Source organism: Magnolia sinica, chromosome 1 (assembly GCF_029962835.1).
Source record: "Magnolia sinica isolate HGM2019 chromosome 1, MsV1, whole genome shotgun sequence".
NCBI classification, from domain to species: domain Eukaryota; kingdom Viridiplantae; phylum Streptophyta; class Magnoliopsida; order Magnoliales; family Magnoliaceae; genus Magnolia; species Magnolia sinica.
The window spans coordinates 8,114,359-8,168,894 of NC_080573.1; the positions used below are offsets into that span (position 1 = coordinate 8,114,359).

Sequence of the window (54,536 nt, forward strand, 5' to 3'; positions counted from 1 at the left end):
GTCCAATTTGTACAAGTGAGGGTCATCGTCCGTGATTCAGACCGTTTATATGATGGTACCAACCATGTGAGTATTTTGCAAAATTTTCCACAATGGATTATTACCCATCTTATCTGTGACTTTTATTTCACACCGTTGCTTTGTCTTTTTCCTAAGGGATCTGTAATTGTTTATATAAATGGCTGATCCAACGGTTGGAATCTTTCAATATTTGAGGTATTTTAGGGATTGGACATTCAATGTAGGGTTCCATCTAAATTAACGGCCATGATCAGCTGAAAGACCTACATGGGACATGTAGAGGGTGATGTACACGATAGAAGCAATGCATGTGGCCAAAGGCCATTTGACTAGTCCATTCATATCCACGGCATGGATCACTTTATGTACAAGAAATTCGACGACTTAGCAAACAAGATAATACAATGCCTTGTTGTGGAAGATAATACCCGAAAGTCATATTGACCAAACGATCTTGACCATTTATTTTAATGAGGTGCGATCCATGGCACCGATGCTACCCTCAGCTACCGTACCAGGCAGATGTAGGTCCAAGGTGAATCGATCTTACCCGTCACCTCACATTACCACAGGGAGCAAAAATCTCAAATATAGACGTACAAAATATTTAATTTTGGAGGAAATTCCAATGCTGTCGCTTCTCATTGGGTCACGTCATTCCATATGATTTCAGCTGACAAGATACGGTTTTTCTGTTCCAGCTGGACTGCTAACTACACCACACAACTTTTAACGTAAGACACCTTTATAAGTTGCATTATAATTTTTGTGTTATATATACAATGTTTATAAAAATTTTAAAATTATTATAAAGTTTAAATTTAAAATTGACTTACATTTAAAACTTAAGTGGATCACATCAATCAACTACTAATTACACAAATATTTATTTATGAATTGAAGAAGACCAAGGGCTACAATAGACCATCGGTCCGGCCCCATCCCAGCTAGTCGGCCTTTTGTTCTCAGTCCTTATCTAGCCATCAGTGGCAGCCTCTCCTGCTTTCATCCGTGCTGTCCCGCCTTCTCAGTTGGCTGCTTCAGCAGGCCTTGGCAGAGCATATATTTCTCTTTTAGGTTGATTCTGCCTTTCTTGGAGCTTGGCCTTTCTTTTTTCAGTGGTTAGTAAAGCATTTTGTGCTCCCCTGTTTTACCCAGGGGCGTTATGGTCTCCCGGCCTTTTCTTTAGCTTTCTATTGATTTGATACGGTAGCAGAGAGCTGAATTTTGTGTGGAGCTCACCTGAAAGCCCATTCTTCATGCTTGGTACTGAAGGTTGGACAATATTCAGTGAAGTAAAATATGTAAGGCGATTTGTCGTGTAAAAATCATTGGGTATTGATGTGAAAAATAAAAGTTGAAAAACGCATGATTTAAATAATAAAAAATAGAAACATCAATTTGCCTTTAATAGTAGCTAAGATATGGACATACAAAATATTTAATATAGACATACAAAATATTTTAATGGTCCATGTTGAACAAAAAAGAGAGAGAGATAGAGAGAATGTTCAAAAGGGGGTCCCCATCGACAAGTAGTACATCAGATCAACGGTTTGGATAACCACGTGATCGAAGAACCCGACATATTCCTCCCCACGTACTGCATCTTTCCCAGTTGTTGAGTCCTATCTATTTCAGCACCTTGAGTCAGCATTGAAAATATGCCTGACTCAGCTCAACTCGAACGAGTCACTCCCATTTGACTGAGTCCCAACTCAACCCAGGACAAGATGAGTCGATCCAAATCGCCGAGTCTTGAATCCATGCTATCGAGGGTCGAACTCGGTACTGGAAATCTCATTAACAGTCCATGGTATAAATAGCCTGCTCTCTGATTTGTTGCTTGCGGGCGAATCGCAATCTCCCGAAGCAGTGTTTGTGTTGGCCCTACTCACCATAGAGAACACAGGAGGTGAAGGAGATGGGAGATTGATAGGCTCATTGCTTAGCATCTGGACCACTGATGACATGGTGGGCCTATCAGTTACATGTTCTTGGACACATAATAGCCCAATGTGGATGCATTTCAACGCTTCATTTCTTGGACAGCATTCTTTTAATGTGGGGTCTATGAGCTCCCATACCATTCCTTCTGTCCAATGTCTCCATGCCTAAAACATTTCATTAATAAGAGAAATAAGAGTTTGAGAAAAAATTTATTTAAAATTTAAAAAAAATAAAATAAAATAAAAGTGGATATTTGGTTTCATCCGCAGTGAGTTGAATTCGGCCGAACCCATGATAATTCTCAAACATGAGACCTCACACTCTAATACCACTTGGATGGAGGACAATTCACCAATTGCTTTAAAAGCTTAAACTAATAGAGCATAGTGAATTTATCCCTTTATTTCATAGTACAGGCCCCACATCTCATGGATTAGGACCTCGGCCGAACCCCCTCTTGGGCCTCACTTCACATGGTTTCCGCTTCACACGAGTCACCTGCCTCACACAGAGCGCCCACCCTGAGTGTGCTCATGCATCCCACAGGCAACCCCACTCGAGCCTGGTGTGAAAATGTGCTTGCATTATTGGTCCCGGATCATGGTGGAGAGAGAGAGAGAGAGAGAGAGAGAGAGAGAGAGAGAGATTAGTTATAGTACTCACATAGCTTGGAAGGTCTTGTGCAAGATCTGATTGATAGAAAGCATAGCTCTTCAGCCCACTAACAATCTCTAGAAGTAGAACACCAAAGCTGAAAACATCAGATTTTATGGAGAATTTTCCATGCATTGCATACTCCGGGGACATATATCCACTGCATAAGACCATGAAAAAGGATCATGATAAACTCGATTCTCTATATTATATTATTTTTAATTGGTATAAAACACATTTTCAATTCGCAATCCAAGACCATCAGATATGTTTTCTACCCGACGTCCTCTAAATGGTGATTGTCTGATCACACTGATCAGACAATCCTAACATTTCAGTCAGAGCCAACATTGATAATCGATAAGAAATGCGCAATGGATCTATGTTTGATAAAGGAAATTCCTTGGAATGAAGAGTTAAAGAAGGCCACTGCGCGTTTGTGATAGACAATGTGGATCAAATGGTTAAGACAGAAATATAATAACCAATTCAAAGTAAATGGTATCAATGATTTAGTATGGTGCTAACCCAATGACATTAAAAGGCCTGTTTGGATATGCTAATTGAATTGAATGGGAATAAATACTCCATTGGAATGCAAATAATCAAATTCCAATTTCCTTTGCATCATAGAAGATAGCATTATAGAAGATCTTGGCTCCAAATTGCAACCGAGGCATTGTAAAATGCTTGTGCTAAAAGTTTGTACTGCATTTTCAGGTGATCACGACCATTGATACAATGGACCTCACTTTTAGATGCTTCATGAACCTTGAGAAAACACATTGAAGTTTTCCTAACCTTAATAAGCAGACAACAAATAAAGGGCCTGTTGGAACGCGACTCCCAAAAGGGGTTTTTTTATATAATAATCCAATTGGTTTTTCGCGGGTGGGCTTTTCAGTGCCTATTTCAACGAGTGGGCTATTAGTCGGGGTTTGCGAAGTGCATCCAAATGCACAATATGGACTAATTAAGGTTTGGCTCAAAACAGTCTTTATGGGTTTTTTTTTTTTTTTTTTTTTTTTTTTTTTGTTTTTTTACGCACACGCTCAAAACAGTCTTTATGGTTTTAACATGCCTTTGATGGTGTATCCAAATGAGCCTTTAGAAAATATGTTCATATTCAACCAAACAAAAGCTAAAACCTTTATGGCTAGGATCTTTTTTTTTATCTTTGGTGCACTTGCCATAAACCAATAGGCCGTCTTACCTGCATGTTGGATTACTGAAACATGGGCTCGTTGTTGAAAATCAAAGCCCATATGATACGGTACAAACCATGGCCAGAGCGTTGCAGAATGCTTGGCTGAAATAAAATTTTAAGTTGGACTTGAAAGAAACATAACTGGAATTTGATGGCTTGTTGCTCAATATGAATACCAAAACATAATTGAAGTTTGTCACTTCCTCTTGATTAAAGTAATTTTTTGCAATTGAATAAACTAGTGCATCCAAAAACAGATTTAATGAGTCAATGGATTCTGGTAAGAAGTTTGAAATGAAGGGTAATTCAAGATTCCAGTAACGTACTAGGTCCCAGCAATTCTACTGGTATTGCCTTGTGTTTGGCCCACTTCAAAAGCTTTGCTGTGCCAAAATCTGAAATTTTTGCATTCATCTCCCCATCTAGCAAGATATTACTCGCCTTGAGATCTCGATGAATAATCTTAAGCCGAGAATCTTCGTGAAGATAAAGCAGCCCACATGCAATCCCTCCAATGATTTTGTAGCGCCTTTCCCAATCCAAACATGCACGCTTAGTTGGATCTGAGACAGCCCAATTACGATACATAAAATTAGCACGAAAATGGTTTTATGAAGCAGTTCATCAAACTAATCCTAAATTGTAGAATGACATCTTTTATTAAGGGAGCTATGTTAATTCCTATTTCAAATATTGAAGCCAAGTAGTTGGACTCATCAATTATAGGTCATGAATACATAAAACAATGAACTCGAAGTGAATGCCTGGATAAGCTATTGTATAATTGGCCAACGCAAAAATCCTAATGGTGCTTAGCTTCCGTTTGGATCCTTGTATTGGTCAAGCAAATGGTGCATTTGAAATTGGATTGGCGTGGGAAAAAAAAAAGTTTGAAATGCATTGATTGTCCAATTCCGGATTGAGTAATAGGAGGGATCCAAATGCGCCCTTAGAGAAAAAAACTCCCCTCTGCGAAGCCATCCAATGAAAATGGACAAACTACAACTATCAGACAATCAATATCATCTGAGAAAGTCAAGATATCTTGACTGTTATCTCACATCCTACCATGAAACCCACCTTACAAACAATTCGGGAAACCAGGAAGGTGGGCCCCACATGTACAATTTTATGGTTACTGTAGCACCAAAACTTGCAGGGGTACCGAGCTATTGTGGGTCCCACATCAATTGGGATCAGATTCATTCTTTCAATCTGATTCGCCCTTCTATGTTTGGGATCAAAAGTCAGCCCCAACAAAAACCGAGGTGGATCACACCAAATGTAAAAGTCGAGAGGGGATATCCAACTTATAAATCTTTCCCACTGTTTTTTTGGGCTCGCCATGAAGGTACATGACAAAGATCAGGCCACTCAAAAAACCAAGTGGTTCTCCCAAGTGATTACATGTTCCTAATTAAGAATGATTTCAGATGGCTCCCTATATTTTTGGCCCACCTAACTTTTAAGTCAGTCTGGTTTTATTTTATTTTTTAATTTTTTAATTTTTTTTGGTTTTTGTGGTGAGCATTGGGGATGTACACGGCTCCGGTCGGTCTGGTTCTAGGGTGAAACCAGAACCGAACCGTTCTCAACAGTTCTATGATATTCGGAATTGGAATCAGACCGTTACCACCCTAGAACCGATTCATTAAAACCGGCTCAATTCCGGATCGGTTCCACAATTTTGGACTTTTTATAATCCAGCCCAATTTCATGTTTTATTTTATAATCTTGCCCATGTTCATTCGTGTTGTGATCCATTTGATGAATGGTTTAGATATTGTATAGGGTGTGCTAAAATACATTTACGGAAACAATCAAATGGTGCATTGTAAACCATAAATCATGAATCAAATATGGAAACAATCAAAAGGTTCTTGGTTCGGTTCGAAGTTTGGTTCGATGGTTCGGTTCTGCAGTTCAAATCCACAGTTCGATTCTACGGATTGGTTGGTTCTACATACCTCCAAACTGATAACCGAATAGATGTAATCGATTTTTTGATTTTTGGAACCGGAACTGGAACCAGTGCACTCTAGAACTGGACCGTTTGGTCGGTTCCGATCCGGTTCCATGGTTCTACCCGTTGGATGTGCACCCCCAATGAGCATGAGGCTTAGAAAACGATGGGTGGATGCACAGTTGATGTGGGACCCACAGAAGCCCGGTACGGTGGTGGTTCCGGTACCATATGGGCGCACCTCATTTTCTGATAGGAAAATGATACGGGAGAGGCCGGAAGAAGCTGAATAAGCGTAAATACATCTTTTGGCCGTATATATATACATGTATAAATCTGGTCCATCCACCTAATGGGAACTCTCATGGATGGCCTATATTTTGAAAATTGTACCTTTTAAAAAATCCTATTCATCACTGTTGTTCAAATTCATCTACTAAATAATTACCGTTAAAAGTTTTTGTTTTTACCATTGTTTGGAGAACCATCAATTAAATGGCTAGGATTACCTGATACATGTACATTTTTAAAGCATTCCCTATCCAGGGGTGACTAGATGGACGATCCCAAAATGTTAAATCACCCTCCACGTAACTATAGCGAGATTACAGTGTTTCCTGCTCTACCGTATGATCATGTATCAAAACGTGATGAATGTCCTGATGCGTCCAATTTGTACAAGTGAGGGTCATCCTCCGTGATTCAGACCGTTTATATGATGGTACCAACCATGTGAGTATTTTGCAAAATTTTCCACAATGGATTATTACCCATCTTATCCGTGACTTTTATTTCACACCGTTGCTTTGTCTTTTTCCTAAGGGATCTGTAATTGTTTATATAAATGGCTGATCCAACGGTTGGAATCTTTCAATATTTGAGGTATTTTAGGGATTGGACATTCAATGTAGGGTTCCATCTAAATTAACGGCCATGATCAGCTGAAAGACCTACATGGGACATGTAGAGGGTGATGTACACGATAGAAGCAATGCATGTGGCCAAAGGCCATTTGACTAGTCGATTCATCACTTTATGTACAAGAAATTCGCAGACTTAGCAAACAATACAATACAATGCCTTGTTGTGGAAGGAGATAGCCGAAAGTCATATTGACCAAACGATCTTGACCATTTATTTTAATGGGGTGCGCTCCGTGGCACCGATGCTACCATCAGCTACAGTACCAGGCAGATGTGGGTCCAAGGTGAATCGATCTGACCCGTCACCTCACATTACCATAGGGATCAAAAATCTCAAATATGGACATACAAAATATTTAATATGTGGAGGAAATTCCAGTGCTGTCGCTTCTCATTGGTTCACGTCATTCCATAAGATTTCAGCTAATAAGATATGATTTCTCTATCCCAGGTGGATTGCTAACTACACAACACAACTTCTAACGTATCAAAACTTTTCTAAGTCCCATTATAATTTTTGTGTTATATATACAATGTTTATAAAAATTTTAAAATTATTGTAAAGCATAATTTTAAAATTGACTTAAATTTAAAACTTAAGTGGATCACATCAATCAACTACTATTCACACATAAATATTTATGAATTGAAGAAGACCAAGGGCTACAATAGACCATCGGTCCGGCCCCATCCCAGCCAGTCGGCCTTTCGTTTTCAGTCCTTATCTAGCCATCAGTGGCAGCCTCTCCTGCTTCCATCCGGGCTATTCCGCCTTCTTAGTTGGCTGCTTCAGCAGGCCTTGGCAGAGCATTTTTTTCTCTTTTAGGTTGATTCTGCCTTTCTTGGAGCTTGGCCTTTCTTTTTTCAGTGGTTAGTAAAGCATTTTGTGCTCCCCTGTTTTACCCCGGGACGTTATGGTCTTCCGGCCTTTTCTTTAGCTTTCTATTGATTTGATACGGTAGCAGAGAGCTGAATTTTGTGTGGAGCTCACCTGAAAGCCCATTCTTCATGCTTGGTACTGAAGGTTGGACAATATTCAGTGAATGAAAATATGTAAGGTGATTTGTCGTGTAAAAATCATTGGGTATTGATGTGAAAAATAGAAGTTGAAAAACGCAGGATTTAAATAATAAAAATTAGAAACATCACTTTGCCTTTAATAGTAGCTAAGATATGGACACACAAAATATTTAATATAGACATACAAAATATTTTAATGGACCATGTTGAACAAAAAAGAGAGAGAGATAGAGAGAATGCTCAAATGGGGGTCCCCATCGACAATGTAGTACATCAGATCAACGGTTTGGATAACCACGTGATCGAAGAACCCGACATATTCCTCCCCACGTACTGCATCTTTCCCAGTTGTTGAGTCCTATCTATTTCAGCACCTTGAGTCAGCATTGAAAATATGCCTGACTCAGCTCAACTCGAACGAGTCACCCCCATTTGGCTGAGTCCCAACTCAACCCAGGACAAGATGAGTCGATCCAAATCACCAAGTCTTGAATCCATGCTATCGAGGGTCGAACTCGGTACTGGAAATCTCATTAACAGTCCATGGTATAAATAGCCTGCTCTCTGATTTGTTGCTTGTGGGCGAATCGCAATCTCCCGAAGCAGTGTTTGTGTTGGCCCTACTCACCATAGAGAACACAGGAGGTAAAGGAGATGGGAGATTGATAGGCTCATTGCTTAGCATCTGGACCACTGATGACATGGTGGGCCTATCAGTTACATGTTCTTGGACACATAATAGCCCAATGTGGATGCATTTCAACGCTTCATTTCTTGGACAGCATTCTCTTAATGTCGGGTCTATGAGCTCCGATACCGTTCCTTCTGTCCAGTGTCTCCAGGCCTAAAACATTTCATTAATAAGAGAAATAAGAGTTTGAGAAAAAAATTTATTAAAAATTTTTTAAAAAAAAATTAAAAAATTTATTTAAAAAAAAAAAAAAAAGTGGATATTTGGTTTCATCCAAGGTGAGTTGAATTTGGCCGAATCCATGGCAAATCTCAAACATGAGGCCTCATGCTCTAATACCACTTTGATTGAGGACAATTAACCAATTGCTTTAAAAGCTTAAACTAATAAAGCATGGTGAATTAATCCCTTTATCTCATAGTCCAGGCCCCACATCTCATGGATTAGGACCTAGCCGAACCCCCTCTTAGGCCCCACTTCACATGGTTTCCGCTTCACACGAGCCACCCGCCTCATACAAAGCGCCCACCCTGAGTGTGTCTCTGCATCCCACAGGCAACCCCACTCGAGACTGGTGTGAAAATGTGCCTGCATTAGTGGTCCCGAATCATGGTAGAGAGAGAGAGAGAGAGAGAGAGATTAGTTATAGTACTCACATAGCTTGGAAGGTCTTGTGCAAGATCTGATTGATAGAAAGCATAGCTCTTCAGCCCACTAACAATCTCTAGAAGTAGAACACCAAAGCTGAAAACATCGGATTTTATGGAGAATTTTCCATGCATTGCATACTCCGGGGACATATATCCACTGCATAAGATCATGAAAAAGGATCATGATAAACTCGATTCTCAATATTATATTATTTTTAATTGGTATAAAACACATTTTCAATTCGCAATCCGAGACCATCAGATATGTTTTCTACCCGAGGTCCTCTAAATGGTGATTGTCTGATCACACTGATCAGACAATCCTAACATTTCAGTCAGAGCCAACATTGATGATCGGTAAGAAATGCGCAATGGATCTATGTTTGATAAAGGAAATTCCTTGGAATGAAGAGTTAAAGAAGGCCATTGCGCGTTTGTGATAGACAATGTGGATCAAATGGTTAAGACAGAAATATAATAACCAATTCAAAGTAAATGATATCTTTGATTTAGTATGGTGCTAACCCAATGACATTAAAAGGCCTGTTTGGATATGCTAATTGAATTGAATGGGAATAAATACTCCATTGGAATGCAAATAATCAAATTCCAATTTCCTTTGCATCATAGAAGATAGCATTATAGAAGATCTTGGCTCCAAATTGCAACCGAGGCATTGTAAAATGCTTGTGCTAAAAGTTTGTACTGCATTTTCAGGTTATCACGACCATTGATACAATGGGCCTCACTTTTAGATGCTTCATGAACCCTAAGAAAACACATTGAAGTTTTCCTAACCTTAATAGGCGGACGACAAATAAAGGGCCTGTTTGAACGCGACTCCCAAAAGGGGTTTTTTATATAATAATCGGATTGGTTTTTGGCGAGTGGGCTATTAGTCGGGGTCTGCGAAGTGCATCCAAATGCACAATATGGACTAATTGAGGTTTGGCTCAAAACAGTCTTTATGGGTTTTTTTTAATTTTATTTTAATTGTTACGCACACGCTTAAAACAGTCTTTATGGTTCAAACATGCCTTTGATGGTGTATCCAAATGAGCCTTTAGAAAATATGTTCATATTCAACCAAACAAAAGCTAAAACTTTTATGGCTAGGATCTATTTTTTTTCTTTGGTGCACTTGCCATAAACCAATAGGCCGTCTTACCTGCATGTTGGATTACTGAAACATGGGCTCGTCGTTGAAAATCAAAGCCCATATGATACAGTACAAACCATGGCCAGAGCATTGCAGAATGCTTGGCTGAAATAAAATTTTAAGTTGGACTTGAAAGAAACATAACTGGAATTTGATGGCTAGTTGCTCAATATGAATACCAAAACATTATTGAAGTTTGTCACTTCCTCTTGATTGAAGTAATTTTTTGCAATTGAATAAACTAGTGCATCCAAACACAGATTTAATGAGTCAATGGATTCTGGTAAGAAGTTTGAAATGTAGGGTAATTCAAGATTCCAGAACTTACTAGGTCCCAGTAATTCTACTGGTATTGCCTTGTGTTTGGCCCACTTCAAAAAGCTTTGCTGTGCCAAAATCTGAAATTTTTGCATTCATCTCCCCGTCTAGCAAGATATTACTCGCCTTGAGATCTCGATGAATAATCTTAAGCCGAGAATCTTCGTGAAGATAAAGCAGCCCACGTGCAATCCCTCCGATGATTTTGTAGCGCCTTTCCCAATCCAAACATGCACGCTTAGTTGGATCTGAGACAGCCCAATTACGAAAGATAAAATTAGCACAAAAATGGTTTTATGAAGCAGTTCATCAAACTAATCCTAAATTGTAGAATGACATCTTTTATAAAGGAAGCTATGTTAATTCCTATTTCAAATATTGGAGCGAAGTAGTTGGACTCATCAATTATAGTTCATGAATACATAAAACAATGAACTCGAAGTGAATGCCTGGATAAGCTATTGTATAATTGGCCAACACAAAAATCCTAATGGCGCTTAGCTTCCGTTTGGATCCTTGTATTGGTCAAGCAAATGGTGCATTTGAAATTGGATTGGCACGAAAAAAAAAAAATGTTTGAAATGCATTGATTGTCCAATTCCGGATTGAGTGATAGGAGGGATCCAAACGCGCCCTTAGAGAAAAATCTCCCCTCTACGAAGCCATCCAATGAAAATGGACAAACTACAACTATCAGACGATCAATATCATCTGAGAAAGCAATCTTGACTGTTATCTCGCATCCTACCATGAAACCCACCTTACAAACAATTCGGGAAACCGGGAAGGTGGGCCCCACATGTACAATTTGTTGGGCCAAACAAAAGTTCCAACAAGAACTATAGATATAGAATCATAGATGAAATCAATGAAAACACAATAGAACTTACCATGCAGAAACTTCTCAAGGCTTTTGTTGGGAACGTATTCGAAAATGAGAATCTGTTCATCTCCATCCAAGCAACAGCCCAAGAGCCTAACAAGATTCCTGTGTTGAAGCTTAGCTACTAATACTACTTCATTCTTGAACTCTTCTAATCCATCTTTAGTATTCCTAAACAGCCTTTTCACTGCTATTTCTTGGTCGTCCAGCCTACCCTGAAATTTAAAGAAGAGATTATAGGACCTTTAATCTTGTCTAAAATGACTGAAAACCTGACCCCTCTGAAATTTGGATGTTCATTTTGCGCGCACATCTCCTGCTGTTTAACAATGGTGGGAGGGAGTCATAATGGGCATTTCGGATTGGAGTTTTGAAAATTCGTGTTTTGAAATGCTTGCTGGATTCCCACCATCTCTGAACAGTGTGAGATTTGTGTGCATCGAACTCTCAGCATACACCATGCACATTGAATGTGCTCAGTCCATACACACACAATTGTTAGCGTGTGGACAATTTCTTACCAGAAATTGTATGATGATCAGACGCACATATCATGATAGGTGAATGGCCATTTAGACTTCTTGTGCAGGGTGATCTGGATCATTTGTCCGGTGTTTACCGTGACCCAAAATAAGAACAATCAGGCCATCCAATCGATGGCTTGAAAATGGACTGGTAAAAGGAAAACTGAGCAACATCCAGCATTCTACATCGACAAGTTAGATGGTTAGAATCATCCCACCCCGGTTTAATTTTTTGAGCCATATCTAATCCAAACTAGGCACTGTCATTTGAATGGTTCACCAATCCATGTGGAAGGTTTTGATGGTCTGTACATGCTAGATGATATGTGTAGCCAAACATCATCTAATTACAGATTAGTATTACCTTGTAAACGGCACCAAATCCACCTTGTCCAAGTTTATTTGCATCTGAGAAATTATTAGTGGCAGCTCTGATTGTAACCAAATCAAATTGCAATGAATCCATTTCTCCAATATCAGGCCCATCTGTGTAAAGTAGCAAACCAACAGAAATTCTGAATGAGGATCCATAATAGCATTTCTAACAAGAGCAATGCACTTAATAATAAAAATCAAAATAAAAGTAAAAATAAAAATAATCAATTGTTGATTTCTCCTCCTACTGAACTTTTAGAACAAAAAACCACCTTCAAAGCTTTTTTGAACTTCAATAAGTAAAAAGAAATAAATAAAATAAAAAATAAAAAATAATTTTGCATGATGTGGAACTACCTGAAACTGTAGTCCAGGGCTATCAATGGGTTGGGGTCAGGTCCTATAGTACCCATATCCAGCCTAACTGGGTTAGGGTCTTTTCAAGTCCAATTCTAGATCTTGGAGATGTAGAAGAGCGTCACACAAGAAAAGCTATGAAGTGTAAAACAGAGCTTCTCTTTAACTCTGTGTACTAACTAGCCACTCCTTATTTCCTAATGTTACTAACATTACAACTCTATAATTGACGACTTTTCTAATTTGATCCAACCAAAGCTTGCATAATAACAAGGTATCTTAATCAATTTAAGACGACTTGGCAATGATTCTTAACCATAGACCCGTACCTGGACTCGATTTGTCTCTCGTTGAGTCTTCGAATGTAGCTTTCTAATTGGGGTTTGGGACACTTGAGAGCATTTACATGGTTGGGCCCATCCAATGAATAGATTAGGGCGTGTTTGGGCGGTGGGATTAGAAGGGATTAGGTGGGATGGGATTCAAAAAACGTGGTAGGAATTGTCTCCTGTTGCCCTGGGATAAGATTAATGTCATGCTTTGTTGATAATATGGTGGTACATTGAATGGATATACCTACCATCATTTGAAATTATTGAGAATAACACACATGTGTTATATCTAAACTTTTCATTTGTTTTGTAACCTCATTTTATGGCATGGGCCTAAAAATGAGGTAGATCCAAAACTTATGTGGCCCCAAAGAAGTTTTCAACGGTACATATTCAATCCCCGTTGCTTTCTATGGTGGGGTCCACTTGAGCTTTAGATTTACTTGATTTTTTGGCCCATGCTTTAAAATAATCTCAAAAAATGAGTGGACGGTGTGGATATAGCCCACACATCATGGTGGGACCTACACAGCTTGCTAACATTGAGTGAAATTGGCACGGTACCCAATGCAATTCCATCTCATCTAATTCCAAGCTTTTCCATTCTTCCCAAACATGGAGTGGAATTGGCACGGGACCAGATGAATCCCATCCCACCTAATCCCTTCTAATCCCACTGCCCAAACACGCCCTTAGATTGCATACATATGTGCTTCCTGGACACATACATGGTATGTAAACACACTCACTAACATGTATTAGGGTTAGGAAAACTCATTTCTTCCAGTAGAATAACTAATGCATATTTAATATATACTATTACTATTAAAACTACCTGAACCACATGCAAAAACCCGGCTAGACATGCTGGACCTGACTTTAACCAGGTCCATCATATGGATCTGACCTGAACCCAATTAGACCCGATTTTTAACCAGGGTGGGAATCAAACCTGACCCGATTTCTTAATAGGCCCGATAAGTGGGACTTGGACCAGTTAAAATCCAGTTGGGTTCATTGGGTAAGTGTGGGTGCAGGTACCCAACTCTATTGGTGCATCTCTCATCCATGCATGTGGGTTGTAGATGGGCAGCCTAGTCTGAGGCATCTACAAGCCCGACCCATGAGCTAAGGACTCAAAGTCCAAGCTTGTGAAGCCACATGAGCCAAGAATCCGGCTTGCCCCATGCTGAGCCTGTTATCAAGTGGCCGGCCCAACCATTCTATGGGCTTTGAACAAACTCAAGATCTAAGCCCATGCTCCCAATATGTAAGCTTCTTGACTTAGCCCAAACCAGTCCTGCTTGGGCCACGCCCAGAGAAGCTAGCCCAGTCAAATAGCCGCCTTACAAGATACATTAGGGCTGATATCTGCTATTGATGTAGAGCTGGCCGTGGATGCATTCTTATGAAAGCTAGATAGACCAGAAGAAGCCCATGCGAAAATGAAAGTATTCTGTTAGAATTGGATTCAGTCCTAGTGGGGCATGAATAGGTTATGATGTAGTTGGGCCCATGTTCAGTTCAAAAAAATTCATTCCAAAAAGGAAAAATCATTGTTTAAAGTGTTGACCGTAAAACAGCCATACTTTTTATTCAAGCATTATCATGAAACACATGATTTATTGGTCTTTATATAATGATGCTTTTAGGGTCAACCAACCTACTATGCTGGCCGAATTCATCTATTTCACTAGAAAACGCACGCCTCCTGTTCAAATTTAAGATTTTAGAAAAAAAAATAAAAAAATTATTACTTTTGGTAATTTTCGTTTTTGTGGTATCTCCTTATTCTTACAATTTTAGAATTTTCATCTTTTCTAGAAGTTGCTTGTAATAATGCCAAAAATGCTCCAATAAGATTTAGGTTTTTATTTTTAGTAAATGTAGTCTTTTATGAAACTTTTTTTATTATTTTGGGTAATTTCAAATTAGGATTTTGAATCTTTCGTATAAATGATATAATCAAACAAATCTTAAATCATATTAAATGAAATATTCGAGTTTTCTTTCTTAATATTTTTTTGGGATTAATATGTATATATATATATATATATATATATATCTTATAAATTTAATATTCTGACTATCAGAGAAACATGGTGATCTTTCTCATTATTGTTTCATGCTCTTCCATGCAACAGATGTCAGAAAAAGGTCAGCCATTGGTCTAATAGATGGTTTTATGACTTAGGTGGGGCCAACGTAGACAAAAAGCAGAAAATTAAAAAATTAAGAACTACTTCACATTCTACAAGCAAACCTAAGATTGTTGGGATCGTCCAAATCAGTGCAATCTTTTGAAATAGCCACAAGATGGGGCCCACTTAAAATGTGGCTCAGGGGGACGGAGGGTAGTCCCATGTAATATGGATGGCCACTATGATAAAAATTTCCGAGTCTTGTGGACTACAAAACAAACTGGTCCCCGGATTAAAATGTCAAAATGGAAGTTTTTAACGTACCTATCATTTTTGTCTTTGCCTTCCTCCTCTGCAAAAATATATAGACAGTAGAGAATACGAGCGCCATTCCAACAACTACTGGCACAACGATCAGAATGATAGTTCGATATGAAATTCCACTGCTCCCTGCATAAATTAGAAATATTTCCAAACTGGATTACCAAGATGGGCCAGATCCATCGATGAATCGAATAAGGAAATGTAATTGTCTATAAGTATGTTAGCTAAGTATAATCATGTTCATTTATCGCATTTGATGCATCAGGTCTTGATGCAAATCAATATATTATGGAAGGCCAAAGCCCCTCACAACTCTTGAAATGTGAAGTCCCAGATAATCATGATTAATGCATTCAATGGTTAATTTAGGTCTAGGGCCCACTTGGGTATTCACATTTTCAACTTCGGATGGACATGGTCCACCCAAACTGATATTGATTAGTGGTGGAAAAACTCTCAAAACAAAATACAACTTAGTTCAGAAATAGAAATTAAATAGATTCACCCAAACATCATGGTTGAATTAATTTGGAGGTACATCCAAACGGGTTATACAATTGAGAGTTACTTGATACTCTGGCAGATTGTGATGATTGATACGATGGCTTTAAGAAAATGTGCCTGTGGAACATGTTAACTCCAATTAAACCCTCCATATTGTTAGACCTACCATGGACAGGTCCTCGTCACAAAATCAGAAGGTTCCTAAATTCTAACTACTGACATATGTTTGCTGATGTGGGAATGTTAACTACTTTCCATTACAGCCGTCCATTTAGTGTCCAACAATCATTTAGTTAGAGCACTATATAAGTTTCATTCTATGATCCATCAAAATGTGATCCCATGTTTTGTGGGGGTTTATTTCGAATTTTAAACCATCTTAGTTCCTATTTCGTCATTTTCTTTTCTAAAGACGGTAATGTAAAAGAAAGAAAACTGTAATGAATGATTTCCTAAGATTTTTCATAAGCATATATTTTCTTCACAAGTTTTTTTTTTTTTTTTTAATGAGTCTTATTTAGATAATAAAAGAACATTGAAATAAAAATTAATATGACATAACTTCAAATTTTATAGGTAAGAATTTTACCATGGATAATTATTACTTTTTAAAATTTTACATTTCATTTACTATTCAAATATAACAAAACGTACAATCATGGAAAGCGGCATTTATTTTATTCAAATATAACAAAACGTCTCATCATAGAAAGCCACATTTATAATTTTATTATTTTTCTACCATCCAAAGCAGGCCTATGTTGACCTTTTCCATACGCGACGGTGAAATGGTTGGGACAATGCCGCCATGATAATGTTTATATATATATATATATCTGGACAAGGCCGTCATGATCATGTTTATATATATATATATTATAAAACTTGGTGGTGCATTAATTGGGATGACGACCGGTTTTTCTTTTTTTAAATATATATAATTCTACAGTGCATTTGGGAATTTCTAGATTCTCATTAGGTGTAGCGGTCACTAGCTTAAATTTCCATGAAGACATTTCTAACACTTCAAAAAAGAGCAGTTTTACGCATTGTCAAATGCTGCTTTAGCTCTTCCACATCACCAATGGGCGGGCCCACCCTACTGTATCTGTTTATCCATGCAGCCCATTCCTGTTCTTGTTTCATTTTATAGTATGAGCACTTGCATTTAATGCAACTAGCATTCAATGCAACTCAAGTTCACTAGCTCTGGTTCTCTCACTATTTATTATCATATTATAGATTTTTTAATTCACAATAAACCTTGTTCAAAAAATATTATGTCGTCATGGGTGTACCTCCTTTAGCGTATACAATAGTCGCATCACTATTAGAGATTCATCATGATCTTGTGGTATCAAATCTTCTTCGTTTACTTCTGGGTTCTTCTTCATCAATCTTCGAGTCTTCTTCTGTACTTTTAATGTTTTCATCATTAATAGTGAGGTTAGCCACTTACCACTAAGGACATATGTTTGATAGGTAACCCGGCTAGCCACATTAGTAACAATGGTCTGGCCTTGACTGACCATAAGGGTATAGAATCTTGCTTGGACCAGCAGTAGTGGTTGTTGCTCTTTGGAATCTCACTTGTCCACTCTTCGACTCTCAATTCGCAGGTGTAGGGGGTTAAGGACACTCCTATAAGTTCTTTTTCATTGGCCTGTGGTGTTCCCTGCAAAGGACTAGCATGGCTACCTTATTAACAAGCCGTGTGTCAGATCGCTCAAGTTGCACTTTTACTTAGGTGACCAGCTTGATCACTTCGTTCATCGTCTAAATGAGCTACATCTAAACCCGATCATTGATCACAACACGCAAACCACCGTTGAACCCGGGCGACTTTCTACTATTCAATCTCAACTAAAACATTTTGTGCTGCTAAACAGTAAAATTTCTCTATGTGATTTCTCACCAATCGGCTACCCTGCCAATAATTTTAGTATTGTTGGAACAATACATGATCGTAATTGTAGTGGAGGATTCCCACTCGCATGAATTATTTCATCCGTTGCCATGTGCGGATTGGTGCATGAATATGTCTCATCCACGCGAGTTGAAGTTGTTCTCAGCAAGCCAAAGCTCCACCCTTAAACTTATAAGCTACTAGTTTAACTTTCTTTTCTTTACATATGTCCACGTAGTCGAAGAACCGCTCGACTTCAAGCAGTCAATCAAGAAAGCCAGCAATGTGGAGTTGGACATTGAAGTTAAGAAAATTAACTTTCATCATGAATTCTCGATTCATTCGATCGCCACCCCGTATGGGGTATTGAAGGATCATGTCATCAATATCCTCGCCACTGAATCTCACATCCGTAGGTGTGATTATACGAATCACTGTCGGCATCACCCCCACGATTGCAAATTCCAACACCTACCGAAGGTGGTTCATCACCACAAAGATGGATTTTCCCTAAGGCCTCTGTCAAGCGTTTGAGAGCAATATACAACCCTTGCATAAATTGTTGATACTCTCACCACGCCACCTCGAAAGCCATTGTTGTTATAAGATAATTTCCTGGAATACCGTCCATAGGATTGTTGAACTATCCGTGGTTAGAAGTCATCGATCCGAGGGAAAACCTCGCTTTGATGCCAACTGATGGAAGGAAGGGCGTAATGAGGACAATCACCGTCTTCCTCGAACGATAAATACCTTTAATTCAGAAGGCTCTCTTGAATTTACGAGAGAAGTTTCCCAAATTCATGGGAAAAATAAGGGATATTTGAGAATTTTTATTAAAAGCTATCAAAATAAACGAGTTTATATGGATAAATAATATTAAACAAATTCTAAGATGCAATTTTTAAAAATCTAAATAAATGAAAAAAAACAAAAATTGAAAAATGTGCAAAATTTCATATTTCATCAATTAGATCATCAATTGATCGAAATGGCACAAAAGCGTCCAAAGACTAGAATCCATAAAATTGTATTTGTTCTAATCGGGGCAATCGATGAAATTGAGCAAAAAATTGTCTTACAGACTTTCACTTAAATCTGAATTTTCATCAATCGATTAACCCAATAGGTCGTGCGATTGACTTGATCAGTATCAAACTATGCTGAAAATTATTTATTGATTTCCATTTGTACTTTTTCTATCCACATCCTCCGTTAAAACCATTCAATTATTGACGGATGGATGGTGGGATAGAAAATGATGAACTCTTGAAACTTTATGGGGGAAATCAAATGGTTAATATCATTAAGTGATTCTAAATATATGCTTCACCGACAATTGGGGCCCCTGGGTAACGTGGACAACCACAATTATTCTGATTTGTCTAGTCGTTAATATCAAAAACAATTCACGCGTGTTTGGACAACATCGACCGTTTCATTTTATAGGCCCCTAACTAGGATGGTGGATGGTTCAAATTTTGCATTGATCAGACGATTTATGTTAAAGTGAACCATTTTTGCCCATCTGAATGTGGACCGTGGCTCATTTTCCTTTGCATGCTCTCTCATGCGCAATCCACAATCAGACGAATAGGATCATCCAACCAATCCAATTTTCAAGCTATGGACTGCATACACCGGAGCCCACCAGATGTATGGTCCAGATAGCGTGGGCCCGGGCCATATGTACATTTTGCTGGTATTTCTAGAACCATATGAAAGGGGGATGCTACCTGAGAAAAAAAAAAAAAACTGTAGAAATAGACAGTTAAGAAACCATAACCAATAGTCCTCATTCAAACTACAGGTATGGCCCACCTGATGAGTGAATAATTGTGATTTCACAGCTAGAGCCTATTAACCGTTGGGCCCACCTGATGGTTTTCAAAGCAGCATCCCTCCCATGGAAAACATAGAAACCTTTAACAGAGAATCAACAAACAAAACCATTTTAGCAACTACACTAACCTGCTGCTGTCGCCGACGCAGGAGCGGCCGCAGTTGCTGTAGTAGACGGAAGAGGAGGAGCCGGTCCGGCATTATCCAATTCATCAAAGAAAGGATAAATCTCGAACCGCAAATTACAACTCAACCTGAGAACCTTCCCTCCTTGCTTTCCATCACAACATGTTGGAATATCAGCGATCGCACTACGTAGACACAGATTACAATCACTCCTCGACAAGTCCTCCGTGCACTGTACAAGCCCATACACCCTTTGAACGCTTGTCAAATTACCATCTCCGGTCGCAAACATGCGCGTCGAATTCCCTGAAGCTGCCGCCTCCGATATATTACTCATCACCCCTATCAAAACCTGATTAAAATGATCTGGGTCCGATACATTTTGCGCATTCCCTTCATATCTCACTGTAGAATTATCAAGTGCGGAGAAGAACCTTACGTTTGAGTAGCGTAACATACAATAAATGTACCATATGGTTCCATTTTTTGAGCTTGGGCACGCTTGTATGACGCCTTGGCTCGCAATTGTAGCGCAGCTCTGGCATCGATCGGGTGTAGCATCGCCTCGGCAAAGGACTAGGCCATAGACACGATCTGGGTCGTCACCGGACGTGTCGTTGAAGAAGCCGGACCGAGAAGCGTTGGAAGATAGAGAAGAAAGGAGGAGATTGAGATTAGTCTCGAATGCGCTATTAGTGGTGTAATTAGATGTGGTTGAACAGGAAAATTCTGGCAGTTGTGCACTGACAGGTGTATACAGAAGAGCAGAAAGAGAAGAAAGGGAGAAAAATATAAGGGTGTGAGGGAAAAGGAAGAACATGATCTCATGAGAGAAAGATGATGGACGAGGAAGATACTTCTCTAAGCTATCTGCATAAGCTGCAACCTTTTGAAATGTGTGGATGGTGTGTATTTCTCGCCTGCCCACCTGAGTGGCTATTTAGATCATAGTCAGCTAGGGCAAGTACCCATCGTATACTTGGCTCGATATAGGTCGTCCAACTCATGGAAAAAAACAAGATGAACTAACGATCGTAATCGTTCAATTCTTGAGGACCAAATAGTGGGGGAAATCTGATGGTTATGGTTATCTAATCAGCGTAAGGTGTGTGCTACAACCACTGCTCGGTCTACTGTTTGGACGGTCCAGTTTCCATTATTGGGTGACACGTGTCTGATGGGATGTTGCACCTATGTCTAGTACAGTAGTACTGGCCTGCGGAGCAGTTTTTCTTCTTACGTTTCACATGGGAAAGTCGGCAACTACAATTGACCATTGGAATCTATCTTGTAGACCAGTTGACCTATAACAGTTGTAGAGGAGAATTTCGTGGAACTATCTAGCTACGTGTGGGGCCCACCGTAGCTTATGTATGGGGATCCCAACCATCCATCGGAGTCGACCACCGTGAAAATGTGGCGCCACAGACATCATGCCCATTCAATCTTGAGCTGGACCATAAAGTGAATTTGGAGTATTTTTTGAGTGGCTGTCCACTGTTTTCTTATGAAGAGGCCCACCTGATTATTGGGTCGGTCTGAATTTTGTCGAAGCCCATATTAACGGTAAGGAGACTGTGTTGGACGGGTTGGACGAAATTCTCATCTACAACAGCGGTATATGAAGCGGGAGCAGATTAGCTAGGTGCGTTCGTTACCGTGGGGCCCTCCTTAATTTATTTATTCTATATCCAATCCGTCCCTCCGTTTTGCCGTATCATTTTAGCCTATGAGCACAAAAATGAAGAAGATCCAAATCTCAGGTTGACCATAGGGAAACAGTGGTGATTGAACGTCTTATCATTAAAAACTTCTTCAGGCCCACCGTAAAATTTCCTTAATGTTTATTTGCCATCCAACCTGGGGATAAGGTGCGGGTGAAGTAAAAAAACAAATATAAGATTAATATAAAAATTTTGTGGACCATTAATGATCAATCACCGTTGTTTCCTAAGTATGGTCCACATGAGAACTGGATCTACTTCATTGGCTCATGCCCTAAAATGACATGTAAAAGTGGATGAACGGCGTGGATATAAAATACATGCGTAATGGTAGCACACGGTAAGTGCCGCACCGTCTTCGTGAGGACGAGTGGATTTCTCACTGGGCCCCACCTAGTTTCCCACTTGCTACGAAAACGCAGAAATCCGCATCCCTATTTTGTCTTCTTCTGTCTGAACTCTCTCCACGTATTTGACGGAAACAGATTGGCTACTCCCCCTGCCACCAGCTCCGTGGCTGGCGGTCGGTGCTCTGTGGGCCCCACCATGATGTATATGTTTCATCCATTCCGTTCATCCATTTTTACGTATCATTTTATCATATAATGTAATAGTAAAAGGGACATAATTCTCAGGTGGACCACACCACATGAAAACAATAGTGATTGGATATCCACCATTAAAATCCTCCTAAGGACTACTATACTGTTTATTTGAAATCCAATCTGTTGATTAGGTCATACAGGCCCAGATGAAGAGAAAAGCCAAATATCGGATTGATCGAAAACTTTTATGGCCCCTAAAATGTTTTTAATGTTCGACCCTCATTCAACACTGTTTCCTGTAATGTGGTCCACTTGAGATTTTTATATAACTCATTTTTGGATCGATATTGTAAAGTCATTTTTAAAAATAGATGGACGGCATGGATGAAACACATAAATCATGGTGGGGCCCACATAGCACCGACCACCAGCCATTGGCGGGTGTCAGGGGGAGTAGCCGATCCGTTTCCGTATTTGACGCGCTTATCCTCATGACAAGTCATTTTCCACCTAATAAAATCGTAAGAAGTAACGAAGAAGACAGTCGCGGTACACATGGCAGCCTGGCAGATCATAAATCAGTTTGGACCGTCCATCCAGTAGTCCTTACAATGAATGGCAAGTGATTCAAATGATGCCCTTTCAAAGCAACGGTGGAAAACACGAATGGTTAACAGTCATCAGCCATCAGTCATCAACATTGTAGGCCCACCATTGATAGTTGGCGGAGTGAAAACTGCTCCCTGAACTTTTCCATTAGGTGTGGAGTGAAAGTTCGTTGTTATTACCGATCATTTGACAAATAGGATTTTCTAGTTGGTGGTCCTCTACTAAGGCCCACACGTGAAGAGATGGTGGGCCCCCTCATTTTTCTGATTGCGTGTTTAGAAAGGGTGGAGGTCATGAGTAGACCCCACATGGTGGAATACGCGTGCTACAAAGTCCTCAGTTCATATTAAGGTCAATATCCACCAAACAGGCACAGTGGGAAACTCCACCCCAGCAGTTGCATAATATAATATACTGGGGTTCTCAAATCTGACAGATTGGGCCCTGGTTTTCCAGATCAACGGTGCTTTTGTGTCCATGGAGAATGGACCATTTGCCAATTGGAAGATCCTAGCAGCTAATATTGGGAGACTTTTTTTAAGTTGTATGTGGACCCTTGCTGCATTTCTCTTCTAAGCTGTCCATATGTAGACCACAAATCCGATGTTTGGGATCGTTGTATTAAAGGAAATTTTGTGAGTTGTTTTCAGCCATTTGAAACGTAATAGACAAACGACTGATTATGAGGACTGTGCCCAGTGTTCGAAGCAACGGTGTCGCTGCAAGTTTCGCTCACGAGCTATACTGAAATAATATCCATATTCGCGATAATATCACTGATAAGTAGATTTGCAGACATACATGGGAAAATAGAGGATATATTAAAATATACGTATTTAAATATTTAGGAATAAAAAATTTACAAAAAGAATGTATAAATAATAAGTTTTGATTTATGGGAGCTTAAAAGTACGTGGTCCTAGTAAGAAACAGTTTGATCATCCCATCCATCACATCTAACCATCTAATCATCCATCTAAACATCAATCAATATTGTGGAATATCAACAACCTATGATATTTTGCCAAGAAATCAACAACAACTAGAAAGGAAATGGAAGAATGTGATTTTGATATTGCGCTTATTGTGATAACGATAATATTAAGATATTATCAATAGTAATAACGACATATTAAAAACTACAAACAATAACATGCTCATAAAAAAATTTGAAATAGAATTTTTTAATAAACAAACTTTATGTGATATTCCTATGTTGGTAATATTATTAAAATATTGCTAATACACCTATGATACAAGTATCACCTAGAATTTAAAGAGTCTAAAATATTGGCAATATCGATACATTGGTAATACAAGCTATGCTTGAAATTTGTTGGGGATTGTTCTGCGGAATCACACAGAGATGGATTTAGGATAACAATCGAAGAGCACTAAGCAAACACAATGATTTAATATGGAAAAACCCTTTCAGGAAAAAACGACGACATAGAGTGACGGATCTTTACTATGAAAGCAGAAATTACAAAGAGAATGGACTTACCCAATTCGAACAACCTCAAATCTAACCATTGCTACACCCTTTGCAAATCCTAGAACCCTTTTAGAAACCATTTGAATACTTTAAGGAAGCCTTAGAATTACTTTAGAATGACCCTAAGAACTTCTATTTATAGTTGGGAAATCCCAACTTTCGCACCGACTGATAATTGTCCAAAACCCGCCTCAAATTTACGCAGTTCACGTGTAGTCGGCATAACCTCCGACTAGTCGAACCAGAGCTCAGGCTAGTCAAATGGTGCCCTTCGACTAATCGAACTGTCCTTCAACTGGTTGAATTTCTCGGAAGTTTCAAAATACATTGTTGATGAACTTTTAGCCGAACTTTCTCGGGCTAGTAGAATTACATCAGATTTAAGACATCTGTTAACAACAATCTCTATCATGTCTTCAATGTTCAAACATGTAGCTTCTTGCCCTCTTCTCTTATCTTTACATCGCATCATAGCTTCAATCAATGCTTTATGTTCACACTCCGTTCTTCTTTATGTCATTGCCAAGCCTAGAAAAATTGCACAAAACTTAAACTTCTCAATAAGAACGGCTTTGGTAAGCATGTCTGCCATATTTACTCTAGTGTGAATCTTCTCCAGTGTTACGCCTCCTTCCTCAAACACCTGTCGGATAAAATTGTGACAAACATTAATGTGTTTAGTACGTGAGTGATAAATAGAATTTGTAACCAAATTGATAGCGTTCTCGCTATCAAAATTAACCGGCACGGCATCCTGCTAAAGTCTCAACTGATTTATCATGCCTCATAACCAAACGCATTCCTTAAACGCTTTCGTCACTACCATATATTCTGCTTTGATCGTAGAAAGAGTCACTATACACTAAAGTTTCGACATCCAACTAATTGCTTCACCTGCTAGTACAAACGAGCATCCTGAAGTTGACTTTTTGAAATCCACATTGCCTACATAGTCTGAGTCCACATACCCTACCAATTTTACTCATATCTTCTCAAAAGTTAAAACCTAGTATTTTGTACCTCGAATGTATCGAAGTAGCCATTTCACCGCTTTCCAATGTTGTTTGCCGGGGTTTGACATGTATCTGTTCACAACACCAATTTCCTGTGAAATATCTAATCTCGTACAGACCATGACATACATTAAACTGTCAACCGCATTCGAATAAAGCACATGAGACATAACCTACTTTTCCTCAATTGATTTAAGACATTATTCTGAGGAAAGCTTAAAGTGAGCCACGTGAAGAACGCTCACTGGCTTTGCCTAATCCGTCTCATACTTAATCAGCACATTTTCAAGGTATTCTGCCTATTATAATCAAAAACTGCTCCTCGTTCTATCTCTATGAATATCTATGCAGAGAATCCTCTTTGCAGCTCCCGGATTTTTCATTTCAAATGTCTCCATTAATTGAGTCTTCAGTACATTGATTTCAAACATATCATGATAGGCGATCAACATATCATCATCATACAATACTAGAATGATAAATCTGTCATCACTTAGTGTCTTATAATAGACACAGTGATCGTATTCACTCAAAGTAAATTTCTAACTCAACATAAAAGAATCAAATTTTTTATACCACTACCTAGGTGACTGTTTTAGGCCATACAACGACCTCATTAACCTGTGAACTTTTTTCTCAGCCCCTATAATTTCGTAGCTCTCTGGTTGCTTCATGTAGATTTGTTCTTCCAACTCCCCATATAGGAATGTAGTTTTGACATCCATCTGTTCCAGCTTAAGATCGTATTGGGCAACTAGCGCCAACACAAATCTGATGGATACTTGTTTAACCACCTACGCGAATATTTTTGCGAAATCGATTCCTTCTCTCAGAGCATACCCCTTCGCTACCAGCCTCGCTTTGTATCTATCCTATTTCCTTTTGAATAACCACTTGCATCTGATCACTTTTAGGCCCACTGGAAGCTCTATCAGCTCCTATGTGTAGTTTTTGTGTAACGAATCCATCTCATTGTCCATAACCGCCTTCTACTTTTCTGTATCAGGCTTATTAAGAGCCTCCTGAATAGTAGACGGGTCTCCCTTATCTGTAATAAAGGCATATGCGATATTAGAGTCGTCCTTGTATCTTACAGTAACCAACGATCATGCGGTGAGTTTCTTTTCACAGGTGGCTGCTCCACCTGCTCATGTACCTCTGTCTATGCATCTGTTTCTGCTTAAGTATCATCTGTGTCAATTTGGACGTCTACGATCAACCTTTTCAGTTCCTCTTGCTCCCCATGATCATTCTTATGGAATTAAGAGCTTTCATTGAACCTGACAGTACGGCTAGTAATGACCTTGTTGTGACCTTGTTGAATAATTTATAACCTTTCACATCAATACTATAGCTAACAAAGATGTACTTTTTGGCTATATGGTATATTTTATCTTTCTCAATTAACGGTACATGAGAGTAAGCCTCACAACCAAATATGTGCAAATCTGAGTAATCCAGCTTATGACCACTACATACTTCTTATAGGATTTTACATTCAATTGCCGTACACGGGAATCGGTTCACCAAGTAGCAAGTCATGTTAACAACCTCAGTCCATAAGTCCTTGACCAACGCAGCATTACTTAACATACATCGAACCCTCTCCAAGATAGTCCAATTCATCCGCTCAGTCACACCGTTTTGTTCGAGCGTGTGGCGCATTGTGTTGTGCCTAATGATCCCTTCATCCTTGCAATATCATTAAACACAGTGGAAGTAAATTCTCCACCGTTGTCTGTATCATACTGGATTTTTGCTATTTTGGATTGTCAAAAGTCCTAAAACTTTTTTTTATAACTAGCCCACGTCGTCACTTACTGACCCTTGACACTTGAGATGAGCCTATACATAGGAGATACCAGTAAAGAACTGCACAAATTCAATTAACCAATCGTATGAAGCTAACTAATCCATCTGATCACTTAAACCTCAAATCTAGCCTCGTGAATTGTTCATCTAGGGCCCAAATCTAACCGACCTATCACTAACTAATCAAGGCAACTGTAACTAAATTAAAGATCCACCCAAAGTCAAGCCAGCTATGGCCCAAATCTTAACTAATGGACCAAGTCAACCTATTTATACCTTTAGCTTAAGAACCAGCGATTTGGAGTGATCATGACCGAATCACTATTTTTGCTGATTTCAAATAGGCCACACTTTAAACTTAGTTAATCCAGAACCTAACAATTGTGCCCAAGAAATTTTCCTACCCAATTCATTCGTAAAAAGTCCCGATTATCCGAACAAGCTCTAGACCGCTCTTCAATGGCCTACTAGTTCCGAAATTATAGAATAATGTCTGTCTCACTGGACTTGACGTCCATCGCAAGTGGTGAACCAAGATAGTTCCCATAACTGCTCAACTTGGACTAGAAGCCAAGTGCTTGGAACGCGCGAATCCCCTACGCTAAAATCTAAAAACTCAAGTGAAATAGGCCTTCCTCTCTTTCGCAAAGTTGTGACTTTCTGATCGTTAGATCGCAACCAAACTCGAGACATGAGTTAAGGATATTTCCCTGCTTATATCCATATAACAGTGGCCCCGATCGATCACTAACAATCGTCGATCACAAATAAAGCCCCCACGGTAAATTAAGTCCTCTGTTTGCCACCAAATTCGAAAAATCGCTCATCCAACAATGGGGCACTTGCCCCATGGCACAAATGGGTCAAGGGGCACTAGGATGGCCTTAGGGATCAAAATTCAGCCCACTAGGGGCATGCATGTTAGAAAAAGGGCCCCCATGGCCATTTAGACACAAAAACTAGACTATATAAAGCATAAATTTTCACTCTCCCACTCCCATCTGAATTTCTAATTACAAGAGAGTGAGAGAGAGGGGAGAAGATAAGGAGAGAGCTCCTTAGGAAGTTGATTTGGGAAAAATACTCCCTTACCCCAATGACTTTCAGACATTTAATAGCTCGGTTAGCTTGCTCAATTCAGCCTGATTTGGCTTGGGTTGGTTCGGACCAAACAACCTGTTCAGGTCGGGCCGAACTAGAAATACCAGCTCGTTTCAAAATCATCAGGCCGAGCCTGAGCTGTATGCTAGCCCAGTTTGATTTGGCTCGAATCTTTGCTTGGTTTGGCCTAATTCGAAAGAGTATGAATGTAGTATAAAAAATAATAAATAAATAAAACTTAACTTCTAAGTTTGAATATTTGAATGTTTGTATAGAATATTGCTTTAACTTTTGTTTAATTTATCATACATAGATTCTGATTCATAAGCTTTGAATTTTATTATTCATTTATTTTCTACTTAACTTCTTTCGTCTATAATTGCAAAACCAAACAAATTAAACTCCATCCAACTCAAAAAAAAATAGAACTCCATCCAACTCCAAAAAATAGAACTCGAATCAACTCAAACTTTGCTTGAAACTGGCTAGAACTTAAATCAGCTCAAACTTAGCTCAAGTTCGGCTCAATTCGATTACCGAACCGGGTCAGCTCGATGATCAAGTTGAGCCAAATTCGAGCCAGACCCCTTGGTTGAACAAGCCAAGTGTTTTTAGTTTTTACCTCCATAGAGGTGCGCTCATCCGGTACTACTGGGCTGCCGTGGCCCCCAAGTTGACTGTGCATCAGATCCACACCTTTATCCTGTTCTCTTTCCGCATTCTCACTGCAGAAACTTCTCTCTTTTTTTTTCTTTTTATTTTTTAAAGTAATTTTGGAGGGCCACAACGCAGCCAGCAATATAAAATCATGCCTAAGAGCTCTAAATTCGCATTGTGTGGGCCACCTAGGTAATGGAATAGTGTGATTTATAGTGTATCTCTTCATCCTAGTGTGGCTCATCTGATCAATTGATTAAATCAAAAAAAAAATAAAAAAAGTGGGCTCCCCGGGCATTGGGGAAGGTTGTATGGGTTGGTGTTCCCTCGTAACTGTTCCCTGTGTTGTGGCGCATCTGAATTTCCATTCAAGATGATTTTTGGCCCCATGACATAACACACAAGGACACATCTAATGGATGGGATAGATCTGATGCAAAGTTGAGTAGGCCCCACAGAAGCACGGTATCCCTTGATAGCTTTTAGTCCCATTACCCTTTTAAGAACGAAATTGAAATAACCATGTCTTGTTTGGGCAGTCAAATCCTAGCTGTTGACTCTTTTGAGGGTTCGTTTGGATCAACGCTCTAAAACATGGGCTGGACCGCACAGTCAGACCAGTGCGGACCAGAATCATCCACTATCATGGTCCGGGTCCCCATAAAACACCTTTTAAGCCTGAACAGCCTGGGTCGTCCGGGTTTTCCACTCAGCAGCTAAACTCGTGCCATTTTGAGCAGCTAGCGCAGGCAACGATGTCTTCTTCCCCTGCCATTTTGAGCAGCTGGCCCACCTATCGGATGTTGCACACATGTGCCATAGCAGCTCATATGCCCATGTCTAGAGGGGCAATGCACCACATGAGCATGGGCTTCATACAAAAAAAAAAGATGGACATACCTCACACAAGGTGCTACATCATTTTTCTTTCTTGTTATTATGTGTTCTGCTCTTTCTCCTCTCATCATCTTTCTTTATTGTTATAATGTGTGCTTCTCTTTCTCCTCTCTCAGAATCTGTGACAGCCATCCAAGGCCACTGTACTCTCTCTCTCTCTCTCTCTCTCTCTCTCTCTCTCTCTCTCTCTACTTGAAATATATTGCTTGAGCACTGCAACATTACATTGCAGCTACACTCCGATGGCCTGCGACCCTATGGCTCAGTGGTAGACCTCTCTCTCTCTCTCTCTCTCTCTCTCTCTCTCTCTCTACTTGAAATATATTGCTTGAGCACTGCAACATTACATTGCAGCTATACTCCGATGGCCTGCCCCTATGCCTCAGTGGTAGACTCACAAGAGTTCTCTCTCTCTCTCTCTCTCTCTCTCTCTCTCTCTCTCCTTGAAATATATTGCTTGAGCACTGCAACATTACATTGCAGCTATACTCCGATGGCCTGCAACCCTATGGCTCAGTGGTAGACTCACAAGAGTTCTCTCTCTCTCTCTCTCTCTCTCTCTCTCTCTCTCTCTCTCTCTACTTGAAATATATTGCTTGAGCACTGCAACATTACATTGCAGCTATACTCCGATGGCCTGCGACCCTATGGCTCAGTGGTAGACTCACAAGAGTTTCAACATGAGGTCATAGGTTTGAGCACCCATTGTGGCGTGAGTGTGCGGGTGTGTGTGGGGTGTGTGACTGCATGTGAAAAAAAAAAAAAAAACTCCGATGGCCTAAACGTTGATGAAGCCAAATCCAACTTGATTTTAGTTGAGAGGAACGGGTTTTAATTATCCCCGACTGATTCTCATTATGGCCGTCAAATGAGATTCCCACCAACTAATTACGGCTAATATAAAGAGTTAATATTAGTAAAAAATTGAGAAGGTCTTGAGTCCAACGCAGTTGGATTGTAAGTTACAGTCCACCCACTGGATAACTTCCGAAGTTTCATGTGTTTGCGACATCCAATGTGTCCAGTAAGTTGGCCTCTTCATGAGAATCACCCTGTGCAAAAATCTTCCATATCCACTCATCGAGTGAACCACACATGTAGTTTTCTATTTGTCAATGGCTACACATTGTTTTCATGGTGTGATACACCTGATGAATAGATAGGGCTGATTTTTGCACCAGGTGATCCTCATGTTGGTGCCGACCTATTGGAAGGGTTGCATTTGGAAGTTATCCACTGGGTGGACCGTACATTGTGGTCCAACTGGTAGGACTTGAGACAACCTCCAAAAAATGGGTCTTGATTACAGTAGTTCCCACAAAAATAAATGAACAGTGGATTGCAGGACAGCCTACTGAAATCCAGCAATCCTGCCCATACTTATTTTATCACTCTAATTCTATATTCAAATGGGTGAATTAAAAAGTTTTTTTCACATCAAATTCTTGCTCTAGAAGCCTTCAAAATACAGACTCCTCTTTCCTATGTGACTCCTTCAGTAAAACAGGAAACTAACAGACTAGGGTTTACCCATCCATCAAACTCTCCGAGTAAATACTCTACATAAACTATCTACTGCAACTGATAGTAGCTGTGTGTATAGAGATGCACAAAGATTGAACCTGAGTTTCTATGGTCCATTGATGACGACAGAAAGCTGTTAATGCCTGACCGAGCCACACCGTGTTCATCTCTTTGTTGGCTTGCATCCACCTATGTCATCTATTTTCTTCACCCAGATTAATGCTTTTGACCCTTGTGAGTGAAAGATGAGAGCCACGAGAAGCTGGAATCACTTCCTTTCGGACAACAGACACCAGTTGCTCTTCCAAAGCCTCATACACAAGAATCTGCCAAAAGGAATAGCCAGTTTCACCATGAAGGGAAATAGAATTTGGGAGCTGAAAGGAGGGGTATTTGAGCAACCCATCTGATTAACTGGAGACATGGTCTAAGATGAAAAGTTGGCCTGAAAAGAACACGTGAATTTACCAAATGAATCTCTCTTTTTAAACATTCAATGATCATATGTTGTATTTGATAGAGAGGGGAACAAATCCCAAAACAATCTAAGTCAAGTGATAGTCAAATGGGGAAAATGAACAACTAATAACAGGAGGTATTATATGATGGATGCTTTTGGTTGTGAGATGACCCAAAGACCCATCTCCAACAATTTCAACATTAGCAACCTTCTAACAATGCACAGTTGAATTTTCCAAATGCATGAAAATAGAAGCTAAATGTACTTTAGCGATGAAAAACACCATACCAATAACGCATTGGGGTTGCATCGAATGAATCCAAACAGCATGGGGTTTCTCGGATTCCTTTTCTGGAGTGAAGCTTCACTTTCTGAGCAGTATTTCCCAATTAGTTGCTACAGATTCATAGAAATTAACTCTTCATCTTTGCATTTTCTAATACCAATCTTCATTACTGTATCCAATGAAGAAGGTAAAACATCGCAGCAGTGCCGTCTTGGGGCCTGCAACTGGAAGAAAAAAGAAATAATATGAGAATACTCTTTTGCATTCCTCAGAAATAGTTCATGGAAACTCAAGAAATAATGCAAAACCAATACTTGATAAAATTTAGGAACATGAAATGAGATCAATACAAACACCATATACTAAAAGTGGTACCTGTCTAGCGTCAAGATCAAGCTTCTGAGAAAAAACTTCAATGTGATCTGCTGAAACCTTGCTCAGCTGGCAATTTCCCTCAACATGTCTCTTGTAGTTGCTTCGAATCCCATCTTTATCGGAAAACATGCTTTCTAGAAAGTATCTCGCAGGTCTCCTACATGGGTCTCTGGGAAATTCCCTTGTATTAAACATATACTGACTTGAAGAAATATTTCGACTTCTCTTCCACGGCATGAATGTCTGCTGCAAAGAAAGAAGGTCCGGAAGAAGACGATTGCCTTCATACACCTGAACAGCATAACCCCACGAAATGGAAATTGTCCGTGAATTCAAACGGTCATAACAAACAGTTTGCTGCAAAATCCTGCCTGGATCGACTTTTACTGCTTCAAATAGATGTTCCAGAGCCTGTACACGGGTCATGTTGGGAAAGAACGGTTCCACATAGTCTAAATGATGTAGAGATACCAAAGGTGTCAATGGATGAGCGGACAACATTCCAAACAAGTCTCCACGGATATCAACCTGATAAATGAAGCACAAAAAAAAAGCTCAGCGTCCAAGTAAAATAGCTGAAGTTGTAAGAGCACGGTGCTTTCAAAATTCGAATTTTGCAGTATGATTAAGAAAAATTGGTATGGGTGAATGGAGAAACACAACAAGGTATAGAAACCCAATGAGTCGGCTCAAAACACAGGGCCCATTCAGCTCAACTCGGGTCAAGACTCCAATAATATTCTCTTTGAAACTAGATTTTCAATTCACTCTGCTCAACTAGATTTTCAATTCACTCTGCTCAACACTTAGCAAGGCCTGGTCAGCAACCCAGACATGGCCTCATTCAAAAGATACGAAAGACTGGATCAAGTCCACTCCACTGGAAACTAATTCTAGCATGAGTTGACTCTCAAGCTCTCCAGGGCATTACTTCATCAATCTGGATAAGCTGCTGATAGAGCCCCACCTCACATTGCCAATGGCCCCAAAAATAGCTCTGATCAGAATCCTAATTCCTAACCATCTGATCAAGACAATGCAAATTAAAGGCCAAGAAAGTTATCAAGATCCACATTCAATAGCCAAAGTCCATTCATCAGTCAACCAAAACCAACCCATTGATGGAATAGCTACTAGGGTCTTCCAATTGGAGCAAATTTTGGTCATTGGTAGATGATAGTCCAATGTGGGGCCCACTAGGAAAACAATCCAGATCAATCATCAAAGCATCTACTGTCCAAAACATAAAATTTAAAACAGATATCGTGATGCTTAGAAGCTGTTTTGAATCAATCCATTAAAAATAAAGAATTTGCTACTCGTCAAAAATTACTAATTATCAAAACTGCAGAAATTACTCAAAATAAAGTAAAAAGAAGTTGAATGATTCTGTGCAACAAATCTCCTTGAGAAAATGGTAGAGCCCTTTTGTGATTGAGGCATTTCTGCAGGCACAATACCGGTGGTTCCTCAGGTGGGACCCACCAAGGATCAGCCAAAGCCCAAAACCGCTTGATCTTAATCATATGAGAAGAATACTTTTTCCCTAGAATGTAAATGGTTCCCATTAACAATAATAATAATAAAAATAAACCCCAATTAATCAGTTGCCATGATCGAGCGATCGTTAACCATCCAAAAGCAAAAACTACGATCCCAAATTAGATTGCCGTATGTTCATAACCGTCCATTTAACACCACCAATAAGACAATTGGGAACATTCAATTAGAGCACTGTCTGCGCTACGATCAATTCAATGGGGATTGCATCCACCTCGTGCCTGCAGGTGAACCCAATGATCACAAGCTTCTGCACAAAAGCTCAACTGAACAACTGCTGATACTACAATTCCAAAACAGATAAAGAAAAGAAAATTAAATTAAAGTACCTGATGAAACCCTAACTCCCTAGTCAATCCCACTCCAAGCTCTGCCAAACACGCAAAGATCCTGGCATCGCTTCCATAAACATGCGAATACCGAACCAGACACGAATCAAGAACCCTCGCTAAAACCCTTGCCAGTGGATAACTCACCGCAAACCCTCCGCCACCAAATGCCATCCCGAATGAATTCTTCAAATTCTGCTCAAGACCCTCCGAATTCCCCCCGACGTAATACCAACCATCCCAATCATACTTCCCCAGCGTCACCGCAAGATTCTCCGGAAAGAACACCGTATCGTCGTCACCGAGCACGATCCACCGCACATCCGGCAGATCGAGGGCCACGATCTCCGACACGATCCGGGCAACCCTAATTGCGGACCGGAGGCCGCGGGGGAAGGTGTACGGAAAACGGGAAGTATCTTCTGAGATACGAATGGGAGGGAGACTGCTGTCATTATAACTATTGTCAGGGGTAGTTTTGGAACTGGCGTTGTAGGGATACGTATTTGGCGGGATACGGTCGAGGAATACGTATGCGCGGATGGATTGGGGGTTGTACCAGACACGTACGTAGTCGGACCGGGTGGGCCAGGATTTAGCGGAGGAGGCGATGCCAAAGATGATGTGATGGAGGGTAGTAGGGGTAGATGTATTTTGGAGGGTATTCGGTGGGATACGGTGTGTATGTAGGAGCGTAGAGAAACTGTATGGAGAGAGGAAGAGATAAAGGAGGCAGATGGAACAGGAGAGGAAGAGGAAAGAGGGAGTTACGAGGGTTTTGCAGGGGTTGATTGGAGAAATTGGCATTTTTCGGGGTGGGAGATTGGAAGGAGAAGAGGGTAAAATGGGAAAAGCATTTGATAAGGGTAAAGAAAGAAACGGGTTATGTCACATACAGCGGCTGTATATGAACTTTCAAGTACATCCATTCTTTTGTATCATTTTGTCGAGTTTATAGAATAAAAGTCCCGTGGAAATGATGGTCCACATCACCATTATTATCCCATGGGAAAAAACTTGGTGCGCTTCTAGAAAAACTCCGTGGGTCCCACCATGATGTATGTGTTTTATCCAAGCCGTTCATCCATTTATTTCCGTTCATTTTAGAACATGAGCGGTAAAACTAAATAGATCCAAATCACATGTGGACCACACCATAAGAAATAGTGGTGTTTGAATGCCCACGGGTAAAAACTACCTACGACCCACGATAATATTTATTTGCCATCCAACTTATTCATTAGCTTACATCGACATGGATGAAGGGAAAACACCAATATCAGATTGATTCAACACTTTAGAAGTCCACAAGAAAATTTCAACGGTGGGCATGGAATCACCACTGTTTCCTATTGTGTGGTCCACTCGAAATTTGGATCTATTCTTTTTATTTTTTGTTCATACGTAAAATAATCTTACAAACTGAATGGACGGAGTGGATACAATACATACATCATAATCAGACCCACAGATTTATTTCCGCTCATTTTAGAACATGAGCGATAAAACTACATAGATCCAAATCACATATGGACCACACCATGAGAGATAGTGGTGTTTGAATGCCCGCTGTTAAAAACTTCCTAAGACCCACTATAATATTTATTTGCCATCCAACCCATTCATTAGCTTACATCGACATCGATGAAGGGAAAACACCAATATCAGATTGATTCAACACTTTAGAAGTCCACAAGAAAATTTCAACGGTGGGCATGGAATCACCACTGTTTCCTGTTGTGTGGTCCACTCGAAATTTGGATCTATTCTTTTTATTTTTTGTTCATACGTAAAATAATCTTACAAACTGAATGGACGGAGTGGATACAATACATACATCATAATCAGACCCACAGATTTTCCAACAGCACATAGTACGGAAGAATGAGTCCATTAGCGGCGGGTCACACTGTCAAAATCAGTTGACAGCCGATGGTGTTACAGTGTACTGGTAAGCAAGCAGCTCAACAGGATTTTCAGTCTAGATGATCAAAATGGTGTGTTCCCACCTTTTGATAGGATGATCTTAACCGTTAATTACTGCCTTCAGATGGACGGCTAGGAAGGAAAACTAAAAAGTTAAAAAGGTCCACGTTCGAACATGTCTTCGATATGGGAATCTTTGGGGCATGTGCTACCGACCGAATCTTAGGAGAAATCGAGGGGATGTGACTTCGACGAAATTTCTGTGCAAGATTCTGTGTGAGGCTCACTATGATGTTTGTGAGAAAGCAACTCCATCCATCTTCGAGTTCATTTCAGGACATGCGACCAAAAATAGGGATGATCAAAAGCTCAAGTGAGCCACACGAGAGGAAATAGTGGGGATTTAGTGACCACCGTTGAAACATTTATATGGCTACAAAAGTTTTGTATTGGTTTAATTTCTTTACTTTTTTACTTCATCTCAATGAAAATGACCTTATAAACGGTTTGGATGGAATATAAACATCAAGGTGGATCTTGGGAAGGTTTCAACGGTAGGAATTCCACTCCCCACTGTTTCATCTGGTATGGCCCACTTGAGTTTTGGATCCTAATCATTTTAGGTCTCGTGTCCTAAAATGATCTCAAAAAACGGATGGGCGGGTTGGATTTCTCACAAACATCACAATGGGCCCTATCCAGAATCCTTGCGCAGGAACTACCTGCGAAAGGCTTTTGCAGGAAATCCGCGTCCCATTGGCTGGTGGTCGGTGCTCCGTGGGACCCACAATGATGTATGTGTGTCATCCATTCTGTACATCTATTTTTATATATCATTTTATGATATGTTAGAAAAAACGAAGTATACCTCATTCTCAAGTGGACCACATTATAGGAAACAGTGTTGAATGAATTTTGACCATTAAAAACGTTTTGGGGGCCATAAAAGTTTTGGATCAAGCCAATATTTATTTTTTCCCTTCATCTGGGTATTTATGACCAAATCAACATATTGGATGTCAAATAAACAGTACAGTGGCCCTTAGGAGGATTTTAATTGTGAATATCCATTCATTATTTTTTGTACTGTGGTGTGGCCCACTTAAGATTTATATCCCTATCATTTTTTTAGCAAGTATTAAAATGATCTGTAAAAATGGATTAACAGAATAGATGAAACATGTACATCATGATGGGGCACATAGGGCACCGACCACCAGCCACGGGGCTAGTGTCAAGGGGAGTAGCCAATCCTTTCCCCCAACGGAGTGGAGTCGGTGAGGCCGTAGTGACGCGGCCTTACATCACCTTCGTTCATCTGCTTTATTACATCATTTTAGGTGATGATTCCATAAACGAATTAGATCCAAATATCAGGTGAACCACACGACTGGAAAAACTTCTCGTAGGCTACAAAAGTTTTCTATCAAGCTTATATTCACGTGGACTATTCATCCATGTCGTTATAACTATATCAACAGGTTGGATGGCAAATAAACACTCGGGTGGCTGCCTAGAAATTTTTAACGGTGACCATTCAATCACCACGGTTTAGTTTGGTGGGTCCACCTAAAATTTGGATCTACTTAATTTATTTTTTTAATTATGCACTAAAATGATCTACCAAAATGGATGGATGGTGTAGATTTAAGGCATATACGTCATGGTAGGCCTCACGGTAGGGATCCACCAAAGCCAGGGCCTCCGAAGACACCCGCGGACGTGATGTTCTAGGGAGCTCCTTCAAAAAAACAAAAAAAACAAAAACAAACTCTGTGGGTTCCACCGTGATGTGCGTAACATCCACTCCACTCTGTCTATTGCCTGCTGCAGCTCACGTTAGAATGTGGTTACCAGGAGCAGGAGGAAAGCCCACCATTGAAACCTTCTTGAGGCCCACCTTGATATTCATATGACATCCAGTCCGTTCATAAGATGGTTCCACAACGATCAGTCGGCCTCACTCGTAACTGCGTGGATTCCAATCAGGCAACTCACTAGGTGGGCCCTGAATTTTGATGAGTGTGCATATGCACCGTTACATGGTTTTTCTTAGCCGACTATCTACTCTTCATCAGTGAGACCCGATGCCCGTGCGGTGTGGTGTGGTGTGGGTTGGTGGGTGCGTGTAAAAAAATAATGATAATAATAATAAAAAGTAGGCTACAGATGATTTGACCAGTCAATTATTTATTATTTGTGCATAATTAATAATTAGATCCTAACTCTTGCTGGGTTGGTAGACTCTCAGGAGTTTCAACACCTGGTTAAGGGTTCAAGTATCCATAGGTGGTGAAATTCCACTAGTGGGAGTGTGTGAAGTGTGTGTGCGCGTGTGTAAAAGAAAAAAAAAACAAAAACAGTTCGATCGGTACCTCTGCTACCTCCACTTGATCACCCTTCAATCGTTGTCATGTTTTGCACTATTTCAATTCAAGACTCATTTTGGCCGAGAAATGTTGGTTTTGTTCTATATGATTAATCAAAATATGTGTTTTGTTTCTAATTGTATATGAAAGTGTATAAATTTTCTTTTAATCTCGATTAAGATGTGAGTAGAATGGGTTTTGAAATCTAGAACAAATTCTCTAGAATTTTAAAGAGAAAAGTACCGTTTTCATATTTAAGTTGTTGCATCTCTTGTATTCTTTTTATTATAATAGATTATTCGTCACTTTATATCATGATTTTTTTCTGCAAGAATTTTTTACCTAAAATTTGAGTATTTCCTTTCATGTGCTTTGATATTTCTATATTACTTGGTTGATTCATATTTTTAAAAAAATTAACTTTTATTAAATTGTATATGTGCTCAACGCATGCTTGCCGACCAAATTAACATGTGTGGTAACAATATATTTATCAATGAGGCACAGTGAAAATGGGTACCCATCAACATAGCAATGTAAACCACCACACGTTTACTCCTTGAATGAGATGTAGTATTTGTTTGGCATATCCAACCTGAAATAGGTCATGTCCTAAAACTCCGTGACTTTTAATGTGGACCGTTGTTGATCTGCGGACCTTTGCTCGTTTTTCGTGGTTTGATTTGAAAAAGCAACTCTCAATTCCACCGAGCAACCACTAGTGGTATATGCAGTGGCAGTTCATTGAAGTAAGATATGATGTGCTCATTGAACATGAGTGTGAGATTTGGGCTATAAAAAAAGTTAGAGCACCGAAAAGTAAATTATTATTTTTTTAATATTTATGATGGAAATAATAATTAAATAATCATTACAATTCTTCACTTTCACACCATAGATTTCTCATGAGCAAGTAGTCTAACCAACTCTAAGTGAAGACCTGATTGGAATATGAAGTACTCAGGCAAAATGTCCCCGGCAATGGCGGCAACACTGCAAGCAGCTATTTGTCGTGCATAATGGTGGCTGTTGCGAAGGTGTGGCATATTATAGAGAGAAAGAGGGGGAAAAAGAGAAGAAGAAGATCACCATCTTCTTCTGGTGATTAAAACCTTAAATCCATGAAAAAATAAGATAGAAAATTTAAATATTTTATTAAATGTGTATATGATTCTCAACATTATTAGAATCAATTTCTAATAATAAAAAAATGGAATCTTAAAACTCTAAAAATAAAGAGATAAAACAGAATTTCAAATTATTAAAAATAATAATTTTCTGAAAATCATAGTTTTAAATAGGAAGTGTGCGTCTTCTCATGAAATGGACGGACGGACGTTCGGTCGACCGTAGATGGCATGCTACATAAAGATAGTTAGGTTATGCGTACCATATTGATACTTGGATTAAAAGTTACGGTTGATTTACATTTCACACTTCAAACGACAATCTCTCCCTATTTGAAATGAATTTTTTTTAACCTGATGTCTCTAGGGGCCAGTGATGTCATACCCTACATTGGACTAGGCTCGGATTTGATGTACTACTTGTGCTTCTATTTGGCACTTTTTTGGTCCAACCATGTTAGGAATGTATATGTGCCACATCCTTCACCAAGTACTCATCTTAATTAGAATCATTATTTCGAGTAGTTTGGGTTTGCACACACATATGACATGTTTATGAATGTGAACATACTTCTACTTTCTCCTATTGTAACCTAGCTAGCATAATTATTTCTCTCTTTTTTTCATTCATGTTTGCTCTTTATGTTTAGGCTACATTTCTAAAATCCATTTTAAACAAAGTAGTTTGCTAGTTCTAAACATATGTGAAAGCCAGTCTATTTACACATCACATAGGTTCTTCTATTTTCTTAATTTAGTAAAGTTATTAGATTCTCATGTTTCTTAATTATAATATAAATTATTTTATACATGAAAAATAATAAAAATTCAATTCTTTATACATGAGAATAAGTGATTGCGAAAATTGGGGCATCTGATCACCATTAATCAACATCTTTAAGATATATTCAATTGTCAAATCTTGGAAACTAAATCCATCCCATGGTTTCATTTTTAGCAAAGTTGTGTACTTTTTTCTAACTAATCCATCTCATCTTCAAGATTTGCTCTTCATCAACCGAAAATATTAGGATCCACCAGATATAATGAAATCTTGATCTGAATTTATGTCACGCCCCGACCCAAAATTTAAGTATAGAGTGTGCACCCTTAAACCTAAGTTTCGAGTTATAACTCGTACACTGTGTACTTAACTCATTCCATTATATGATTATTCAGATGAAAAAATAATATTCATTTTACATTCCAACTAAAATCATTCACACAAAATGATTTATGCACCAATATTCATTCATTCTCAACATCCATAAACATTTAATCAGTATAAATTACACATCATTTATCTATCAATATAGCTTACCAATGAATACTTGTTACATACCTAGAAATTTTCAATTAAATAAAATCAATCAAATACTTAAAATTCTATAACTAACACCATCATTCATTATATATGAATCAGACCATCCTAACAAGTAAAATTCTAATTAAATAATTAGGAATAGTCTAAATGCGACCAGTTCCTCTTCTGATAGGTACGGCTACGTTTAATGTGTGTCATATGCTAATTCAATCATAAATTCTTGTTCCTACACCAACTCATCAGCTAATTCTCATCTGTACAGTTTTTCCATTAATAAAAATGTAAGCTGGCCAGGCTTAGTGAGAAACCTATCATTATTCATACTTATCTAAATTAATATATAATAGAAACAAAGTATGCACAATGATATGGATGCAAATGATCATGTATGAATGCATCAGATGAATAATCATCCATCTGCTTGAGTTAGAGATCATCAAACTGCATTCACCTGTTGGGTAAGCTTTCACCTTCTGGTAGGCTTGAGGATAGCTCGCATAACGATTTACAAAGATCGATGTTTCTTTCAAGGAGGGCCCCCAAGATCGACAATGCAATGTGTTTGTATAATGGATGATGTATGAATGGATCATTTTCATAACTTCCATAAATACTTATCTTAATCAAAATATTCATATGTGAACTCAATGTACAATTACCTTAACTCATGTAATTTGATATAGATTAGTATGTGATTTGCCGTAACATACATTCATAATAGTTAAATTAATAACATTAGGGCGTGTTTGGGCAGTGGGATTAAAAGGGATTAGGTGGGATGGGATTCATCTGGTCCTGTGCCAATTCCACTCCATGTTTGGGAAGAATGGAAAAGCTTGAAATTAGAATAGACGGAATTGCATTGGGTCCTATGCCAATTTCACTCAATTGTAGCAAGTTGTGTAGGTCCCACCATGTTGTGTAGGCTATATCCACACCATCCACCCAATTTTTGAGATTATTTTAGAGCATGGGCCAAAATATCAGGTAAATCTAAAGCTCAAGTGGACCCCACCATAGAAAGCAACAGGCAATAAATACTTATCGTTGAAAACTTCTTTGAGGCCACATAAGTCTTGGATCTACCTCAGTTTTAGGCCCATGCCATAAAATGAGGTTATAAAACAAATGAACGGTTTAGATATAACACATGCGTGTTATTCTAGTAATTTCAAATGATGGTGAATATATCCATTTACCACTGTATTACCAACAAAGAATGGAATTAAGCTTATCCCATGGCAACAGGGGACAATCCCTGCTATGGGTAATAATTACGTTTTTTGAATCCCATCCCACCTAATCCCTTCTAATCTCACTGCCCAAACACGCCCTTATAATAAAACTGTAACGTCCTAGATTTTCGCTGTTTTGGATTTCTAAAAATTCTTGAAATTTTTTTTAATTAACTTATAATATCACTTACTGACCATTAGCACTCAATGTTAGTTTATACACAGGTGGTACCAGTAAAAAACCGCACAAGTCTGATTAATCAGCCGTAGGAAGCCAACAAATCCGTCCGATCACTTGAACATCAAGTTTAGCCTCACGATTTACTTACATAGGACCCAAATTAAATCGACTCATCAGTAACTAACTAAAAAAATCATAACTAAATTAAAAAACTAACTGAAGCCGAGTCGAATAAGGCCCGGATCTTGACTAATAGACCAAATCAACCCCGTTAGCCTAAAACTGATGGTTTAGATTAATCATGACCAAATCTCCACTTTTACTAGCTATAAATAGGACACACTATGAACATAGTAAATCCAAACCCTAATCATTGCCCATGAAAAATCTCAATACCTAAGTTATTTCAGAAATGCTCCGATTTTCTAAACAAGCTCTAGACCGCTCGTTAGTGGGTCACTAGTTCCAAAACTATAGAATAATGTCCGTCTTATTGGGCTCGACATCCATCGCGGAAGTCGGACCTAAGTAGTGTCCAGAACCGCTCAACTTGAGCCAAAGGACGAGTGCATGAGAAGTCCAAATACCCTAAAGGAAGAAGTTGAAACTTAAGTGAATTGAGCCGTCCACTCTTATGCAAAGTTGAAGATTTTGGACCGTCGGTTTATAACCAAACTTTACACATGGAGTAAGGATATTTTCTTGCTCATATCCGTATAGCCGCGGCCCCGATCGACTATCGGTGACCGTTGAACAGACTTCTAATCATATCTGTCGATCGGCGCATCCAAATGGCGGGCCGAACATGTCCATACGTAGATCATCATTAGGGCTAACTATCCTACGGTGTATATCAATATGTACACCCCGTAGTGGGCCCTAGAGGCTAGAAAAACTCTCTCATAGGGCTAGTATAGTAAAAACTCAACCCTTGGGGCCATTTACACCAAATCTGGCATATAAAAGGGCCTCATTTGAGCACCCCCTCCTCCCATACGAATTTTATGCCCTAAAGCAAGAGAAAAAAAAGGATAAAAGGAGAAGAAAAAGAGGAGAAAGGAGAAGAGAGAAACCTTGGGGTGTGGATGTTGGTCCAGCTCCGCCCTCTCATCCCCTCTTTAGCCGCCTCACCATAGCCGGAGTCGTCGTTCGAGCTTTCCCGACAATAGTTGGAGGTAAGTGTTGAATCTCAAATATAATTTAGGGTTTCAATAATTATTTATCCCAAATCTCATAAGCTTGTATGTTTGTTTAGGTCTTTCAACAATTTTCTCTAAAAACCTAACTCTATGAGTTCAAAATCGGAGATTCCTTCTTAAAGGTATGGACTATTATTCTTCGGTGGCCTAGCACCAATTTTAGTATGAATCTAATGATTATATTTGATTGGGTGATGTATTTGGATAATCTAGAAAAAATTTAGGCACGACCTTACATTTTATATCCTCTCAATCAACATGGAATGATTATGGAATGTTTGTTATTCCTCAATATGATTGGGTATGAATTTGATGATTGTTCATTCCTTGCTTGATTTTTGTACAATGTTTCCTTATAACATGTATGATGCATTAACCCTTGTATATTTTCTACTATGAGATACATGAAATTCTTGGCTTCCTTATTAACCCACACAACACACTTGCACATTTATTTCGTAATAATGGTAGTAGTCACATTTATATAGAACCTTAAATTTATATGTTTAATGTATGATTACTTGACATCACTTGTGCTAGATGATAAACCTTAATTTGTTGAAGTGCTAGTGAATACCATCAAATCCCTAGGTTGCTCAGGAAACTGAGGTGAGAGAAGGTGGTCCCATTGGTAGGACTATCCTGAGGCTAGACCAACGGATTTAGGCGGATGCAAACGGGCGACAGTAATTGGACTACATGAGTCACTTAGTACCCGATGTCGTTCATCACGTACTCACCTAAACTCGCACGGTCTAATCCACTTACTAACCAATCATGTTTATTAACCATGTCTGCTCATGCCTGTATGGAACTTGGAACCCTTCAACCACTAAAGCCCATTGATAACCATCTGAAACTGATCCACCAACTCAAGAGCCGGGCATGGTGGAATGGGACATTGTGTCCGAGCTGTCGGCCTACGCTGGGGTGACGAGCCTCCCCATAGTGACTGCGAGCGATCCCTCTTCTCAGCACTCCCCATGTGCTTGAATCGGGGATGGGGAACCCGATGGGATCAAAGATCACGGGGTCCTGGCCTCGCAACTAGTTGATGGCAATGATACGTGGGGTGCATCAGTTTTCTCAATCTGTTTGATGAACGGAATTAACTAAATACTCGGCTAACATTATTCACGCATCGCATTAGTTAGGATTTGGCGACTCGGCAGTTGAGGTCGCAATGAGAGAGTGTTGGTCATGCGCGATCGTTAAACAAAATCGCTTAAGGGAGTGTTGTTGCAAGGTCATGCATCATATCATAATACATGTACATGCATTAACAAGACTAGTTTGGGATCTGTGAATGTATGCCTTTCATTAAATTCATCATATAATTGTTGTTTGTTGTAACTTAAGGCTAATAGTAACCACTGAGTTAGCTACTCACTCCCACTCTGGGACGGTGTTTTAAAACACCAACCAGACCCTTTACTAGATGCAGGTGAGGCGGAGCTCGACGAGCTGATAGAGGTGAGCATGGATGAGGTTGAGGAGCTTCCCTACTTTCAGACTTTCGGCGGATCCTTTTAGTTTGAGTTCGGGCTACCGTGGGGTATGAGTTAGGGCTCTAGTCACTTTGGGTCATGTATGGGTGGGACTAGTTCCCTATTTAGATGACTTGAGATTTGTGGTTTAGATACTTTTATATTTAGTGGCACTCGATACTGCTTTATGATTTACTTATGCTGCATGTCTTGTTAAACTCTCCATTGTTTATGAGATCATCCAAATGTAATTAAAATTTGAAGCCCATTAGGGCACCCATGACACCTGAAAATTTGGGAGCCGAGTCTCTACATGGCCCCTGAAAACCCGAGGTATTACAAAAAACCTCCAATCAATGCATCAATCAATCAAACCATCACAAACAATTTTTAAATTCCAATGAATATGAGACATGATGTGATTACTCACTTGGGTCTAGCAGTGAAGAATCTATAAGATGATCATATTGATTTGAATTCAGTATTCTAACAATTATATACACTACATTATTGTTTACTTCAATTTCATCACATAGTGGAGCTCACCTTTGATTAATCACCATAAGTGGTTAATCAAACCCTAAACAATTTATACATTCCTGATCGAAGATTAATTTAATATTGTTGGAGTTTTTTCTTTATTTTTATATTAAGGGGTTAGAATCAGATTTAAATTGTCCATTGGCTTCCACTTGATTGATTTAAAAAAAAAATCAATGAATTATCCAAATCTAGACCATCATATTAATAATAACTATCTTTACGATCATTATAGCCTACCAGACAATCAGATCCATCAACAACTCTGGATGTCAAAATAGATTTATCCCAGAATGTATATGAATGGTACGGATCATATATGATATGTCCAATCACCCATCTTAGAATCTTAACTAGTGTGGCTCGTCCAATGGTCGGATCAATCTGAAAGTTAGGGCTCTTATATATTTTGGCCTTAGAGATCATATGATTCATATATATCTAACCTGGCACAATCAGATGCACACAAATCAACCTCTGCAACAAGAAACTTCGCATGAAATCTTAGCTTTCCATCGTATTTACATCGCATCTACCTACAAATTAATGTGATAAATGTGTAGCCAATCCACATCATTCATTACATAGATCAGACAAAAATAACCTAAATGCACAAAAAGAAAGCTTAAAGACTTACCAGATCTGGGCTATCTAAGCTTCTTTCTCCTTTTCTCTTTCTATATTTTTTTCTTTTCCCATAGGGCTTTCTACGAGAGAAGCTCTCTCCAACTCTTTAAGAAGAGAGGAGAGCACCGGATTAGGAAGGATCTCGGGTGAGCTCATCCTAACTTCTTTAAATTTAAATTAATATTTTATTATTATATTTAATTACAAGGTATGGATCTCAGGACACCGAATAGATTAGGGATGAATGATCGAGGTTGATGAAGTTTAGGTGATTACGACATGTTAAATGTATGAGTAGATGATTAAGTGCCTTGGTGAGCTTAGATGAAAAGTTAAGATCTACGTTGGACAATCTAGATTTGATGGTGAAAATAATTTTCTAATTATTGAATTAAAAGAGGAATGGTTGGAAATGAGACTTGTTAAGTAGGTAGTCTAGATTTGATTTGGGAGGATCTCAGAGATTGAGAAGGTTTTCAAAACGGAAGCGAGAAAGAGGTGGAGATGAATTTAGTTTTGTATCTAGGCTTGGTTAGTTTATCGCGTCAGTTTTGACCTGAAGTAGAAACTATGTGGGGTCCATATCGACGTTTATGATAAATCCACTCTGATCATCAGTTTTGTCATGTTGTATTTAGCCACAGACCCTAATATGTAATAAATCCAAATCTTAGGTGTGTTGCACATCACCGTGCAATGCCTACAGTTGAAACGCTTCTTTCTTATCTTATCATTTTCTTTTCTTTTGTTTTTTATTTTTTCTTTTCTTTTTTTTTCTTTTTTTTTGGTCTACATCCTTCCTTCACACATGTCTGTGCACACGTGTGAGGGATAGGAACAACAAGTGACTTGTGGGGTGAAATGTCAAGTCATTTCCTACTTCTCTCTCTTTAGATAATATGATCTATTATATTATTATATACAAATTTTCATATTCCTTTATTTTTAACAAAAATTATCAATTGCTTGTAACTGACGTTGGAATCATCTATTCATGTTGAAATTTCACCATGACCCGCTCTTTTGTGTACCGTATAAACAGACTAAGTTTGGGCCTTGATCTCTCAAGGACGACCAAGATGCCTATTTAATGACTTACGCCTCTCTATAACTCAAAACAACGTGTATTGACATCCTACGTAAAAATTAACTGGTAGTTTTGATGTATACCCTATGATACCTCTAATAAACGGTTCATTTAAGCATTTGAATGGCCTAGTTAGCAGATCATACTGTGATGGACAATCAATTGATGGTATAAAAGTGAAGTAATTGGATGGTTAGGAAATTAATCATGTTTATGGGTTATTGTACGGTCGATTTCACAAACAAATACATATAAAGTGATTTTTGGATGTAGTTTATGTTAGAAATGTATACCATTAGATTCAAGTGATTGGTTCACGGGTGTAAAATGGTTAGATCATAGCTTTGATGGTAAGTTAAGCATATTTATAAGCGACGAACGAGATAAGTGGATTCAAATTTTAATATGATGTGTGAATGAGTGGATATGAAGATTTGGTAGTTAATTTACTTTAATCGGGTGGTCCAAATTCAAAGTGGATGGTTAGATATCTTTATCTGATGGTGCTAGATTATATCAACGGTTAGTTTGATGAACGGGTAAGAATACTAAGGTATTTGATGGTCCATTCTATTAATCAATGGTTGACTAGCTTAATCTATAGATGGAAAATACTTACTAAGGTTTAGATTCAAGCTAAACTACAGATAAATGGTTAAAATTAACGGATTTACAAGTATATAATTGAACAAGTGTAATTGTACATACTTACAAATGGATAAATTCTTACCCAAAATTTTGAGTTGTTACAATTTAAATATTTAATAGGCTGTCAATATGACATATTCACTATTGAGTCTAGTTATGATTTAAATGGTTAAGTCAAATACATGTATGCAATGGGCTATCAAATGTTGGGGGACCGCGAAAGCACTCAGAGTATAATCAAAAGAATTAATCTAATCACACCAAGCAAATACAAAGAGTACACAAAGATTTTAACGTGGAAAAACCCTTGCGGGAAAAAAAAAAAAAAAAACCACGGCACAAAGCGAGATGATCACTATAAAAGCAGAAATTACAAAGGAAGAGAGCTTACCCGATTCGAACAACCTCGAATCTCACCCTTGCTACACCCTTAAAACCCTAGAATAAATTGAAAACCCTTGGAATACCTCTCAATTCCGTTTGTAACTTTGTGAAAATCTATGTCGAATCTGTCGATGGCTGTTGAGATTCAAATATTGCATATTTTTCCCCACGTATATCTTAGTTTTATGAATATGATAATGCTTAATGGTATATTTTATACATGTTTATGTTGCAAGGTGAGTTTAAGAGTTTAGATTGAAAAGAATATTAAAAGCATGGATTTGATGCTCAAGAATCACCAAGGCAAAGAATGGACATTTGGAGACCAAGATTGAAGATTTCAAGACTTCAAGAGTCAAGAAAACCAAGTGAAAAATGAAAGAAGTGAAGAAATTAGTGTAGAAATTCACAGGATCTGAGTTTAAATGATATCGAACTAGGTTCGATGACATCAAAGCTAGTCTTCGATGACATCGAAAGAGTCGTAGATGACATCGAATAATTATAGAAAAATCAAGTTTAGTTGTTGGACAAATTAGATACAGTCTTTGATGACATCGAAGAATTATAGAAAAATCAAGTTTGGTTGTTAGACAAATTGGATGTAGTCTTCAATGACATCAAAGCAGTCTTAGATGACATCAAACTAGGTTCAATGTCATCAAAGGGTTTACGCAGATCCTACGCGGAGTGAGAAAATTTGAGGCGGTATCCGTATTTTTCAAACCAGTTTGAAAGAGAGAATTCCCCACTTATAAATAAGGCTTCCTAAGGTATTCCTAAACATCATTTAGAGCATTCAAGAGTAAGATTTAAGGTTTTTTTTTTATTTTTAGATCTTTACAAGTTCTTTTTAGATATTTATTTATTTATTTTATTACTTTTTTGTTACTTTTTATTCTGTTTTATGTTTTTTAGTTCCCTCTAGCCCAAGCTAGAAAGGAAGCATATTGGTTCAATGATTTCATAATTTATGATGATTGATTGTTTTTAATGATGAAATGAATGGTGTATGTATGTTATCAATTATTTAAGTTTAAGTTTTTTATCCTCATGTGAGATCCATATTGGTCGATAGGCTTAACCTAGATCAATTAGATTTCTTGCATGAGAAATATTCTCAACCCATTACATTTTTTTGATTCATTATCTCATAGATATTAAATGCTTAAAATTAATGACACTTGAGAATATAAATTAATGGTATTAATCCATGATTCTCTAATATTTTATATCATTTATTAAAATATTTAAACTAATTTATTTTCCAATTAGGCCGAGCACAGTGCTCGGATCCTAGTTGTGCTATCAAAGTCATCATCATTTATTGATCATTAACCTATGTGTAGAACTTTGAAGCTTGGGTGTTGTTTTAATTCGGTTAAATTTCATACCTTTAAAACCTTCAAAATCATTTCATTTGTTTAGTTTCTATTACTTAGTTAATTTTGTATTTGATTTTCTCATTCTTATAGATCATCTTCCGGTGAGATTGACCCTGTATTCACAAGATATTATTTACGAACCTCTACACTTGGAAGCAAGCACACAATGGCATCGAATAGTCTTCGATGTCATCGAAACTAATCCTTCGATGGCATTGAAGACACATCAATGGTATCGAAATAACACCTCAACTGTTCAGAGACAAAACATGATTTTTCAAAAATTCTCGATTGCATCAAGCTATGTTCGATGGCATCGAACATCTCTCTTTCGATGTCATCGAACAGCATCCGATGGTAATAAAAAAAACCCTAATAGTCCAGTGACCTACTAGAGAAAATCAAAAAAATCTCAATGGAATCGAGCATAGTTTGATGCCATCGAAGGTGGCATCGAACAGTCTATCGATGGCATCAACAGGCCCTGTTTTCTATAAGATTTAAGACATCAAAAAACAACAATAAAGTCGTATATTAACTCTTAAGTATAGTTATGACTTAAATGGTTAGTCCAAATGGACTAACAGCATTGCACATGGAACCTATGAATTACTAATTCATGTACTCCAAGCATATAACTTTGGAAACAATGCATTGTAATAGGGTAAGCCACCAATCAACAATGAAAAAGTGGCATATTAACGTAGGACATGTTATGGGGAATCATATGAAAGATCAAAATGGATAAAAGTCAGTCCATATGACTCTAGATGATTGAAAAATGAAATTAATAGGTTTTATATGTATTAATTAACTTAGCGATGAAATGGGGCTTGCTAACATGCATCTCTATGAGGGTGTAAAGCGTTTACATTTGTGTTGGCAAATGATCTAATTCGTCCATTAATGAATAGTTCCAAGCATGTAAATGTATTCATTTCACCCAAACTACTAGATTTAGATATGAACCAAAACAGCCTAGCTCCACCTAGAGACCCATAAGCATCAATAGGCAACTAGACCGATCAGATCCAAGTCCTCAATAACTAGACCCATGTCAGCAAGACCCGACTTGATTAAACTAGGTAGAGGTACTCTATAACCAATCTAAACCCGATCAGCGACCTAAAACTAAATATTAACTGTAGAAATGAACAAGTAACTTGCTCATATGTGGAGTTAGGCCTCAAATGCTTTACTAAGGGGTCATTTGGATGCCTGTAAAGTCCTTAAGTTGTGAAGGGATTATACGTAATCTAATTATAGGGGTTATTTGGATGCATGTATTTTCCTTTAAAGGCTTTATAGGCTATAAATAGATTACAGCTTTTAGCCAGAATTTGAAACTCGATAAGAAGCTAAGTTTCATATTATAGGTAAAGTCTTTACAGTTAAAGAGACATTATATATATTAGAACGCAATGGTTAATATACACTCATGATATATGGTGGCCACCGTAGTGTGTATGGTACATCCAATTTATCCATCATATACTTCTCTTGATGCTCTCTTGTGACCCTAAAAAAAACAGAATTTCTATTATCAAATGGACCATACGAGAGAATGATGGAACGTGCACCATTAAAAACTTCTAGATTGTAAATAGGGCCCACTGTGATGGATGGAAGACATCCAATCTGTTTAGTATGTGCATGCTTTAATGCCATCTTAGGGCCCTAGGAAAAAAAAAGTCTTTTTTATGTGATTTTTGCATAATTTGGAAGGTTCGTGGCCCAAGCTTTCTGGTATTAATACCTAATTTAGTCATTGTAAACACTTTACCAGCTGATTAAACACACAATCTATTTACTTGTAAACAGATTACCACTTAAAAGCCAAATAGAATTGTAATAACCTAAGATTTTGGTATGCACACATGCATCCGCATACATGCACACTTGTATTCATCTAAGCATTCATGCATAATCTTTTCATTTATTCGTGCATACATGCGTCCATAAAGTGTACAAGTTATGATATGCATGAATTATTAATTTAGTATGATTGATAATTGTATGGCTTTAGTGTATATGTGTATATGTATACATACACTTTATTTACTTATGCACCTAAAATCAATCGTTCATTCATTGACCGACTTAAATCTAACCATGAAACATATACTAAATCCAATCGTTCATATGCCATGTAGAGTATGTGATCACCCACTCATCCATCCATTTTTTAGGACTGTAGTTTAATCATCTAAGCCATTTATCTAATGATCCACCTATATGATTAACTAAAAACTCATCTTGTACATATCTAAGTATGAAAGTAACCATACGTTAACGTGTATATCGGATTAGAATCTTAATTATTTGATTATTTCACATATATCTTATCATCCAACTGTACATCATACATGGATCTACCAATTGGGCCACCCAAAAATCAAACAAAAATCATTGTAATGATTCTCACATTTTTCCAAATGAGTACTTCTTACATTAGAATATAATTTAATAAGTTTTAGAGGCCCGCAAGTCATATATATATATTTGTGGTAAACTCATAATTTTAAAAGAGAAGAAAATTATCTATGTATGTATATGTACAATTGTAAATCTGACATCCCATATCTTGCTCATTGGGGTACCACATGATCCACTTAAATATTATTTTCAAGACATCCCAACCATTCATCCATGTATGGTATAACTCTCTAATGTAATATGTCATAAACGTATGTATCATGCCTATTTAAATTTTAACATTTTAAAGAGTTAATAGCATGTATTAAATATTATTAATTTTTAATAAAATATTAATTTATATTAATTAATATTAAAATTATTATCACATGAATATTGGATTTTGAAATGAAAAAGGGCATATGATTATCATCGGGGTCACTAATCTAGACCACCCATCACAGTGAATAAACCAACAATTTCAAATCATCCAAGTTTTATCAAAAGATTAGTCGACTGCCTATATATTAACTTAAACCAATAAAATGAAACCGTAAAATTCATATACAAATCAACACTGTCCAAAGAGCTCTTCAACTCGCTACCCAAATTCATCCATCCATTCGATCCATCAACCTACCCACCTGATCAACCATCCATAGTACATTAATCACTAATCATTTTACATGTATACCCATGTGTACACTAATCACACATGCAGAAGCATGCACTACATGCACAACCATGCACCACATGTATCACTTCATATACAGGTGAAGTATTTTTGTAATAAAATGAATTAAATGTGATAGGTGTTTCACTTACATGAGGGACCACTTAAAGAGAATAGTTTGATCCTTTTCCCACATATGTACATTATGTATGGTAGGACCCTTGTATTATGAATAGGGCCATGGGTTAGGCACGATAAGAAAAAGTATGGGAAAATAATAATAATAATAATAATAATAATAATGAGGAAAAAAAACTTTGTAAAGATTTTATTAAGGTGGGTGATCCATTCCTGATCTGAAATTTTTATAGTTGTTTTTATTTAAATTTATTTTTTTTATTATTATAGTTAACTAACTTGAAATTTGAAATTTATAGGAAATAATTGTTTATCATTGATATTTTTTTTTTTATTACTAACATATGTAGAAAAATAAAGAATTTGCAAAATAAGATTAAAGAAAAATCTAAATTGAATTTCTAAATTAGTAAATTTAATACGACTTTTTTAATATGTAAGAATTAAATTAGAAATTATTCCAAATCCTACTTAAGTTATATTTTAAATTAATTTTGCTAACGTAAATTTGTAAAGTGACTCAAGTTATTAATTATAGAATTTTTTTCTCTCAAGACTAGTTAAAAGTAATATATTAAAATGATTCATATTAATAAAAAAATAATAATATTTATAATATTAGTAAATTTTAATGATAATTAAAGTCCAAACTTAATAATTTTGAATATCTTATTAATCTAAAACATAAATCATGTAAAAATTTCATTTTAAGAATATTAATGTATAATTAACTAATTTAAATTTAGATTTAATTTAGCATTGTTTAACTTAATTTGTTTAATAGTAATTTAATTACGAATTTTAAGGTTAGATTATAAATTTTAAGGATTATAGAATTAATTTTGATTAGATAAATTTAATTCTAAATAGATAATAAATAATCCTAATTTTAATAATTTGATATCTAACCAATCAAATTTTAAATCTTGAAAATTAGTGATTAATATAGATTTTCAATATATGTAGACATAACTCTAATAGCTTGAAATGTACTAATATATGATATTCAATTAAGATCTATTAATATATCTTATAATTCAATTATTAGGGTTTGAGATAAATAGAGAGAGAGAGAGAGAGAGAGAGAGAGAGAGAGAGAGAGAGAATTTAATTAATATGTTTAGTAGATATTTTTCTTCAATTTATTGGAAGGAAGTAAATAAATATTATAAAATATTCATATTTTATATATTTTTAAATTAATTAAATTAAAATTATTAAAATTTAAATCATACATTAATTTATTTGTATTCAAAATTTAACAAGGATTACTTTTAGGAATTCCTGTGCTTTACTTATTTATAATTTTATAAAGAAAATTTTAATTTGAATTTAAATAAAATTTAATTTTGATAAATTAATTATTAGCTTATATTAAAAAATTAATTCTAAATTTATAATCAAGGATATTAATTATCTAATTAAAATAATTACTGAGTTAATTGCCACCGAACCTTACAACGACTTAAATGCATAATTTGAGAATAATGAAGAATATGTGATGTAAGTATGTAATTTGTAACTATTATGCAGT

The 54,536-nt window shown here is 37.8% G+C and overlaps 2 protein-coding genes across 7 annotated transcripts; both read right to left on the bottom strand.

Moving 5' to 3' along the window:
* Nucleotides 1-1,547: 1,547 nt before the first annotated feature.
* On the bottom strand, nucleotides 1,548-20,896 carry LOC131238577 (cysteine-rich receptor-like protein kinase 44). 5 transcript variants are annotated; one of them, XR_009167966.1, is made up of 7 exons: nucleotides 19,874-20,889; nucleotides 15,493-15,618; nucleotides 12,328-12,449; nucleotides 11,447-11,654; nucleotides 4,159-4,395; nucleotides 2,635-2,785; nucleotides 1,548-2,135 (listed from the first exon to the last, which is right to left on the bottom strand). XR_009167966.1 is itself a non-coding variant. In XM_058236247.1 (7 exons), the coding sequence occupies exons 1-7, from the start codon at nucleotides 20,688-20,690 to the stop codon at nucleotides 8,238-8,240; spliced, it is 2,007 nt and encodes a 668-aa protein (XP_058092230.1). In that variant the 5' UTR covers nucleotides 20,691-20,880; the 3' UTR covers nucleotides 7,967-8,237. The 5 variants fall into 5 exon arrangements, 3 of the variants coding, with proteins under 3 accessions (XP_058092235.1, XP_058092230.1, XP_058092234.1); XR_009167973.1 differs by lacking the exon at nucleotides 1,548-2,135 and adding an exon at nucleotides 2,296-2,533; XM_058236247.1 differs by lacking the exons at nucleotides 1,548-2,135; nucleotides 2,635-2,785; nucleotides 4,159-4,395 and adding exons at nucleotides 7,967-8,582; nucleotides 9,086-9,236; nucleotides 10,567-10,804 and having other exon boundaries at nucleotides 19,874-20,880.
* A 10,207-nt stretch (nucleotides 20,897-31,103) lies between these two features.
* On the bottom strand, nucleotides 31,104-35,178 carry LOC131238609 (uncharacterized). 2 transcript variants are annotated; one of them, XM_058236263.1, is made up of 4 exons: nucleotides 34,258-35,178; nucleotides 32,369-32,896; nucleotides 31,996-32,217; nucleotides 31,104-31,573 (listed from the first exon to the last, which is right to left on the bottom strand). In XM_058236263.1, exons 1-3 carry the CDS (start codon nucleotides 35,062-35,064, stop codon nucleotides 32,104-32,106), a joined length of 1,449 nt encoding a protein of 482 aa, XP_058092246.1. In that variant the 5' UTR covers nucleotides 35,065-35,178; the 3' UTR covers nucleotides 31,104-31,573; nucleotides 31,996-32,103. The 2 variants fall into 2 exon arrangements, with proteins under 2 accessions (XP_058092246.1, XP_058092241.1); XM_058236258.1 differs by having other exon boundaries at nucleotides 31,104-31,692.
* Nucleotides 35,179-54,536: the final 19,358 nt, after the last annotated feature.

Excerpts from the sequence above, each read along its gene's own strand:
- LOC131238577 (XM_058236247.1), bottom strand. The coding sequence starts at position 20,690 with ATGTTCTTCCTTTTCCCTCACACCCTTATATTTTTCTCCCTTTCTTCT. Across the intron at positions 15,619-19,873 it reads TGCGTCGGCGACAGCAGCAG|GGAGCAGTGGAATTTCATAT; the intron begins GTTAGTGTAGTT and ends TAATTTATGCAG. Across the intron at positions 10,805-11,446 it reads CCTTGAGAAGTTTCTGCATG|ATCCAACTAAGCGTGCATGT; the intron begins GTAAGTTCTATT and ends GGGCTGTCTCAG.
- LOC131238609 (XM_058236263.1), bottom strand. The coding sequence starts at position 35,064 with ATGCCAATTTCTCCAATCAACCCCTGCAAAACCCTCGTAACTCCCTCT. Across the intron at positions 32,897-34,257 it reads GGGAGTTAGGGTTTCATCAG|GTTGATATCCGTGGAGACTT; the intron begins GTACTTTAATTT and ends TTCATTTATCAG. Across the intron at positions 32,218-32,368 it reads TTGATCTTGACGCTAGACAG|TTGCAGGCCCCAAGACGGCA; the intron begins GTACCACTTTTA and ends TTTTTCTTCCAG.